At 50.6% G+C, this 72,089-nt stretch overlaps 1 long non-coding RNA gene across 3 annotated transcripts; it reads left to right on the top strand.

Moving 5' to 3' along the window:
* Positions 1 to 36,403: 36,403 nt before the first annotated feature.
* Positions 36,404 to 65,346, top strand: LOC146053280 (uncharacterized). 3 transcript variants are annotated; one of them, XR_014467721.1, is made up of 5 exons: positions 36,404 to 36,602; positions 39,365 to 39,517; positions 40,936 to 41,111; positions 50,811 to 50,987; positions 64,504 to 65,346. It is a non-coding gene; the product is annotated as an uncharacterized LOC146053280 (long non-coding RNA). The 3 variants fall into 3 exon arrangements; XR_014467719.1 differs by lacking the exon at positions 64,504 to 65,346 and adding an exon at positions 52,273 to 52,540 and having other exon boundaries at positions 36,405 to 36,602; XR_014467720.1 differs by lacking the exon at positions 64,504 to 65,346 and adding an exon at positions 52,273 to 52,540 and having other exon boundaries at positions 36,406 to 36,602; positions 40,941 to 41,111.
* The last annotated feature ends 6,743 nt before the right edge of the window (positions 65,347 to 72,089 follow it).

Genomic DNA, 72,089 nt, shown 5'->3' with positions numbered 1-72,089 from the left:
GCTGACGGAGTGCCCACCGCGCCCCCCCCTTCCCCCCCCGCAAAGGCAGGACACCCTGCCGTCTTTCCAGGGGGCAGTGCCTCCCAGCGCCCTCTCATGCCACAAGTGACCGCTGGACTATGACGCCCTACCGCCACCGCCAGGCTCTAAGAGACAAACTAAAATAGTCTCGAAGAGCCGCCGCATGCCACCCGAACGAAAACTGACCTAGGTGTCCGCTAACTTAAGTTAAACAGGAAAAAATATCCCCCAACAATACCCCTAAACCCAAATTAGATAGGTGGACCCCATCGTTGGCAAAGTGCTGGGTACTAGATCTCACGAGCAAGGGGTGGCGAACTGCTGATCCCCCCTTACTTAAACAAATTTCGACACTGCAAAGTTCACCTTCTTCCTAGCTTTGTCAACCGCGGAGACATTAATGGAACCACGCCAAACTGTACGGGGGACGATATCCGACCAAACTATGTGGACCAAACTATGTGGACCGACGGCCAAAGGCGCATAACCTCGAGGAGGTCCGCCTTGATTGCTAATATGATGGCCATGCCCTTGTCTGGCACAAATCGTTCCCACCCAGGTGAATAGCTATTATGGCGGGGCGACCCCAAGCCCTCTCCTCACTCAGTAATAAGGGCAATAGACCGGACCACTTAAGACCCCTGACCCCAAACCCACCGGACAATTCAGAAGCTCTCCTAGCTAAAGGGTGCCGTTCGGCCCAAAATACAAATGAATGTCCCACTACCCACATCTGTCCTGGGGGTATTGAAGGGGAAGCTGAAAGAAAAAGGTCCTAGCATCAGAAATTATACATTACAAAGATTAGTACAGCAAGTACCGTATATTCCGGCATATAAGACGACTTTTTAGCCCATAAAAATTTTCCCTCTAGTGGGGGGTCGTCTTATACGCCGGGCACGGCATATATTCACTAAAGGGTACCTCTCCTCGGCCCCCCCCCTTCTTATGCATACGTACCGTACCTTAATAATAAAAGATAGAAGTACGGTATTTGTCTGCATCAGTGTTTTCTTCAGCCTAACGGCCTGTCAGATTGCACATTTGATGTCGGCGGCAGGCTCGGGTGTTTTCGGCGGGGCTCGGGAGGACTCGGGAGCGCTCAGGCACACGAGTACCCCCGAGCCCCGCCGAAAACACCCGAGCCTGCCGCCGACATCAAATGCGCAATCAGACAGGCCGTTAGGCTGAAGAAAACATGACAGGGTATTGTCTAATCGCTGTGCCCAATTATCCCCCCACAAATGACATAACTCTCTTGTTGGATAAAATTGGCCACAGCAGCCATCTTTATTGAAACAATACAAAATTAACAATAATCAAAAACATTCCCCACGGAAGGTGGTCCCCGAGGCCCTCAATAAATCAATCCACACCTCTAAGCACTTCCAGGAGTTGTTACCCCCAGCCGATAGCGATTGGCTCGAGGGCACCAATTGTCAACACCCAGTGCTCATTAATTAGCCTCACCCAGGGGAGTCCAGCCCCCTCATGGGGCCCTCCCCGCCGCATAATTAAGCCTCAATGCCACCAACCTCGAGGACCCCCCTCCGCCACCAAGCACGGGGTTAAGCCCTTGACCCCGGGCGACCCCCCCACATCCGGAACGCTGTTTCTATCCCTTCCTGTAGTCCCAAGGACCAAACATCGATCCCTACAGCGTTCAAATGCACACCGTCTCCTCTCCAAAAAGCACCGGCACCAGACTCAAGTTCCCTGTGCCTCACCACCACCGCGCCGTTTCTAGCCATAAAACGCCCAATTGCCCTGTTGACTTTTATCCGTGCCTTATTGATCTTGTCAGCCGACCTTGCATCCCTCCAGTAACGGCGCGGCACAATATCCGACCAAACTGTGATCACCTCTGGAAACATTGCCCATAAACGTAGGAGATCAAACTTGATATCCCGTATCAACTCCCTAAATGGTCTGCTCCCAAGGTCATTCCCTCCCACGTGCAACACTAATATGTCGGGAGCCCTATCGAGCCGAACAAAACGGTGAAATTCCTGTAACATTCCACTCCATACCATACCGCGCTTCCCCAGCCATCGAACCACTGCCTCCTCTCTATCCAAACCTAGCTGGCGGCCGTTCGGTCTGACATCAGCCCGCAAAGCTCCCCAAAAGACATATGAATGTCCTAAACTCCAAATCAGGCACGGGGGATGCCCTAAAATTAGAAAGAACACAATCAGCCTCAACAATCCCCTAAACGAACATATGAACGAAAACGAGACGATTCCCATCGCCCAATGCGCTTAATCAGCTCATCTCCCAAACCCATCCTAGCAGCCTCAGTTGCGGCCCCGATGCGGAAAGAGTGACCCGCGTATTCCTCCCCCTTGAGGCCCAACGTCCGCAGGACTGCTCTAAACACGCTTGTGAACTGGAACCGTGATAAAAAGGACCCATTCGCATGCATCAGCAAAGGATCCCTTTCTCTGCCCACTCTGACTTCCTTAAATATCCTCAGCCGTGCTACCGGGCACATATCTGAGCCCGGTACAGAGAAGAGAACTACCTTCTTCCCCCTCCCTAATTGATCCGTCTTAGACCTCCTCACCACTAGCTCCACCCTATCCGAGTATAAATCCACATCCTCCCCTAACAAACCTCCCGGCCTGGAGACGCTTGGACTCACGAGTTCACCAATCCGCAGTGCCCCGAAGAAGGCAAGCGAAAAGGCTACCCCGAACAACCTTTCCTCGAAATTGGAACTACAGACCTCACCCAACTTCCTGCCCATATTCTGCAACAACTGGAAGGACACCGGCCTTCTCTGATCCTGTACTACATGTCCTTTTCTCCAGCCTTTTAAAGCCTGCGCAATCAGGAAATTCTTTGTGACATCAGGCCTCCCACCTGCACGAAACCCAAAAGCTAAGCCCGCCATACAGCGCGTGATCTTAGCCACTGACCAACCAATCTCCTTACAATGGCCTATGTATAGCAAGACAGCCAACTCGTCATCATCCTCTTTCAAACCTACTACCTCACGCCATTCTAACCAGCTCCACCATTCCTGGTTGTATGCCGACCATGTATTTGGGGCCAAGGATTCCCTGATGAGCTGATCGACTACCCGTCCAGCAGAGCCCAGAGCCGACTCGGGAACCCGGTCCCCTCCCTGTCCGCCTCTGGCGCCAACTCCCGGAATCGTTCCCACTGTGAACGAGATAAAGAATCCGCAATGCCGTTAGAGACACCGGGAACGTGCCTAGCCACAACCCACAAATTCAAAGCCAGACATTCCAATACCCACTGCTGCAAAATAGTAACCACCGGAGGTGAAGATGCCGACAATTGATTAATAGCCATGACCACCCCCAAATTATCGCAGTAAAAACAAATCTTCCTATCGCGGAACAGCTCACCCCAAACAACAACTGCAACCAAAATAGGAAACAATTCCAACAATGCTAAATTTTTAACCAAGCCTCTCTGCACCCAAGACTCCGGCCACCGGCCCACACACCAATGTCCCTGGCAATAAGCCCCAAAACCGCCACTCCCAGCGGCGTCTGTGAAAAGGTCTAGCTCTGTAGCCACGCACGTGTCTGACATCCACAACGCCCTGCCATTAAAGGTTTCCAGAAAAGATGCCCACACCCGCAAGTCCCCTTTCAACTCACTACCTAATCTGACAAAATGATGAGGAAGAACCACCCCTGCTGTCGCTGCTGCCAGCCTCCTGCTGAAAATGCGGCCCATCGGCATAATGCGACACGCAAAATTCAACTTACCCAGCAAGGACTGTAATTCCCTCAATCTGATTTTCTTCAACAGCAACGCCCTCCCTACCTCGGCCTTCAAACCCAGTAACTTTTCTTCAGGCAAGCGACACTCCATATTCACAGTATCAATGACAATACCCAAAAAACTGATCACAGTCGCAGGGCCCTCCGTCTTTCCCGGAGCAAGCGGGACCCCAAAGTCTGCCGACACCCTTTCAACAGTCCTCAACAATAAATCACATACACCGGTCCCCCCGGGACCAATACATAAAAAATCATCTAGGTAATGAATAACTGAACTGCACCCAGAGACATCCTTAACCACCCACTCCAAAAAGGAACTAAAGGCCTCAAAATAAGCACACGACAAGGAGCACCCCATCGGTAAACAACGATCAACAAAAAACTCCCCATCCCAACAACATCCCAACAAGCGCAAACTGGTTGGATGAACAGGCAGCAACCGGAATGCCGATTCAATATCAGTCTTTGCCAACATGGCCCCTTTCCCAAACCGCTTCACCCACTTAACGGCCGCATCAAAGGATGTATAAACCACCGAGCAGATGTCGGGGTCAATGCCATCATTGACCGACGCCCCTTTTGGGAAGGATAAATGGTGTATCAGCCGAAACTTGTTCGCCTCCTTTTTTGGCACCACCCCCAACGGAGAGACTATCAAATCTGGCCACGGTGCCGCCCTAAACGGTCCAGCCATACGACCCAGCTGCACCTCCTTAAACAGTTTTTCCTGCACCACTTCAGGATGCTCCCTAGCAGACTTCAAATTCCTCCTAAAACTTCCTGACACCTGCACGTCAGAAGGTATCTTAAAACCTTCCCTAAACCCCTCCTCCAACAAGGCGGCTGTCCGCTGGTCAGGATACCTACGCAGATAACCCAGCATCCTTTCCAGCCAAACTGGTGTCGCCCCCTTTTGAACTACTGTCTCGGGACTTCCCTCTGAAGCATTTATTTGCCCCATGGTTCCCTCCACATGATGAACATTCATGCTTGAATTTGCATTTTGCTCCAAACCGGCATGACCCGTCGTTGAAGGCAAAGCAGAGTCCCTTCTGCATGGCCGTCCCGCTTGTGGCCTCTCTCGGCCCCCCCCCATCCCCACGAAAGGGCTGCCCACTTTTTATGGGGGCCGTTACCTTTAACCATAAAGCAATATCCTTATGATCCCAACGAATGTTGGGGCGAACCGCCTTCCTCTGCCTAAACTGCTCATCATACCTGAGCCAGGCCATGCCCCCGTACATACGGTATGCCTCTCCTATCGCATCCATGTAACAGAATAAGCCTGAACAATTGTCAGGTGCCTTCTCCCCAATCACACTAGCTAAAATAGCAAATGCCTGTAACCAATTTGTGAATGACCGCGGTATCAGCCGATACCTCCGCCGTTCCTCCTCCTCCTTTTTCTCCTCCTTGCGGGGCCTATCCAGGTTAAAACGCTCTAAGGGTAGTAATGAAAATATATCCACATATTCCCCTTTCCAAATCTTCTCCCTCACCTCCTGCTTCAGGTGGGCCCCCAATGGCCCCTCAAAACATACATACACCTCCCCTTTCGCAGTGTCACTAAGCCTCCCACTCTCATCCTGCGTCACCACACTGCCCCCTTCAGCCCCTGCCCTGCTGCTGCTTTGCTCCCCGCCGGATACCAGCACCACGCTGCTCCCCGGCACCCCACTGCTAACCGGCACCCCACTGCTAACCGGCACCCCACTGCTAACAGGCACACTATTACTGACCGGCACACTAATGCTAGCTGGTGTGCCCGAATTCTGCGGTGCCCATGCTGCCGCCGGGGACGGCCCCGCCCCCTGCCGCAAACCCACCAGCCAATCTGCAAAACCACTCAATAATTCGGTAAAGCCCCTACTCATTTCCCCCTGGGGGGCTAACCCTCCCCCCCCTGACTTTGTGCTAAAGCATTAATAGACATAGAGACAGACTCACCAGGCTGCCTGGGGGCTGTGAACCCAGCAGCCGCAGGTCCAGTGTCCTGACGGGTCCCAGATGAAGAAGGACCAGGTATCTCTCCATCGTCTGCTGACGCTGCCATCTCTCTTCTCCTGTCCTCCCGACCTTCAGGTATAGCACCAGCCGGCGTGACCGCATTGGAGGCGGAGCCAGCTGTGCGTCTCTCGCTCCGTGTACCAGGTCTGCGGTCCGCAGCCTGTACTTCTGCCCCCCTGGCACGACTCACCCCGCGCTGGGCAGCGGCATGCCCCGCCACTCCAGGTCCAGACCCACGTGACGCCGGATCTTCTTGCACGTGGGGGGGGTTCCCCCCGCGCGGAGGGTTCCGCCTGCATGTTGGATTCCTCCCAGACCTGGTCCTGCGGGCGGAAGGTGCCCGGCCCGCAGCCTGGCCTGGAGGGTCCCTGACGGGGCTCCTAGAACGGCGCTGAACCCTGGGGGACACGGATGGGCTGAAGCGCTCCGGAGGCCTGGACCTCCGAGGCCGTGCGCCCGCTGGAGCAGCCTCCTGCGTTGCTGCTCCCAGTCCCCCCAGCAGACCTGACATCTGCTGCTGCAGCCACTCTGTCCCTCTGGTGCCTGCTGCCTCCCTGAGGGCAGCCAGCGCTGCAGATACCTCAGCATCAGCGTTTGGGGAAGCCATGGGAGATGCAGTGCTGCTTAGCTGTTCAGAAAAATCTCCCAGTGACCCCTATTTCCTGCCTGCACTCTGCTTATATACCCTTACTACACCCCGTTAAGCCCCTCCCCCTATGACCCTCTCCTTAGACACCCCTTCTATGACTGTCCAGCTAGTCAGCTCCCTACAAACCCTGTCAGGGGAGCCTACCCCCAGGCTTTGCCTCCAGTCCGGCTCCTACACTGATGCAGACAAATACCGTACTTTTATTATTAAGGTACGGTACCTATGCATAAGAAGGGGGGGGGCGAGGAGAGGTACCCTTTAATGAATACCGAGGTACCCTTTAATGAGGACAGCGGCATCACTGCAGGGAAGCTGCAGATGAGGGGGTATTAAAACTTTATGTGGTGGGTTATGCTGGGGCAGGACAAACCTGCCCTGATAGGTTTGTCCTGCCCCAGCAAAACCCACCACTCAAGGGACCAGACAGCTGCTAGTGACAGGGAGGTGTGCGAAAGAGGGGGTAGTCTTATATGGCGAGTATATAACAAACTCTACATTTTGAGTGGAAATGTTGGGGGGTCGTCTTATACGCCTGGTCGTCTTATACACCGGCAAATACGGTAAGTTAGTAACAATGGACCCAAGTGAAGTCGAAAACTTGATAAAAACCTCTCGTGTGTCCCGGAAGGGGGAGGTGGGCCGAATTGAAATTACTGAGGACCCACGGAGGTAAAAAAAGCAAGAAAGTCCTTCACACCCCTGATTCCGGAACACTAGCTGTTCCAAAACCAGCGGGTAAACAACGTTTTTGGGTCAGCGCAGAAGGCGCACTACAACTAAATCTTATCTAACCTTATATAAGTCTTAAATGCAGCGGATTTCCATGGACCCATTGCTTGAATGGAAGAGTCAGGAAGCCCGCTGGCCGCTGCGCATGTGGCTGCCCCAATGCGGAAGGAGTGCGTACCATACTCGCCCTCCCTCAGACCTAGATGGTGCAAGCAACGCTTAAATACCGCTCCAAACTGAAACTTGGAAAGCGGAGTCCCGTCACTATGCAACAGCCATTGGGGCCCGCCCTGAGGTCTAGCAGCCACGTAAATGGTGGCCAAAGCCACGGGGCACAACCTTGGCTCCGAATGAGCCTGCATGGTGACCCACTTCCCTCAGCCTAGCTGATCGGTCTTAGACCGAGGAATTTTGCACTTAAGAGCACTCTCTGTCAATACTACATGCGTGAACAGCATTCCTGTGCTCGCAGAAGCCCTACTGGCTGCAACCAGCTCGCTGATCCTGAAAGCGCCAAAGAAGGCCACGGAGAAGGCTAACCCAAATAGACTAGACTCAAAAGGGGAGTCAGCGATTTCTGACAACGCCCCTATTAAACTACCCAGTAAGTGTAAATCTATGGGCCTGCGCGTATCAGCCTTGGGGGGGGCGCTCTTTAGCCCAACCTCGCACGGCCTTACTAAGCACAAAGGATCTAGTAGGATCTTGCATTCCCCGCAAACGTGCATGAAACGCAATTCCCGCCAAAGCGGCACCCATGGCTGCCCTGGACCTACCCCGGCAGAAATGATCCCAAACAAACGCCAGCAAGCAGTCCTCCTCTGACTTACCCTGAAACGTAAACCTAAGGCGATGTGCTTCCCAGTCCAGTAAACTCCTGCGACCAGCGATTAGAATGGGGCTGAAAACGGGAGCGATTTATAGCAGGGGCACACTCCCATCACTGGCAATATGGTCACCAGCGACCATATTTCCAGCGATTATAGCCCATATCGCTACCGTGTGTACACGGCTTTAGTACATCCCCTTAGTACTTGCCCATTACCTCGTTAGCTGCTATATTGCATGCAGAGAACCATGTCACCAGCCTCACCACTGCGTCGCCCAGACTGAAGGGCCATAGGTTAACCCTAGGAGTTGATGTTCCTCAATAGTGACTTGAGATGGCTCCACGGGTGTCTGTCTTCTTTCTTGGATGGCAGCTTCTCCTGTGATGATTGGTGGTTACATAAACTAGATAATCACAGCTGTGTATGCATTTGCATGCCAACCTGATTTATACTCTATGTGCAAATGCCCCGTTGCCATCCAGTGTCCCCCATGTAGCCACACGAGGAGATGAAGTTCAGTTGTGCACAGCCCATATTGGCCACAGATCCATAGAGATGTATATGTCTGACTTGGACAACATGCGCAGGGTGGTACATATGAGATGCCGCTGCTTCAGGCCTTTTGTGGTTATAGAAAACAAGCCCCTTACTGGATTGCATTTCATTGGGGAATGGCTTTGTGGTGCTTTAACCCTTTGAGTGCCAATGAATTTGTCAAAATAGGTGTGAAAATTGCCAAGCAAACATCATCATAACGACTGGCAATGTTACCTTATATAGGAAATATAATCTGTTTTTACACTTTTGTTATTTGAATTGATATAACAAACCTGGCAATTTTAGCAGATATTTTGAACACATGAGATGTTGGTCTCAAAGGGTTAAAAAAAAATAACAAAACACATATGCCATTACGCTGACTTGGTAAAATGATGGTAATCTCCATTGTTATAGTGTTGGATGTCAGTACGGTCACTTTGCACGGAGGGGTTTTACACAGACACGATTTATAAACATGTTGGTTTAACTACATGACATTACTGAAGGAAGAGATGTAAGTAGAGGTGGCCAACACATCCCCTGGCCCAAGCTCTCCAAGCATGTGTCTGCACCAGGTGACGGGTAGTCATACCCATCCAGGGGCACTGACGGGGTGCATGGGCCCCGCTATGGTTACCGGACCTTGTTAAAAAAAAATGGTTTTGCACAGGCAGTGGGCACTACAGGTGGGTGGCAGGGAGGGATCACGCCTGCATCAGGGCTGCAGCATCTGCCTCTCTCCCCAGCTCCGCACACAGCACTGAGCAGCATGTCCTGAGCAGAAGAGAGAGGCTGTGCTGTGGCAGCCTTTCATTTCTCCCAACTGCCCGGCTCCCTGCAACAGGGGAGGAGGAACCTCCAGCAGACCTGGGCCCGGGTAATAAGTACTGGCTCCCCCCTCTCAATGCCACTGCACCCACCTACAGCTGGTCACACCAGAGGCGGATTTAAACCTCACGGTGCCCAAGGCAAGATACCGGTTTGAGGCCCTCCTCAAACAATCCATAGCACTATAATCTTGCTGCTGATTGCAGGCGCCATAGATAAAGTACCTTGGCGCATGCAGGGTTTACCTATAAATGCTCAGCTGCATGAACATCGGCATTGAGTACAAATCTGAATCAGGCTCTAGGTCTTAGCTGACTACCTGGGTCACATGTACAGTAACCTGGTTTCCCACATACAGTGGATGACACCATATGTTTTATATCCTATTAAAGGGACTTTGGGAGTGTGCGCTGGTCCATGTGATGCCATGACATCAGGCAGTAGTCATGCAATGCTCCTCTGGGAATGTTTTGGATGGCCAGGATATCTTTATGGGCCCCTTGGGACGTGCTGGGCCCTAGGCAGGTGCAGTGGTTACTTATGGTAAATCTGCCTCTGGGCCACACCCATTTGCATGGTATATTTACAAAGGACGCAGGCCCTTACCTGACCGTCCAGGCAGAAAGAGAGGAATCGGATCATTCGTCATACTGCATATAGGTCTACAAGCATTAGGTCTACACCATTAGGTCGACTTGCATTTAGGTCGACCTGACTGAAGGTCGACATGGGTTATGTCGACAGGGTCATTAGGTCGACATGTGTTAGGTCGACAGGTGTTAGATCGAGAGGGTCATTATGTCGACCGGTATAAGGTCGACAGGTTGATTAGGTCGACAGTGAAAAAGTCGACTTTTTTTCACTTTTCAAGCGTCGACAGAGTCAACATAGCACCGCGTCCCCTTGCATGGCTCGCTGCACTCGCCATGCTTCGGGCACACTATTTGATTCTCCCACCACGCCCTAGTGGATGGTAGGGCATGAAATCCCGCCTGTCGGCACATGTCGACTCATAAAACAGTCAAATGACCCCATGTCGACCTTTTGCCTGTCGACCTTCCCCATGTCGATCTAATGACCCTTTCGACCTTATAAAAGTCGACCTAATGACCGTGACGACCTAATGACCCTGTCGACCTTAGTCATGTCAACCTTCAGTCATGTCGACCTAAATGCAGGTCGACCTAGTGGTGTAGACCTAATGCTTGTAGACCTAAATGCTGTAGACAATATGACCATATCCCGATAGAGAATACACCCTTTGCTAAATTGTGAGAGAATTGTGTATGAATCGCTAATTGCTATTCTATCGCAAGTCCATATGCAATTCCCCAACCCTCAAGAGGTTTTTGCTGTCTGTGCAAATGTGAGTAACTGTGACCCTTAGAAAGCTAGAATGTGATGGCAGATAAGAATCTAGTCTGCCCCTTTTTTAGATATGTTGGAGCCAAGAAAGTCGGCTCCTGATTTGCCTCTAGGCGGCCAATAGAATCATTCGGAGGAGAGGCGTGGAAGATGAATGTTCTCTGCTTCTCTCCTCAGTCCGAGCGGGGTGATGCGGGACTTGGACTACGGCAGAGAGAAGAAGACGGGATCTTTGCCAGAGGACCTGGTGAGTAGGATTTCCTTCCACAGGTCCCCAAATGGATTTCTTTGGATCCTGGACCCTGGACTGTTCAGCCCTGGAGACCCGGACCCCGGACCAGCCCCGGAACCAAGATCCCGGACTCTGCAGCCACGGACCCAGGAACCAAGGCACCAGACCCTGGACCATGGAGCCCCGGGACCTACCAACGGGCTCAAGATAGGTAAGTATCAGTATGTGTGGGCTTTGGCTGTATTAAAGTTTTATTTTTCATATGTCAGTGTGTATTTATTTGACTATATTTCATACTGTGGAATTACAAGTACCAGCGGGCTCTTTAATGCCCCGCATGCTGGGACCTGTGGTTCTCCAAGTCCCAGCTTGCGGGGGAGGCTTGCTGGGACTCATAGTTCCACAGTATTAAACAATAGTTTATTCTTTTTTTACACTGCAATCAGCGCGATGCCCACTGGGACAGCACCAGGCTTCAGCCTGGTCAGGTAAGTCCCGGAGGGGGACCCCTTTATTGGGGGGGTACCCACTCCCCCAGGGCCCCTGGCCAGGCTGACTGGTCAATAGGGATGAATGTTTTGGCCGCGGGACCTTATATAATAAGTGTACCCCGGCTGTGACATTACCCTGCTGGCTGGTTTGGTCTGGTTCTTAAAATACAGGGGACCCCTACTCATTTTGTCCCCCGTATTTTGGGAACCAGCCCTGGACCTGGGGCTGGTTTTAAAAAATCGGGGAACCCCTATTTGTCGTGTTTCCTGATTTTTCATTACCAGCCCTGGCTCTTTCAGCCTGGTGCTGGTTACAGCTGTGGAGGGGACCACACGCCGTTTTTTTTTTTTAATTCCTATTTTATTAACACTGAAGGCTGCAAATACGACAGGAAAATAAAGTGTGTTTTCCTGCCGTTTTTGCCCGGCCATTCGCGGATGTTTTACACTAATTAGCGGTCGTATTTTCAATACAGCCGCTTAGTAAATCAGGAATCACCATTCTTTTGAATGGTGATTTCTGTCGTATTCTATCGATGGTGTATTCATTCGTATTTGTAAATACAAATACGAATGTCCCATCAATACGAATACGAAAATTTCTAGTTTTGGCATAGTAAATGCCAAAAATACGAATAAGCCCCCAGAGCACTCCTGCTCTCTGGACCACCCGCCACTGCTGTCTGACCTCTCCTCCCTGGGTCATCCGCTGCTGCACCCGGGGGGCCTGCTGTCGGAGTACTGCTGCTCCCGATGCTACCTGCCACCAGTGCTCTACTGCTCCCCAGTGCTGGCAGCTGGTGCTATTACAGGTGAGCACGGGCTGCCAGCGCTGGGACGCATGAGAGCATGCCTTTGCTGAACTGTAAAAGCCAGTGCATGGAAGGCTGATGCTGGAGCAAGACCTGCCTTCGCCTCACCCCATCTCTTTACACCTTTCCTTTTTCTATCTCTAATGTCCGGCAGTGACCACATTTGAAATGTCTGCTAAGAGGGGAGCAGGAGCGTTGTTAAAGGGCAGAAGTATCAACTAATTTTAAGTGCATATCTGCACTTAATGCTGGTTAACTGGGGGGATTACGTTTTTTTATATGTGTTAACAGCACACCTAACATGCTCTATGGACAGCCTGAAGAGTAACGCTCGGCGCGGCTGTCCTCTGTAATCCCCCCCAGCAATTAGCGGCCGGGGCGATGTAGTATCAGCTGCTTCTCCCGCTTAGGGCTAGCGTTGTCCTATCCCCACTGTTGGGACAGCACTAGCCCTGCTGCTGGCTCTGGGCTGCGCTGGAGATCTTGCGATAACAAAATCTTGCGCATGCCCAGAGAGCCGACCAGGGGAGGTTGTTTTTTTTACAATGCGCTCGCGCAGTGCTGCCTGGCCGCCAATAAAGAGAGCTGAGGAGACAGGAAATAACATCTCTCCTTATCGACAGCCGCCTGCATCATACATCAAGGTTATAAGCGTGCCCACTTCTCTTTGTTATGCAGGAGAAGCGGGACCTGTTATTTTAAACGTATATAGCCCCATTAATAAATCTGCCCCTATGTGGTGGAACATTTGTGGGCATTATCTGTAATGGCGTTACTTTAGGAATTGTGTGGGGGGGACACTACTGGAGGCATCATACAGTATGTATAAGCAGGAGTACTGGGGCACTACGGTGTGTGGCATGTTGTGTTATGGGCATAATGGTGTGGTATGTTGTATAATGGGCATGACTGTGCGTGGCATAATGCCTAACAGGCATTATGGTGTGCGTAACCCTGGCTCAGCATGTCCAAGTGATTCTAGCTGGTGTAGTGTGTTTAAGTGGCACTATTGTGTGGTGTAATGTGAATTTGTACTATTATGTGGCCATGCCCTGAGTCTAAAAAAAAATGTTGTGGGGTTCTTCTCCTCCTGCTCCCCCCCCCCCCCTCATGACCAGCCCAGAGCTCGGAGTGGTCCTGATTCCCAAGATATGGAGGACACGCACCAGGCTCTTGAGCCGGCCCTGGTTTCCAAAATACAGGGGACAAAATGAATAGGGGTTCCCCGTATTTTGGGGACCAGCACCAGGCTCCACTAGAAGGGGGTATAATGCTGCAGCCAGGGGATACTCTCGATGGGGTCCCATGGCCAAAACATTACCCACCCTAACTAATCAACCCAGGCCTGGACTGAAGCCCCAGGCTATCCCCTGCACCCCTGAGCGGTGGGTACAGGGTTGATAGCTTGTTTAAACCGTAAAAATAGGAATTTAATACCTACCGGTAATTCCTTTTCACAAAGTCCTTATGGGATACTGGGCATCGTCTTAAGACCTTGGATATTAGAGGGTACCCACAAGGTCTTAAGACTTTTCCCAGTATCCCACAAGCCTGCCCCACATGCTGGTACTTGGGAGAACCACAGGTACCAGCATGTGGGGCATTAATGGCTCGCCGTTACCCAGTGGCATAACTAGATACATGTGGGCCCCATAGCAAAAGTTTTTAAGGGTCCCTATTTATCATCTAATGCTGAAAAATGTATACAGCACATGATACTTTGACAGGCAAAGTGGGCCCCATAGCAGCTGCACCCCCTGCACCTATGGTAGTTACGCCCTTGCTGGTACCTATAGCCCCCCTGTAAAGGAAATATAAAAAAAACACAGGTTTTTAAATATTTTATTAAACTTCATCTTGTCTTCACCCAGGGGGGCTCCTGCCCCCCCAGGGCTTCTGCGGAGTCTTCACCTGGGGCAGCTGCCTTTTTAAGCTCTTTTGCATGGCCTCCACCACCTCCCAGGGATTGTTCTTCTGGAGCTCTTCTCTGCTCCCCCTCCGCCATCGGACTGGCTGCCCCGTCTTGAACTGGTTAATATAGCCAGCTCCAGGGGGTGGGGCAATGACAAGCCATGATTGTCTGGCCGTGGCCATTTTGAATTTTTATTTCCTCCACGCCGCTGGATGAGGGGGACCAAGACCACCGCTGAGACAATGCCACCACAAGGCTCAGTTTATTTAGGGTGAGGAGGGGTTCGGAAGTGCCACGAGTGGGGGAGGGCCCGGGTGCTGCAAGTGGGGGCGGAATTGCCGTGAGTGGGGGAGGGGTCCGGGTGCTGCATCTGGGCATCTCAGGGTGAGGAGGGAGCTGGGCATCTTGGAAGAGGTGCACAGGGCATCTTAGAGGTAGAGGGGTGCTTCTAGAGGTTAGCGCTAGCGGGCAGGGGATCCCTGTTGCGTATGAGAAGTCACCACGGAGTCCCTGCGGCAGATGGGAACTAGTAGTTCCCATCCGCCGCAGGGTCCCCGTCGCTGATCTCACATAAGCTGCAGGGACCCCCTGCCTGCTGGTGGGTGGCATGCAGCGGGGTCTGGCAGCACAGGGTCGGGTAGCGCTGGCGGGCAGGGGGTACCTGCAGCGTATGTGAAGTCAGCGGCAGGGTCTCTGCGGCAGATGGGAACTAGTAGTTCCCATCCACTGCAGGAACACTGCTGATAATCTCACATACGCTGCAGGGACCCCCTGTCCACCAGCACTGCCCCGCCTAACCCTGCGCTGCCAGAGACCGCTGCATGCCACCCACCAGCCTCCTGGGACATGCTGCAGAGTCCAGACAGGAAGTTCCCGCTGGTCAGAGCTTTCTGCTGCAGGCAGACAGTGAGAGTTGGGCAGCCAGGTACCTGAGACATTATAGGAACGAGGTGGCTGTGTGACCGGCCGGGTTGACCCCTTCAGTGATCACTCAGAAGCCACCACACAGCAGAGATGTACAAGGCGTTCTGAGTGATCACTTTACATTTACAGGCAAGGCTGTTATTCATCAGGGTCCCACGGGGCTGCGCGTCCATATCGCTGTGTGGGTTACACACACAGCGATATTTAGCCACTTTCTGAGCTGTTTAGTAAAATTATGTAAAATCGCTCAGAAAGTGGCTGATTATCGGTCCGTGTGTAGGGCCCATTAGTTCAGTTGCCAGAGGCAGCAGTGCCCCACTCACAGCCAGCAGTGGGAGAGGAATAAGAGGGAGAGGCAGCAGTGTTTTATGAGTGTAAGGGCCAGATGTATCAAGCTTCAAAAGTGATAAAATGGACAGTGATAAACAGACAGCCAATAAGCTCCTACCTGTCATATTACAGGCTGGGTTTGAAAAATAACAGGGAGGAACTGATTAACTAGCTGTTTATCACTCTCAATTTTATCACTTTTGAAGCTTGATACATCTGTCCTTAAGAGAGGGAGGAAAGGGAAAAAGCAGGAAGGAGAAAAAGGAGAAAGGCTAGGGGCAGAGAGAGAAATAAAGAGGAGATGAGAGATATTGCTGACAGAAAGAAAGGCGCAGGGGAGAGAGGAGAGGCAGTAGGGGAGCGACAAGCGAGAGCACGAAAGAGAAGGGGGCGGGGGGAGAGAGAAAAGGGGTTGAGGAGTCAGCAAAAAAAAAAAAGAGGGGAGAGTTGACACAGAGGCGGGTGGGAGAGAGGGGATAGAGGCAGTGTTGGGGAGGAGAAGGAGAGGCAAGAAGGGTGGTGAGGGAGAGTAGGTGTTTGTGTTTCGAGGGGAGCCCCCCCAGTACAAACAGTAGTGTAGTAGGTCTCCTCTGCCCAGGCACCGGTGGCGCAGGTCTCATGTGCCATCATCCTCACTGGTAGTGCAGGGTCTCTTGTGCAGCCACTGAAGGGAGGGGGCAGTTAATTAAGGGGGGTTGGGCAGTCGGTTGGCAGAGCAGCCATGCCCGATCGGCAATATTAATATAAAAAAACACCTGGAGAATAAAAAGGGTGCAGGGGATTGCCTTCCAGGGCCATGGGGCCCCCCAAGCGGCCGTGACCCATAGCGGTGCCATCCCCCTGTACCCTCTGTAGTTACGCCACTGCTCAAAAGCGTTATGTGATGGGACCCAAAAACTGTGGAGTAGGACCCCAACTTAACAAAGAGGGGTTCCGGGGACACACACTTTATTTTTCACTGAGTGCGATTACTGTGACTAGGAGAGAGGGGGGCGACACTGCTGCCGAGTAGGAGATCGGAGGTGGGGCACAGTTAGGAGAAGGGGGGGACAATGCAACTGGGTGTGAAGCCAGTGGGAAGGGGAATGAAACACTGTGGTCGGTTGTGATAGGGTGCAGTCTCTTGGGTGGGGGGGGTCAGAAGAAAGAGTGAGTGGAGTGATGTCAAAGAGGATGTTGGGGAAATACTGCAAAAAAGAGGAGCAAGAAAGGGCAAGGGGTGCGAGAAAGAGGGAGAAGGCTTCTTGGAAAAAGTGGTGCAAGGGGTAGGGTGTCAGGGAAAGGAAGAAGAGCAAAAGAGGGACAGAGTTACAAGCAGGAGTAAGAATGTCAGTGAGGGAGAGGGAGAGGGAGAGGGAGAGGGAGAGGGAGAGGGAGAGGGGAGAGAGAGAGAGAGAGAGAGAGAGAGAGAGAGAGAGAGAGAGAGAGAGAGAGAGAGAGAGAGAGAGAGAGAGAGAGAGAGAGAGAGAGAGAGAGAGAGAGAGAGAGAGAGAGAGATGGGAGCAAGAGTGAGCGTGTCAGGGAGAGAATGGGGGAGAGAAGGTGCCTGGGAAAGAAACGAGAGTGTCAAAGATGAAGTAAGAGATGGTTTCAGGAAGAGAACGAAAGAGACAGCGCCAGGGAGAGAGAGGAAGCGTGGTGAAAGATGGGAGGAGAGAGACAGACTGTGGCAGAGTGAGGGTTGATACAGAGGGGGCAGGGGGGGAAGAGAGCAGAGGAGAGCGAGAAAAAAAAGTCAGCAGCAGGGAAGAGAGAGAGGGTGAGAGACAGGGGAAAGAGGGAAAAACGGAGGGGTGAAGAAGGCAAGAGGGGGCAACACAAAAGGGGGAGAGGAGGCAGGTCTCATTCTCACCAGCACCGGTTGAGAAGCTGGGGGGTGCCCGCCAGACAGGTGAGAAGTGGGGGTTGTTGGGAAGCAGGGAGTGCAAGGGGGTATGCCGCCGAGTAGGTGAGAAGCAAGGGGTGGTGCCCGGGTAAACAGGCAGGGGGTTTGAGATGCCCGCCGGGCATGTGTGGGAAGGGTAGGGGAGTTGAGAGGCGGGGGGATGACCGGGTAAGTGTGGGTGGGAGTGGGGTGTGAAGCACGGGAGGGTGGTGGGGTGTCAGCCAGACAGGTGAGAAGCAGGGGGGGGGGGGATGTGGGTGGTGAGAAGCAGGAGGTGCCACAGGGTAAGAACAGGGGACAGGGGTGTCACCGTGCAGGTGAGAGGCAAGGGGGTGCCTGGGTAAGTACGGTAGAAGCAGAGGGGGGATGACGCTGGAGGGGAGATAAGCAGGGGGTTTGGGTGCCTGGTAAGAAGGAGGGGGCGGGGGGCGTCAGATGGGTGAGAATTGCAGGGGTGGCCGGGTCAGGAGATGCTGTCGGGTGAGAAGCGGGGAGGGGGTATGCCAGGTAAGAAGTGGGGAGGGGGTGCCCGTCGGGCCGGAAGAAAGGGGTGCCATAGGATAAGAATGGAGGGGCGTGGTGGCTGCTGCCTGGTGAGAAGCTGGTGGAGTGCCAACCGTACAGGAGAGAGAAAGGGGGGGGGGAGCCCCTGGGCGATGCCCGCTGGGCGGGTGAGAAGCAGGGAGGATAACGGGGTAAGGGAGGTGTCACAGGGTGAGAAGCGCGTGGAGGGGGTTAAAGCGCAGAGGTAGTCCCGCCAGGGGTGTTTTGATAAGTGCAGGGGGTGGCGGGGTGAGAAGGGCGGGGTGCCAGCCGGGAGCGTTGAGAAGAGCAGAGGGTGCCGTTGGGCGAGAGGCAGGAAGGGGCCATGCCAGGTAAGAAGGGGGGGTACCTGTCGAGCGGGAAGAAGGGGGTTCCACAGGGTAAGAAGGGGGTATGCTGCCGGGTTCGAAGCTGGTGGGGTGCCAGCCGGACAGGATGGAGGCAACGGGGGATCCCCCCGGGCGATGCCCACCAAGCGGGTGAGAAGCAGGGAGGATGACCCGGGGGGGGGGAGCGGGTAGTGGCGAAGGGTAAGAACGGGAGTGGAGGGTGCCGACGGCCTAGAAGGTGCCCATCGAGCGGGGGGGAATTGTGCCACCGGGATAAGGTACGGGGGTGGGTGGTAAGAACAGAGGTCAGGGGGGAGTGCCCACCGGGCGGGTGAGAAGCATGGAGGAGGGGGCACCTGGGTAAGTAAGGTAGAAGCAGTGAGGGATGCCCCCGGATGGGCAAGAAGCAGGGGTTTGGGGTGCCTGGGTAAGTAGGGGGAGTGTGCCGCCGGGCATTAGGTGCCATCAGGCGAGAAGCGGGGAGGGGGCACGCCAGCTAAAGTGGGGGGTGGTCCGTCGGGCGGGTAGAAGGGGTCACCACAGGGTAAGAAGGGTGTGTGTGTGCTGCCGCGTGAGATGCTGGTGGGAATGCCGTCAGATGGGAAGGAAGCAGAGGATTTGTGGTGCCTGGGTAAGTAAAGGGGGGGGGTGCCAGCCAGACAGGAGAGAGTAAGGGGGGGAGGGGGGGGGGGGGGGGGGGGGCAAGCCCCGGTCGAGTAAGAAGCAGGGAGGATGACCAGGTAAGTGGGGGGTGAGAAGCGCGTGGGTCTAGCCCCACCGGGGGTGTTTTGAGAAGTGTGGGGGCATTTTGAGCAGTAGGTGTAGTATGCACAAGGGGGATAAGTATGGGGGTATTTTGTGCAGGAGAGGGCAGTATGCGCAGGGGGGACAGTGTGGGGACAGTATGCGCAGGGGAGGACAGTGTGGGGACAGTATGCGCAGGGGGGACAGTGTGGGGACAGTATGCGCAGGGGGGACAGTGTGGGGGCAGTATGCGCAGGGGGGGACAGTGTGGGGGCAGTATGCGCAGGGGGGGACTGTGTGGGTTCAGTATGCGCAGGGGGGGACAGTGTGGGGGCAGTATGCGAAGGGGAGGACAGTGTGGGGGCAGTATGCGAAGGGGAGGACAGTGTGGGGGCAGTATGCGAAGGGGAGGACAGTGTGGGGGCAGTATGCGAAGGGGAGGACAGTGTGGGGGCAGTATGCGCAGGGGGGACAGTGTGGGGGCAGTATGCGCAGGGGGGACAGTGTGGGGGCAGTATGCGCAGGGGGGACAGTGTGGGGGCAGTATGCGCAGGGGGGACAGTGTGGGGGCAGGGGAAACTGTCATCTGTCAGAAGAGACTTATGTCGACTGTCATTAGGTCGACCCCGGAAGGTAGACATGGGCCAAGGTCGACAGTCATTAGGTCGACATGAGTTTTTCACTGTTTTTTGAGCCGACATGTGCCGACAGGCGGTATTTCATGCCCTACCATCCACTAGGGCGTGGTGGGAGAATAAAAAAGTGTGCCGAGCATAGCGAGGCACCGTGCCCGAAGCACAGCGAGCGAAGCAAGGGGCTGCGGTTCAACTCCAACTGTGTCCATGTCGACATTCGGGTCAAAAACCAGTGAAAAACTCATGTCGATATAATGACTGTCGACCTAAAACCATGTCGACCTTAAGTCATGTCGACCTTGGGGCCAGTCGACCTAATGACTGTAGACTTAATTCTGTTCTGACAGATGTACCGATTCCAGGGGCAGTATGTGCAGGGGGGACAGTATGCGCAGGGGGGGACAGTGTGGGGGCAGTAAGCACAGGGGGGGACAGTGTGGGGCAGTGTGTGCAGGGGGGACAGTGTGGGGGCAGTATGCGCAGGGGGGACAGTGTGGGGGCAGTATGAGCAGGGCGACAGTGTGGGGGCAGTATGTGCAGTGTGGGGTATTATGTGCTGGGTGGGCAGTGTGGGGTATTATGTGCAGGGTGCGCAGTGTGGGGTATTATGTGCAGGGTGGGCAGTGTGGGGGCAGGATGTGCAGGGGGGGACAGTGTGGGGGCAGGATGTGCAGGGGGGGACAGTGTGGGGGCAGTATGTGCAGGGGGGAAAGTGTGGGGGCAGGATGTGCGGGTGGTGGTGCAGGATAAGAACGGGAGCGGAGGGTGCTGCCGGGCGAGAAGGTGCCCGTCGATGGAGGGGGGGGGGGGTGTTCCGCCGGGTAAGGTGGGTGGTAAGAGCAGGTGACGTAGGGGGTGCCCACCGGGCGGGTGAAAGAGTGCCGCTGGGTGTATGCAGGGCAGCCGAGAGGAATGCCGGGCCCCGGTAAAATTTTGGGGGTGTGGCCTAAGTCTGTGTGGTGTGGGCACCTCCCACACTTAGGCCACACCCCCAAAATGTTTAGAGGTGGGTAAAAGAAAACTCTAAAAACTGTAATCTCAGACGCAGCAGACACCTACAGCATGTGCTGTTCTGACAGGAGGCTCAGCAAGACCTTTCACGCTGTCAGTGAGACACTCATGCTGAGCCTGCTGTCAGAACAGCACATGCTGTAGAAGTGTGTGCTACTGGTGATACCCGGAAGGGACGGAGGGGGAAGGGAGGGGTCGAACCAGGGCCCCTGCGGGGCCCCTTCAGCAAGCCTGGGCCCGGGTAATTAGTACCTGCTCCCCCCCTCTCTCGGCTCCCCTGGGTGTATGTGTACCTGATACTTGGGATGTCTCACACACACAGTCCGCACTCCGCAGCACATACTGCTCCTGCCTTCAGTAGGAAAGGAAGGAGGAAATGGAACTCAGTGTACTGACTCCTCCCACTGATCACAGTGGGTCACGTGGGTGTGATGTCATCACAGGTCCTTTAGCCCACTATAATTTCGCATCTACCGGAGATTCAGGGAGGAAGCGGAGGAGGAGCCCAGCAGGCACAAAGGAATCCATAGAGGGAGAAGCCGGCTACAGCACACATGAGCTCGGCTTGGAGGTGCTCCCCCTGGTGGCCCCAGGGCAGCTAAACGGCCAGCATGAGCAAAGAAAAGTGATTTTCTTTGCTCCTGCTTGGTGTTTAACTGCTCTGGGGCCACCAGGTGGAGCACTTCCAAGCCGAGCTCCTGTGTGCGGCTGCTGACGGCTTCTCCCTCTATGGTTTCCTTCCTTCCTGAATCTACTGGGTTACTTCCTGCTTTTTCTGGGCTTAGCCTCGATGCTGCTACGGTAGATGCTAAATTATAGTGGGCTAAAGGACCTGTGATGACATCACACCCACGTGACCCACAGTGATCAGTGGGAGGAGTCAATACACTGAGTTCCATTTCCTCCTTCCTTTCCTACTGCAGGCAGGATCAGCATGTGCTGCGGACTGGGTGTGAGACATCCCAGGTATCAGGTACACCCAGCGGCACCCCCTCCCCTCTCACCTGCCCGGTGGGCACCCTCTACGTCACCTGCTCTTACCACCCACCTTTCCCGGCGGAACAAAACACCCCCCACCCCTCCTTCGACGGGCACCTTCTCGCCCGGCAGCACCCTCCGCTCCCGTTCTTACCCTGCACCACCACCCGCACATTCTGCTCCCACACTGTCCCCCCTGCACATACTGCCCCCACACTGTCCCCCCCCTGCACATAATACCCCACACTGCCCACCCATCACATAATACCCCACACTGCCCACCCTGCACATACTGCCACCACACTGCCCACCCTGCATATACTGCCCACCCTGCATATACTGCCCCCACACTGTCCGCCCCTGCGCATACTGCCCCCACGCTTTCCCCCCTGCGCATACTGCCCCCACGCTGTCCCCCCCTGCGCATACTGCCCCCACGCTGTCCCCCCCTGCGCATACTGCCCCCCCCTGCGCATACTGCCCCCACGCTGTCCGCCCCTGCGCATACTGCCCCCACGCTGTCCGCCCCTGCGCATACTGCCCCCACGCTGTCCGCCCCTGCGCATACTGCCCCCACGCTGTCCGCCCCTGCGCATACTGCCCCCACGCTGTCCGCCCCTGCGCATACTGCCCCCACGCTGTCCGCCCCTGCGCATACTGCCCCCACGCTGTCCGCCCCTGCGCATACTGCCCCCACGCTGTCCGCCCCTGCGCATACTGCCCCCACGCTGTCCGCCCCTGCGCATACTGCCCCCACGCTGTCCGCCCCTGCGCATACTGCCCCCACGCTGTCCGCCCCTGCGCATACTGCCCCCACGCTGTCCGCCCCTGCGCATACTGCCCCCACGCTGTCCGCCCTGCGCATACTGCCCCCACGCTGTCCGCCCCTGCGCATACTGCCCCCACGCTGTCCGCCCCTGCGCATACTGCCCCACGCTGTCCGCCCCTGCGCATACTGCCCCCACGCTGTCCGCCCCTGCGCATACTGCCCCCACGCTGTCCGCCCCCTGCCGCATACTGCCCCCACGCTGTCCTGCCCCCGCTGGCTGTCGCCCCACGCATACTGCCCCCGCGCCATACTGCCCCCACACTGTCTGCCCCCGCGCATACTGCCCCCACGCTGTCTGCCCCCACGCTGTCTGCCCCCGCGCATACTGCCCCCACGCTGTCTGCCCCCGCGCATACTGCCCCCACGCTGTCTGCCCCCGCGCATACTGCCCCCACGCTGATGCCCCCGCGCATACTGCCCCCACGCTGTCTGCCCCCGCGCATACTGCCCCCACGCTGTCCGCCCCCGCGCATACTGCCCCCACGCTGTCCGCCCCTGCGCATACTGCCACCACACTGCCCACCCTGCATATACTGCCCACCCTGCATATACTGCCCCCACACTGTCCGCCCCTGCGCATACTGCCCCCACGCTGTCTGCCCCCGCGCATACTGCCCCCACGCTGTCTGCCCCCGCGCATACTGCCCCCACGCTGTCTGCCCCCGCGCATACTGCCCCCACGCTGTCTGCCCCCGCGCATACTGCCCCCACGCTGTCCCGCCCCCGCGCATACTGCCCCCACGCTGTCCGCCCCTGCGCATACTGCCACCACACTGCCCACCCTGCATATACTGCCCCACCCTGCATATACTGCCCCCACACTGTCCGCCCCTGCGCATACTGCCCCCACGCTTTCCCCCCCTGCGCATACTGCCCCCACGCTGTCCCCCCTGCGCATACTGCCCCCACGCTGTCCCCCCTGCGCATACTGCCCCCCCCTGCGCATACTGCCCCCACGCTGTCCGCCCCTGCGCATACTGCCCCCACGCTGTCCGCCCCTGCGCATACTGCCCCCACGCTGTCCGCCCCTGCGCATACTGCCCCCACGCTGTCCGCCCCTGCATATACTGCCCCCACACTGTCCGCCCCTGCGCATACTGCCCCCACGCTTTCCCCCCTGCGCATACTGCCCCCACGCTGTCCCCCCTGCGCATACTGCCCCCACGCTGTCCCCCCTGCGCATACTGCCCCCCGCTGTCCCTGCGCATACTGCCCCCACGCTGTCCGCCCCTGCGCATACTGCCCCCACGCTGTCCGCCCCTGCGCATACTGCCCCACGCTGTCCGCCCCTGCGCATACTGCCCCCACGCTGTCCGCCCCTGCGCATACTGCCCCCACGCTGTCCGCCCCTGCGCATACTGCCCCCACGCTGTCCGCCCCTGCGCATACTGCCCCCACGCTGTCCGCCCCTGCGCATACTGCCCCCACGCTGTCCGCCCCTGCGCATACTGCCCCCACGCTGTCCGCCCCTGCGCATACTGCCCCCACGCTGTCCGCCCCTGCGCATACTGCCCCCACGCTGTCCGCCCCTGCGCATACTGCCCCCACGCTGTCCGCCCCTGCGCATACTGCCCCCACGCTGTCCGCCCCTGCGCATACTGCCCCCACGCTGTCCGCCCCTGCGCATACTGCCCCCACGCTGTCCGCCCCTGCGCATACTGCCCCCCACGCTGTCCGCCCCTGCGCATACTGCCCCCATGCTGTCCGCCCCCGCGCATACTGCCCCCGCGCATACTGCCCCCGCGCATACTGCCCCCACACTGTCTGCCCCCGCGCATACTGCCCCCACGCTGTCTGCCCCCACGCTGTCTGCCCCCGCGCATACTGCCCCCACGCTGTCTGCCCCCGCGCATACTGCCCCCACGCTGTCTGCCCCCCGCGCATACTGCCCCCACGCTGTCTGCCCCCGCGCATACTGCCCCCACGCTGTCTGCCCCCGCGCATACTGCCCCCACGCTGTCCGCCCCTGCGCATACTGCCCCCACGCTGTCCGCCCCTGCGCATACTGCCCCCACGCTGTCCGCCCCTGCGCATACTGCCCCCACGCTGTCCGCCCCTGCGCATACTGCCCCCACGCTGTCCGCCCCTGCGCATACTGCCCCCACGCTGTCCGCCCCTGCGCATACTGCCCCCGCGCTGTCTGCCCCCGCGCATACTGCCCCGCGCTGTCTGCCCCCGCGCTGTCTGCCCCCGCGCTGTCTGCCCCCGCGCTGTCTGCCCCCGCGCATACTGCCCCCACACTGTCTGCCCCCGCGCATACTGCCCCCGCGCATACTGCCCCCACGCATACTGCCCCCGCGCATACTGCCCCCACACTGTCTGCCCCCGCGCATACTGCCCCCACACTGTCTGCCTCTGCGCATACTGCCCCCACACTGTCTGCCCCTGCGCATACTGCCCCCACACTGTCTGCCCCTGCGCATACTTTCTGGCTGGCACACCACCAGCTTCTCGCCCATCTTGCGGCATCCCTTTCCCCCCTTTACTTACCCAGGCACCCAAAATCCTCTGCTTCCTGACGGCATCCCCACCAGCATCTCACGCGGCAGCGCACACACACACCCCCTTCTTACCCTGTGGCGACCCCTTCTTCCCGCTCGACGGGACCACCCCCCACTTTACCTGGCGTGCCCCCTCCCCGCCTGATGGCACCTCCTGCCCGGCGGCACCCCCCGCACTTGCCTGGCGGCACACTCCCCCTACTTACCCAGGCACCCCAAACCCCCCTGCTTCTCGCCCATCCGGGGGCAGCCCCTCACTGCTTCTACCTTACTTACCAGGTGCCCCCTCCTCCATGCTTCTCACCCGCCCGGTGGGCACTCCCCCCTGACCTCTGTTCTTACCACCCACCCCCATTCCTTATCCCGGCGGCACAATTCCCCCCCTCTCGACGGGCACCTTCTAGGCCGTCGGCACCCTCCACTCCCGTTCTTACCCTTCGCCACCACCCGCTTCCCACCCGGCCAGGGGCTCCCCCCTTCTCTCTCCTGTACGGTTGGCACCCCACCAGCTTCTCACCAGGCAGCACCCCCCACGCCCCCCCATTCTTATCCAATGGCACCCCTTTCTTCCGGCCCGACGGGCACCCCCTCCCCGCTTCTTACCTGGCATACCCCCTCCCCGCTTCTCACCCGACAGCATCTCCTGACCCGGCCACCCCCCGCAATTCTCACCCATCTGACGCCCCCCCCCCCTTCTTACCTAGGCACTCCAAACCCCCTGCTTATCTCCCCTCCAGCATCATCCCCCCTCTGCTTCTACCGTACTTACCCAGGCACCCCCCTTGCCTCTCACCTGCACGGTGAAACCCCCCTGTCCCCAGTTCTTACCCTGTGGCCCCTCCTGCTTCTCACCACACACATCCCCCCCCCCCGCTTCTCACCTATCTGGCGGACACTCACAACCCCCTCCCCCCACACTTACCCGGTCATCCCCCCGCCTCTCAACTCCCCCCCCCCCCCCCCCCCCCTTCCCGCACCCGCCCAGCGGGCATCTCAAACCCCCTGCCTGCTTACCCGGGCACCACCCCTTGCTTCTCACCTACTTGGCATACCCCCCTTGCACTCCCTGCTTCCCACCAACCCCCACTTCTCACCTGTCTGGCGGGCACCCCCAGCTTCTCAATCGGTGGGCACCCCCACCACTTACTTCCTGTTTCTCACCCGGTGGCAAGCTTCTCCCAAACCCGCCTGGTTCTTAACCTGTGTGGCACTCCCGTTCTCACCCGGCGGCACACCCCCATCCGCTTCTCACTCCCTGGACACCCAACAGCTGCACCCTTTTCCTCCTCCTCCATCCAACACCCGGCGCCTGCACCCTGCCCCCTCCATTCATCTCCTACCTGGTGCTAGCAGCCTGCACACACAGCGTCCTCCCCATATTTCACACCCAGCACCAGCAACCTTCCTCCTTCCATTTCACACCCGGTGCCAGCAGCCTTCACACCAAAAGAGTGCTGGGACTTACTTTTACAAAATTGGTGGGTCCCCGGGATGCGCTGTTCTATAGCACAGCAGGAGAGCCAGGGGCCAGCTGTGCGGGGGTCCTCGGGGATGCACTGTGTTCTGACCAGCTGCAAAGCAGGAGAGCCCAGGGGACAGCGCTGGTGAAAGGGAACCCCACCAATGCTGGTGAGAATGAGACCTGCCTCCTCTCCCCCTTTTGTGTTGCCCCCTCTTGCCTTCTTCACCCTTCTTTTTCCCTCTTTCCCCTTTTTCTCACCCTCTCTCTCTTCCCTGCTGCTGACTTTTTTCTCTCCTCTGCTCTCTTCCCCCCTGCCCCCTCTTTCTCAACCCTCACTCTGCCACAGTCTGTCTCTTTCCTCCCCATCTTTCACCACGCTTCCTCTCTCTCCCTGGCGCTGTCTCTTTCGTTCTCTTCCTGACACCATCTCTTACTTCATCTTTGACACTCTCGTTTTCTTTCCCAGGCACCTTCTCTCCCCATTCTCTCCCTGACATGCTCACTCTTGCTCCCATCTTTCTCTCTCTCTCCCTCCCTGACGTTCCTACTCCTGCTTGTAACTCTATCCCTCTTTTGCTCTTCTTCCTTTCTCTGACACCCTACCCCTCACAACACTTTTTCCAAGAAGCCCTCTCCCTTTCTTGCACCCCTTGCCCTTTCTTGCTCCTCTTTTGCTGTGTTTCCCCAACACCCTCTTTGACATCACTCCACTCACTCTTTCTTCATACCCCCCCCCCCCCCCCCCCCCCACCCAAGAGACTGCACCCTATCGACAACCGACCACAGTGTTTCATTCCCCTTCCCACTGGCTTCACACCCAGTTGCATTGTCCCCCCCTTTCTCCTAACTGTGCCCCACCTCTGGTCTCCTACTCGGCAGCAGTGTGTCCCCCCCTCCCTCCTAGTCACAGTAATCGCACTCAGTGAAAAATAAAGTGCGTGTCCCCGGGACCCCTCTTTGTTAAGTTGAGGTCCTACTCAGTTTTGGGTCCCATCACATAACGCTTTTGAGCAGTGGCGTAACTACAGAGGGTACAGGGGGATGGCACCGCTATGGGTCCACGGCCGCTTGGGGGGCCCCATGGCCCTGGAAGGCAATCCCCTGCACCCTTTTTATTCTCCAGGTGTTTTTTTATATTAATATTGCCGATCGGGCATGGCTGCTCTGCCAACCGACTGCCCAACCCCCCCCCCCCCCCCTTAATTACCTGCCCCCTCCCTTCAGTGGCTGTACAAGAGACCCTGCACTACCAGTGAGGATGATGGCACATGAGACCTGCGCCACCGGTGCCTGGGCAGAGGAGACCTACTACACTACTGTTTGTACTGGGGGGGCTCCCCTCGAAACACAAACACCTACTCTCCCTCACCACCCTTCTTGCCTCCCCTCCTCCCTCCTTCTCCTCCCCAACACTGCCTCTATCCCTCTCTCTCACCTGCCTCTGTGTCAACCCTCCCCTCTTTTTTTGCTGACTCCTCAACCCTTTTCTCTCTTTTTTTTTTTTCCCCCTTCTCTTCCATGCTCTCGCTTGTCGCTCCCCTACTACCTCTCTCTCCTCTCTTTCTGTCAGCAATATCTCTCATCTCCTCTTTATTTCTCTCTCTGCCCCTAGTCTTTCTCCTTTTTCTCCTTCCCGCTCTTTCCTCCCTCTCTGACACTCATAAAACACTGCTGCCTCTCCCTCTTATTCCTCTCCCACTGCTGGCTGTGAGTGGGGCACTGCTGCCTCTCCCACTGCTGGCTGTGAGTGGGGCACTGCTGCCTCTCCCTCTTATTCCTCTCCCACTGCTGGCTGTGAGTGGGGGCACTGCTGCCTCTGCCAACTGAACTAATGGGCCCTACACACGTAGCGATATTCAGACACTTTTTGAACTTTACATAATTTTACTAAACCGCTCAGAAAGTGGATGAATCTCGCTGTGTGTAACCCACACAGCGATATGGATGCGCAGCTCCGCGGGGACCCCGATGAATAACAGCCCTGCCTGTAAATTTAAAGTGATCACTCAGAACGCCTTGTACATCTCTGCTGTGTGGTGGCTTCTGAGCGATCACTGAAGGGGTCAGCCCGGCCGGTCACACAGCCACCTCATTCCTATAATGTCTCAGGTACCTGGCCGCCCACCTCTCACTGTCTGCCTGCAGCAGGAAGCTCTGACCAGCGGGAACTTCCTGTCTGGACTCTGCAGCATGTCCCAGGAGGCTGGTGGGTGGCATGCAGCGGTCTCTGGCAGCGCAGGGTTAGGCGGGGTAGCGCTGGTGGACAGGGGGTCCCTGCAGCGTATGTGAGATTATCAGCAGTGTTTCTGCAGTGGATGGGAACTACTAGTTCCCATCTGCCGCAGAGACCCTGCCGCTGACTTCACATATGCGGCAGGGACCCCCTGCCCGCCAGCGCTACCCGACCCTGTGCTGCCAGACCCCGCTGCATGCCACCCACCAGCAGGCAGGGGGTCCCTGCAGCTTATGTGAGATCAGCGACGGGGACCCTGCAGCTTATGTGAGATCAGCGGCGGGGTCCCTGCGGCGGATGGGAACTACTAGTTCCCATCTGCCGCAGGGACTTCTCATACGCAACAGGGATCCCCTGCCCGCTAGCGCTAACCGCTAGAAGCACCCCTCTACCTCTAAGATGCCCTGTGCACCTCTTCCAAGATGCCCAGCTCCCTCCTCACCCTGAGATGCCCAGATGCAGCACCCGGACACCTTCCCCACTCACGGCAATTCCGCCCCCACTTGCAGCACCCGGACCCTCCCCCACTCGTGGCACTTCCGAATCCCTCCTCACCCTAAATAAACTGACCCTTGTGGTGGCCTTTTCTCAGCGGTGGTCTTGGTCCCCCTCATCCAGCGGTGCGGAGGAAATAAAAATTTAAAATGGCCACGGCCAGACAATCATGGCTTGTCATTGCCCCAACCCCTGGAGCTGGCTATATTAACCAGTTCAAGACGGGGCAGCCAGTCCGATGGCGGAGGGGGAGCAGAGAAGAGCTCCAGAAGAACAATCCCTGAGAGGTGGTGGAGGCCATGCAAAAGAGCTGCCCCAGGTGAAGACTCTGCAAAAGCCCTGGGTGGGCAGGAGCCCCCCTGGGTGAAGACCAGATGAAGTTTAATAAAATATTTAAAAACCTGTGTTTTTTTTATATTTCCTTTACAGGGGGGCTATAGGTACCAGCAAGGGCGTAACTACCATAGGTGCAGGGGGTGCAGCTGCTATGGGGCCTACTTTGCCTGTCAAAGTATCATGTGCTGTATACATTTTTCAGCATTAGATGATAAATAGGGATCCTTAAAAACTTTTGCTATGGGGCCCACATGTATCTAGTTACACCACTGGGTACCGGCGAGCCATTAATGCCCCACATGCTGGTACCTGTGGTTCTCCCAAGTGGGGCAGGCTTGTAAGATACTGGGAAAAGTCTTAAGACCTTGCGGGTACCCTCTAATACCCAAGGTCTTAAGACGATGCCTAGTATCCCATAAGGACTTTGTGAAAAGGAATTACCGGTAGGTATTAAATTCCTATTTTTACGGTTTAAACAAGCTATCAACCCTGCACCCACTGCTCAGGGGATAGCCTCGGGCTTCAGCCCAGGCCTGGGTTGATTAGTTAGGGTGGGTAATGTTTTGGCCATGGGACCCCATCGAGAGTGTCCCCTGGCTACGGCATTACACCCCCTTCTAGTGGAGCCTGGTGCTGGTCCCCAAAATACGGGGGACCCCTATTCATTTTGTCTCCTGTATTTTGGAAACCAGGGCCGGCTCAAGAGCCTGGTGTGTGTCCTCCATATCTTGGGAATCAGGACCACTCCGAGCTCTGGGCTGGTCATTGGGGGGGGGCAGGAGGAGAAGAACCCCACGACATGTTTTTTTAGATTCAGGGTATGGCCGCGTAATAGTACAAATTCACATTACACCGCAGTAGTGCCACTTAAACACACTACACCAGCTAGAACCACTTGGACACACTGAGCCAGGGTTACGCACACCATAATGCCTGTTAGGCATTATGCCACGCACAGTCATGCCCATTATACAACATACCACACCATTATGCCCATAACACAACATGCCACACACCGTAATGCCCACAATTTATGCCACACACCGTAGTGCCCCAGTACTCCTGCTTATACATACTGTATGATGCCTCCAGTAGTGTGCCCCCCCCACACAATTCCTAAAGTAACGCCATTACAGATAATGTTCACAAATGTTCCACCACATAGGGGCAGATTTATTAATGGGGCTATATACGTTTAAAATAACAGGTCCCGCTTCTCCTGCATAACGAAGAGAAGTGGGCACGCTTATAACCTTGATGTATGATGCAGGCGGCTGTCGATAAGGAGAGATGTTACTTCCTGTCTCCTCAGCTCTCCTTATTGGCGGCCAGGCAGCACTGCGCGAGCGCATTGTAAAAAAAAAAAACCTCTCCCCTGGCCGGCTCTCTGGGCATGCACAAGATCTTGTTATTATCGCAAGATCTCCAGCGCAGCCCACAGCCAGCAGCAGGGCTAGTGCTGTCCTCACAGTGGGGAAAGGACAACACTAGCCCTAAGCTGAAGAAGCGGCTGTTAATACATTGCCCCGTCCGCTAATTGCTGGGGGGGATTACAGAGGACAGCCGCGCCGAGCGTTACTCTTCAGGCTGTCCCTAGAGCCCATTAGGCGTGCTGTTAATACATATAAAAGACCGTAATCCCCCCAGTTAACCAGCGTTAGGTGCAGATATGCACTTAACATTGGTTGATACTTCTGCCCTATAGCAACGCTCCTGCTCCCCTCTTAGCAGACATTTCAAATGTGGTCACTGCCGGACATTAGAGATAGAAAAAGAGTAAAGAGATGGGGTGAGGGGAGGGGGGGTGAGGCGAAGGCAGGTCTTGCTCCAGCATCAGCCTTCCATGCACTGGCTTTTACAGTTCTGCAAAGGCATGCTCTCATGCTTCCCAGCGCTGGCAGCCCATGCTCACCTGTAATAGCACCAGCTGCCAGCACTGGGGAGCAGTAGAGCACTGGTGGCAGGTAGCATCGGGAGCAGCAGTACTCCGACAGCAGGCCCCCAGTTGCAGCAGCGGATGACCCAGGGAGGAGAGTTCAGACAGCAGTGGCGGGTGGTCCAGGGAGCAGGAGTGCTCCGGCAGAGAGACCTAGGGAGCAGAGCTCTGGCAGCAGTGGTTGGCCCAGGGAGGAGAGCTCCAGCAGGCCCTGGGGAGCAGCGTGGGTGTCCGGCTCTGCCATGCTGCAGATCAGGGCACAAGAGCACAGGATGGCGGCTGCAGCACTCTTCCCACATGGGACACTGGGGGGGGGGGGGGATTTATCAGTTTTCCTTATACACCAGCTGCAGCAGTGCGCGAGGCATCCCTGGGGACCCACTCAGTTTAGGGGTCCGCAGTTAGGGCTAAAATTTTGCGAACTCTGCTCTCAACCTATAACATTTGGCCCTCTGTCTTTCCTTTCTGTCTCTCCCTCATTGACATTCTCTCTGCTCGCACTCCTCCCTTTATCTTGATATTCCCCTTTCGCATTTCTTTTTCTTGAATCCCCCTCTCCCTCTTTCTAGCTCCTCTCAATTTTTTGCTCTTTCCCAGACACCCTTTTTATCTATCAAACCACTTACTCTTTCTTCTGCCCCACCTAAGAGGCATTGTAGTGACGGTAGATTGGGTAGATCAAAGGCAGACTATGTAATGGAACCCATAAACAGTGAAGTGGGGTCCCAACTGTATAAAGTGAGGGGTACCTGGGCCCCACACATTTTTGCACCTAGCACGATCACTGGTTGTGTAAGAGGCATTACGGTGTTGGGCATAATGTGTAAGGGGCATTACTTTGTGTGTGGCATATTGTTTAAGGGTCATTAATAATAATAAAATAACGAGGGGAGCTTGAATGGAAATATAGAGCTATGGATTGTTTGGATAACCCCCCAAACCGGTTTCTTGCCTAGGGCCCCATTGAGCCTAAATCCGTCTCTGCATCCTTCCCACCACCCCTTCCTGCTCTCACAATCATAGGCATGTCCCTCAAAGCCTGCACATCCTACCTGCTATAGCATGTAGTATTTGACCCTAAATTGTGACCTGGAACTCATTTTAAAAAGAAAATTAGGGTCCCCGGGGACGAGCTCTTCTGACCCTGACATGAGCTGGCAATGGCGGGCAGGGGGAGGGAGACATGCAGGAGCGGTTAGGGAGATGGGGAGCAGCGGAGCCAGGCAGATGGTTACTTGCATGAGAGCACAGCGCTAATGTATGGGAGACCTATTGATGCTGGTAAAAGGAGATCTGCCTTCTATTCCCACATCGCCCTTTCACATCATCTCACTGCCCAGCCCTCTAGCCCACTGTCACCTCAATCCATTTCACCTTGCCCCTTGTTACATTACCACTTCCCATCGCCCTCTTCAACTCACCCCCATCACCACCCCTCTGCCCCATGTTTTTGCTCTTTCTCGCTCTCTACCAGTTCTCTTTTCTCTAGCCTATGCTCTCTCTCTCCAACCCTCCGTCACCCTCTCGCCCCTTCTGTCCATCCTCTTTTTCTCTTCCCCTGCTCGCCTCTCTCTCCCTCTGACAGGCTCTCTCTTCCCCCTCTCCACCTGGTGCAGCCTCTCTCCATAAAAAACACTTACTCCATCTTTAACCATCAATTGTGCACTGAAAATCTTCATTGAATTCTACTTTTTGAAAAAAAGAAAAAAAAAGACTAATAAAAATGATTGTATGGACTTCGTTTGTATACATCATTTGAAATAACAGTTAAAGGAGGCTTGAAAAGACCAATTAGGAGATCACGTAACCCCACAAGTTGGCCAGGCCAGGCGCCACCACTAGGCAACTTTAGGCATTTGCTTGGGGTACCGCCCACTGGAGGGCGGCACTTGGGCGCTGGACCCCCCCTGGCTCAAGGTAAGCAGTGCAACTCTCCCCCACCCCCTGCTACCCCCATGGATTAACACAGCTGCCCTCGCCGCATCAACTGCCAGCCCCTTCCCTCCCATGGAGCAATGCGGCAACTGCATCACAACCCTCCCCCCCCCCCCCACGCGGTCCTATAACACCCCCCTGTGGTGCGACGTGGCGGCGGCGGATGCATCACCCACGCCTGGGCCGCTCCAGTGCCTTGCACCGTCCCTGAAGGTGCCATCCCACAACTGACAGATGTCTGATTCAAACCTCTGTGTATAGGCACACTTGGATTTATACCATTTTTATTTAGAAATATATATATCTGTGAAGTGACCCATTTACAACTTTTAAGTAATTTATTGTGCCACCTAAACCAATCAGTTACACAATTTGTGTCCCATAGTTCCTTTTGTATCCATCCCCCATTCTGCCTCCTTGTGCCTCTAAAATCCAAGTCTGACCTGATTACCCTGGCAGCTCCTCGGGAGAGCTCACATACTATATGGCACTGGATGTAATAAATCCCTGGAAGCTGCAGGCGGAGGTTTCTTAATTTCATTCATCCGCCTGGCTCTTAGTGCCCCCCCTCCCCCTACATCGGATGTGATACATTGTGGATGCTGAGCAGCACCCTCGATGTGCCGCTGACGGCTGCACATAAGGGTTATCTGCTGTATGTATGTGTGTATGTATGTATGCTCTCCAGCTCTGATCTGAACGCACGGGACCGAGCATCGGATCAGATGTCATTCACATGCAATTTGGGCAAGATTCGAGTGAAATCGGGCCAAAATCACATAGGGTATGGGGGCCTTGACTGTGCCCTGTTATGACTATCTGTTCCTCTTCTGGCTCTCAGAGCCTTTGTCTGTGCCCCTTCTACCTAAATGTGCCAATATATGTGTCCTTTCTGCCAGTTTTCCTTTCCGTATCCTCTCCTCCTGTTTTTTGTACTATCCTGTCTTTATTTCGCTCCCTCTCTTCTCGCCTCTATGTTCCATCCCTTGCCCCCACCACTTGTTGTATGCAACCTCATCTGTTTCAGTAGCACCCACAGCTTGTTCCATTCTCTGATCTGAGGTGCTTCAGTCAGTGCATACCAATTGCCCACTATTCAGTGTCCCACTGGTTACCCATGAGTACAGCTGATTCGCTTCTCCTCATCTGTGAGCACCAAGCTAGTCCCATAACCGGTTCCTGCCATGGATCTACACTTGCTGGCAGTGGCACCCGGTGGTAACTATCCTTCCTCCCACCCCCTGACACCACTGGCCCGAGAAATCCAACTACGCCCACAAGCTCTCCACCTAAAGGAGTGTGGCTGATAGCTTCACCCCGCACTTCTCTTCTGCAAGTCTGATGTATTCACATTAGAAAAGAAAACACGATTTGTGTGGGGGGGGTGTCGGACATTTATGGCGTGCCTGGGCACACAACACACCCTCCCTTTGCCCACTAGGATTTAGCCTAGCTATGTCTAAATGGGCTACAAACTTGTGGTCTAAAGGACCTGGTTCTTTACGCAAGTGTCTTGTAAAATGTGATGTACTTTTGGATTTAGCCTACTTACATAAAATGGGCTGGAATCAAGTGGCCTACAGGACCTGGTCCTTTACACCAGATGCTCATAAAATATCAGGTCCCTCTGCCCACTTGGATTTAGCCTACTTATATAAAATGGGCTATAATCAAGTGGCCTAAAGGACCTGGTCCTTTACACCAGATGCTCATAAAATATCAGGTCCCTCTGCCCACTTGGATTTAGCCTACTTATATAAAATGGGCTATAATCAAGTGGCCTAAAGGACCTGGTCCTTTAGACCAGATGCTCATAAAATATCAGGTCCCTCTGCCCACTTGGATTTAGCCTACTTTTATAAAATGGGCTATAATCAAGTGGGCTGAAGGACCTGGTCCTTTACACCAGATGCTCATAAAATATCAGATCCCTCTGCCCACTTGGATTTAGCCTACTTATATAAAATGGGCTGGAATCAAGTGGCCTAAAGGACCTGGTCCTTTACACCAGATGCTCATAAAATATCAGGTCCCTCTGCCCACTTGGATTTAGCCTACTTATATATAATGGGCTATAATCAAGTGGCCTAAAGGACCTGGTCCTTTACACCAGATGATCATAAAATATCAGGTCCCTCAGCCCACTTGGATTTAGCCTACTTATATACAATGGGCTGGAATCAAGTGGCCTAAAGGACCTGGTCCTTTACACCAGATGCTCATAAAATATCAGGTCCCTCTGCCCACTTGGATTTAGCCTACTTATATAAAATGGGCTGGAATCAAGTGGCCTAAAGGACCTGGTCCTTTACACCAGATGCTCATAAAATATCAGGTCCCTTTGCCCACTTGGATTTAGCCTACTTATATAAAATGGGCTATAATCAAGTGGCCTACAGGACCTGGTCCTTTACACCAGATGCTCATAAAATATCGGGTCCCTTTGCCCACTTGGATTTAGCCTACTTATATAAAATGGGCTATAATCAAGTGGCCTACAGGACCTGGTCCTTTACACCAGATGCTCATAAAATATCGGGTCCCTTTGCCCACTTGGATTTAGCCTACTTATATAAAATGGGCTATAATCAAGTGGCCTATAGGACCTGGTCCTTTACACCAGATGCTCATAAAATATCGGGTCCCTTTGCCCACTTGGATTTAGCCTACTTATATAAAATGGGCTATAATCAAGTGGCCTACAGGACCTGGTCCTTTACACCAGATGCTCATAAAATATCGGGTCCCTTTGCCCACTTGGATTTAGCCTACTTATATAAAATGGGCTAAAATCAAGTGGGCTGAAGGACCTGGTTCTTTAAGTGAGTCTTTTAGACCACTAGGAAATAGCCTAATTTTATTGAATTGGCTAAATCAAAGTGGATAGAGGGACCGGTCCTTTATCCCACTAGGAAATAGCCTAACTTTAATGAATGGGTTAAATCAAAGTGGATAGAGGGACCAGGTCCTTTAACCCACTAAGAAATAGCCTAGTTTTATTGAGTAGGCTAAATCAGTGTGAACAGAAGGACCTGTCCTTTAGCCCACTAGGATATAGCCTATTTGTATTGAGTGGGCTAAATCGTAGTGCCTGGAGGGACAAGGTCCTTTAGCCCACTATAAAATAGACTCAACCATGCTGCTACGTGACCGCGGCACATGGATTAGGTTTTTGGACACATATGGCTGCCTGCTGGAAGCTGCTGGATCTCTTCAGGCGATTTTGGCTGCTTGCTAGTAGCTATGGGGCTGGATGAACCGGACTGCTGCTGCTCCCGAAACCCCAGCTGTGGGTCCTCTGCTCTGTGATCTGTGCTAGGTAAGGGATGCTTGTGGTTTCTTTCACCCCTCTGCTCACTGGGATAGAGCTGCTGCTAAATGATGCTGTGATACCTTTATTCCCCCTGCTAGCTGGATAGAGCTGTTGCTGAATGGAGGATATCTGTTTGTTGTCCAGCTCTACTGCTGCCTCCCCTGCCATTTAACCACTTCCTGGCCAGGCTCGCCCCCCCGCTCCTCCTGACTGGCTAGCAAGGGTGCCAGGTGTGAAAAGTGCCTTCCCGCCATTTGGACCTCGGTCCACCACCACCCCTCCCCCCTATGCCTCTCTGGGCACCATCTTGACTTCCTACGCTCTCTTTACTGCACCATTCTTCTTTACCTACTGTCACCCTGCAGAATGTCATTATTTCACACTCCTGCAGAATGGCATCATTATTTCACCCATTTCCTGGCATGGTTTGGGTAAGGCACCAGCGAGTTCTGAGTCCCAATTTGGAGCCCAGGCTGTAACTGAGCATATGGGTATTTGGTGCAGAGCTTAGAAACTTCCTGAAATGCAACCATTGCTGTATAAGGGGAAGTAAGTCACAGGTCTCTGCACAGAGTGCACTGCTGGTGGCTGCAGATCTGATTGTTGAGTGCCACAGTCTGTATATCTGATTGTTACTGGGTTATTGGTGAGTGTCACACTCTGCAGACTTGTTTGACGCTGAGTGTCACACACTACAGATCTGATTGCCACTGGTGCAAATCTGATTGTTAAGTTAAAGGCTGCGGAATTTATTTCTGAGAGTCGGACTGCTTTCCTTTTTGAGTAAGTAAAGGTGCATACACACTGTACAATTTTTTTTTTTTTTTTTTTTTTTACCAATTTTGTTGAGACATTTCCATTGAACCCAGTGTCCTGGATGAAAGATGTTGACGAAAGATATTGGTGACAGACGGATGATGATGCGCAATCATCAAGATTGTTCGTCAACTGTGCATGCAGCTCAATTTGTATATATTTCAAAAAGAGCCTATAAACTGTAGCTAGATCTTTCATCTGTTGTTAATATCTTTCGTCCAGGACACTGGATTCAAGGGAAATGTCTTTCAACGAAATTGGTCAAAAAATTGGACGGTGTGTATGCACCTTAAAGGTGCATACACACTGTACAATTTTATTGACCAACTTTTTTGACCAACTTTGTTAATTTCGGCAATTCTGAATGAAATTGGTCAAAATATCTTTCAGTGCGTTTGCGACGAATGATGATGTGCATACCCGCCAGTTGTTCATCAAGATTGTTAGTCAACTGTGCATGCAGCTCAGTTTGGATATCTTTCAAAAAGAGCCTATAAACTGTAGCTAGATCTTTCGTCCAGGACACTGGGTTCAATGGAAATGTCTTTCAATGAAATTGGTCAAAAAAATTGTACAGTGTGTATGCACCATAAGGGTGTCACAAATTGTATGCTGCCATATACTCTTCTAGTGGACCAGGTGCCCCACATTGGCATCATGGTAAGTTAACTAGAAGGGGGGGCTCAGGCTGCAGTGTTTTAATGTTGTGAGGAATGTAGTGTGGCAGGTAGTTGTATCTAGTGTAATGATGTATTATGTAGTGTAGTGTAGCCCCCAGAAGGGACTTCAGTATGTTCAGAAAGCACTTCCCGTCCTGTAGTTCAGGCCTGGCCAACCTGTGGCTCTCCATATGTTGTGAAACTACAAATCCCAGCATGCCTTGGCACAGTTTTAACACTACCTTATAGCAAAACTGTGTCAAGGCATGATGGGATTTGTAGTTTAGCAACATCTGGAGAGCCACAGGTTGGCCGGGCCTGCTGTAGGTGTTACCTCTATTAAGTCCTTTGGGGGAGGAGTGTCATTCTAAGGTGCCCTGCCCCCCCCCCCCCCCCCCGAAGGCTTAATACAGTACCTGTCTGCCTGCTTTATTTGTGCATACTCCCTGTACCTCCATGAGGAAGCAACAGTAGTGCAGGCCCTGTGAGTATATGTATTTAAATCACAACAGAATTTGCTGTTCTATATAAGAAACTGTTAATGAATAAATAAAAAATCTATATCGATAGATGGATAGCGAGAGAGATATCTATCAGTGAAATACATATGGATGACTGCCCTATGGTGGAATTCTCTCCCAACCCTTCCTCATCACAGCCTATCCTTTCTACGCCACAGTTTAAATGTGTTCGGTATGACTCATTGGCGGCCAGGATCCCGGGGGTCTGTATACCGACATCGTAATCCCAGCTGCTGGTATTCAGACAGGGTGAGCTCAAAAAGTCCCCACTTTACCCCTCCCAGCTGCAATTTCTTTCACCTACTCCTTAATTTTTTTATACCAGCCATTCATTATATGTATTCTCAGCATTCATTCTATTTGTTATCCCCCCCCCCCCCCCTACACACACACACACACACACACACACACACACACACACACATTTGCATATCTTGCCTCACATTCACTGCTTATGAAATATAATTAATGATACAGACTTCTGCTGCTTGGAGTGTGCTGCTTGGTCCTTGGTCCTTCAGCACTCAGGGTGAACTACATTAATAAAATAACAAATACAACAATGGTTTTATGTAATACTGTGGTAATGGAGCAGATTACAGCCTTGTCTTGGTATTGCATCTAACATTCCCTTATATTAAATGATGCTTTGTGCAGCGTATGGTTAGTGTTTCTGTACAGCTAAAATATTAGTATATTGTGCATATGACTTATCCTTGCCATACTGAGCCTGTATCTCATCCACATGTACATTTTCAATTGTTTTCAACAGGATGCCTTAAAATCATGTCAGCAAAGATCATGCTAGAAGAATCACGTCAGTATACAGATGCCAGCATCCCGACTGCCCTCACGAGACTGGCGATGGAGCTCTGAATGGAACAGGACACCGATGCCAGGATACAGACAGCCGTAATCCCATTCGGTAAGTAATCAGGGCAGCTGAGATTGCAGCCAGGGAAGGGGGGTTAAGATGTGTACACACAAAGATTTATCTGGGAACAAAAATCTGGAAATGTATGGGAGAAAATGACAATCGTTGTTAGATGTTGGCGATGTGTTATAGGGTTTAGTATTAGGCACTAGTGGGAAGGGTTAGGGTCAGGTGCGCGGTTAGGGTGCAGTCAGAGACCCTGTCCAGATATTCCCTTTTGGGATGGTGGGGTAAGTATTATGACCGATGGCATCCTAAATGCTAGGATACTACATGTATCTTGGCAAAAAAAACGAACCCGGGATTGTTTTAAAACCTGTGTAATTTCTCACTTTTGCCTGGGGTTTCTTTCTGCGTGGGTCTGTATCCCAAAATTTAGTGCTAGTGGCCTATGCTTTGGTGCCTCAATATAATGATTTCATCCAAAATGTAAGGTATGCCTATTCCAGATAATTGCCATCAATTTAAACATTTGAAGTGTAGCTCTGCCAGTCAGAATCAAGGTATTGCATGTAGGAGACAGAGCTACACTTCAAAGGTTACATTTGATGCTATAAGTCTGGAAGAATAGGCATCAATGTAACCAACTTTTTGGGTGAATCAGAATGATGAAATCAGTTGATGTCAATGTTTTAAAAGGATAGGCATCAGTTCAGTTTCCTAGTATATTACCTGTTTATTTTTAAAGAACAGAGGGGTAGATTTAATAAGCTCAGTGAAGTGATAGTGTCTGGTTTTTATCACCGGCCAATCAGCTCCTATCTGTCATTTTTCAAACTAAGCCTGTAACTTCACAGTTAGGAGCTGATTGGTCGGTGATAAAAACCGGACATTTTATCACTTCACCGAGCTTAATAAATCTGCCCCTAAATTGAGGAACAATCTGCTGTATATTCTGTGCCAGCCTATTGCAGGATCATTCAAATACAACACGTATTGGACGAATACCTCTTTGCTTCACTGGAGTTTGGACTTTAATACCTTAAATTTTGGTTCAAGTCCTAATATTGTAATATATATCCTAATATTCAGGCACCATACCACTATTGTGGTGTATGTTCTAGTTTATGTTGTTCAGCCTTCAGGGAACAGTTGTTGGGCTGCCTTTAGTTGTGTTTCATATATTGTTTTCTAAATTGTATAAGCGTGTTTTTATAAATTGGGGTTATGTATAATAATATCAAGTTTCCACTCTGGAAACCTATTCGAAGAGTAAGAGGGCCCTTGGACAGAGTTGTCCACTGTGGGTTTACCCTGTACCCTTATGGGCAATCCCGACATTAACTATATCTGTTTTTGTATGACATCATGCGGTATATTGACCTCCTGTACAGTGTTGTGCGTTTAAATTTGATAGGTTTGTAAACTAATACAAAAACTTACTTGAATGGTTTCCCCCTTCTCACTAGGGCAGCTACTCTATTGAATATTGAGGTTTTTGGAAAAAGTTTGCAATGTTGCAAGAGGAAGCCAAAGTCTTCAATCACTCTGGATTTTATGAACAGCTTGGTGGTGGGACACAGGATACAGTTCTGCAGAGTCTCTGAAGATGCTGGGCAAGAATTTTATGGATTTCGATGCACAGGTAAATATAGATTTTAATTTGTTTTCCCAATTTCTCATATTATCCTTTTAAGTTTCCCCATCCCCCTACTGTCACTACAATGTCTGCTAGGGTGGTAGAAATAAGAGTGAGTGGCATGGTTGACAGGGTGTCGGAAAGTGCAAAAGAGAGGAGCTAGAAGAAGGCGAGGGGTGGTCAGGGAAAGCTTCATGGAAAAAGAAGGGATGAGAGAACGAGAGGAGCGAGACATAGCATTCTGAAAGAGAAAGGGGGTTGAGGAAGAGAAGGATTGCAAGCAGGAGTAAGAATGTCAGGGATAGACTGGAGCAGGAGTCAATGTCAGAGAGAGAAGGGGGAGTGGAGGTGTCGCAAAGACAACGAAAGAGTGTGTTGTGGAGAGAAAGGGGTTAGACAGAGAGGATGTCGGAGAGCTAGACATATGATGCCGGGAAGAGGAGGGTGATAGTGCAAGGGAGAGACTGTGAGAGGGAGGAAAGAGGGGAAACTGGAGTACACAGGGGAGAAAGACCAGGGGCTGAGAGAGATGAGTGGCGAGATGGAGTAAGAGTGAGGGTCGACAGAAGGGGGTGGGGAATAGAGCAGGGCAGTAGGGTACAAGGGGAGAGAAAGGATAGACAGCAGCTGAGAGAGAGTTTGACAGACTGGGTGGGGGCAGAGCATGGGAGAGAGAAAGGGGGGCCTGGGACAGAGCAAAAGAGGAGACAGGGAGAGGGTGAGCCAACAAGAGGCGAAAGGGGTTGAGGCAACAGTGAGACGACGGGGCTAAGCTGACGGGGGTGAGACTATGGGGCGAGAGGGTGAGGTGATTAGGGGTGAGAGGGGGTAAGGTGACTGGGTGATTCCACAGGGAGTGAGGGGGGCTTTGTGGAAAAAGAGTTAATGAGAGAACGAGAGGTACAAGAGAAAGTGTTCTGATAGAGAAAGGAGGACAAGGAAGAGAAGGGTTACGAGCAGGAGTAAGACTGTCAGGGAGAGACTGGAGCAAATGTCAGTGTCGGAGAGAAGGGGGGAGTGGAAGTGTTGCAAAGACAGTGAAAGAGCATGTTGCAGAGAGAAAGGGGGTAGACAGATAGAGCGACGGTGTCAAGGAGAGCGCTAGAGTGATGATGCTGGGGATAGGAGGGTGATAGAGCAAGGGAGAGACTGACTGAAAGGGAGGAAAGGGGGGAAACTGGATTTGATAGGGGAGAAAGACCAGGGACTGAGAGAGATAAGTGGTGAGATGGAGTAAGAGTGAGGGTTGAAAGAAGGGGCAGGGGGAATAGAGCAGGGCAGTGGGGTACAAGGGGAGAGAAAGGATAGATGGGTGCTGAGAGAGAGGGTGACTAACAGGGGGTGGGGGCAGAGCATGGCAGAGAGAAAGGGGATCCTGGGACAGAGCAAAAGAGGAAAGACAGGGTGGGGGCGAGAGGGTGAGCCAACGGGAGACGAGAGGGGTTGAGGCAACAGTGAGGTGCCGGGGCTAAGCTGGCAGGGGTGAGACTATTGGGTGAGAGGGTGAGCTGACTAGGGGTGAGAGGGGGTGAGGTGATGGGGTGATTCCACAGGGAGTGAGAGGGGCTTTGTGGAAAAAGAGGTAATGTGAGAACGAGAGGTGCAAGAGAAAGCGTTCTGATAGAGAAAGGGGGATGAGGAAGAGAAGGGTTACGAGCTGGAGTAAGAATGTCAGGGAGAGACTGGAGCAAGTGTCAATGTCAGAGAGAGAAGGGGGAGTGGAGGCGTCGCACAGACAACGAAAGAGCATGTTGCGGTGAGAAAGGGGGTAGACAGAGTGAGAGGGTGTCAAGGCGAGAGCTAGAGAGATGATGCCAGGGAGAGGAGGGTGATAGTACAAGGGAGAGACTGCCAGAGAGGGAGGAATGGGGGAAACTAGAATGCAGAGGGGAGAAGGACCAGGGGCTGAGAGAGATGAGTGGCAAGATGGAGTAAGAGTGAGGGTTGAAAGAAGGGGCAGGGGGAATAGAGCAGGGCAGTGGGGTACAAGGGGAGAGAAAGGATAGACAGTAGCTGAGAGAGAGGGTGACAGACAGGGGGCGGGGAAAAGCATGGGAGAGAGAAAGGGGGGTCCTGGGACAGAGCAGAAGAGGAAAGACAGGGAGAGGGTGAGCCTACAGGAGGCGAGAGTGGTTGAGGCAACAGTGAGGCGACAGGGCTAAGCTGGCGGGGGTGAGACTATGGGGCGAGAGGGTGAAGTTACTAGAGGTAAGAGGGGGTGAGGTGATGGGGCGATTGCACAGGGAGCAAGAGCAGCTTTGTGGAGAAAGAGGTAATGAGAGAATGAGAGGTGCAAGAGAAAGCGTTCCGATAGAGAAAGGGGGATGAGGAAGAGAAGGGTTGCAAGCAAGAGTAAGACTGTCAGGGAGAGACTGGAGCAAGTGTCAGTGTCAAAGAGAGAAGGGGGGAGTGGTAGTGTTGCAAAGACAACGAAAGAGCATGTCGCAGAGAGAAAGAGGGTAGACAGAGAGAGAGGGTGTCAAGGAGAGAGCTAGAGAGATGATGCCGGAGAGAGGAGGGTGGTAGAGCAAGGGAGAGTCTGCCAGAGAGGGAGGAAAGAGGGGAAACTGGAGTAGAGAGGAGAGAAAGACCAGGGGCTGAGAGAGATGAGTGGCCAGATGGAGTAAGAGTGAGGGTTGAAAGAAGGGGCAGGAGGAATAGAGCAGGGCAGGGGATGCAAGGGGAGAGAAAGGATAGACAGCAGCTGAGAGAGCGGGTGACAGACAGGTGGTGGTGGCAGAGTATGGGAGAGAGAAATAGGGTACTGGGACAGAGTAAAAGAGGAAAGACGGGGAGAGGGTGAGTCAACAGGAAGTGTGAGGGGGTAAGGCAACAGTGAGGCGACGGTGCTAAGCTGGCGGGGGTGAGACGTTGGGGCGAGAGGGTGAAGTGACTAGGGGTGAGAGGGGATGGGGTGACAGGGTGATTGCACAGGGAGTGAGAGGAGCTTTGTGGAGAAAGGAGGTAATGGGAGAACGAGAGGTGCAAGAGAAAGCGTTCCGATAGAGGAAGGGGGATGAGGAAGAGCAGGGGTTGCGAGCTAGAGTAAGACTGTCAGGGAGAGACTGGAGCAAGTGTCAGTGTCAGAGAGAAAAGGGGGGGGTGGAAGTGTTGCAAAGACAACGAAAGAGCATGTCGCAGAGAGAAAGAGGGTAGACAGAGAGATGGTGTCCAGGAGAGAGCTAGAGAGATGATGCCGGGGAAAGGAGGGTGATAGTACAAGGGAGAGACTGCCAGAGAGGGAGGAAAGTGGGGAAACTTGAGTAGAGGGGGAGAAAGACCAGGTGCTGAGAGAGATGAGTGGCCAGATGGAGTAAGAGTGAGGGTTGAAAGAAGGGGCAGGGGGAATAGAGCAGGGCAGGGGGGTACAAGGGGAGAGAAAGGATAGACAGCAGATGAGAGAGAGGCTGACCGACCAGGGTTGGGGACAGAGCATGGGTGAGAGAAAGGGGCTTGGGACAGAGTGAAAGAGTAAAGACAGGGTGGGGGCGAGAGGGGGTGAGTCAACATCAGTGAGAGGGCTTGAGGTAACAGTGAGGCAACGGGGGTAAGCTGACAGGGGTGAGACGATGGGGCGAGAAAGTGAGGGTCTCTCCCTAGTCACCTCACCCCTCTCAGCTTACACCTGTTGCCTCACTGTTACCTCAAGCCCTCTCACTGATGTTGACTCACCCCCTCTCGCCCCCACCCTGTCTTTACTCTTTCACTCTGTCCCAAGCCCCTTTCTCTCACCCATGCTCTGTCCCCACCTCCTTTCTGTTACCCTCTCTCTCATCTGCTGTCTATCCTTTCTCTCGCCTTGTTCCCCCCTGCCCTGCTCTATTCCCCCTGCCCCTTCTTTCAACCCTCACTCTTACTCCATCTCGCCACTCATCTCTCTCAGCACCTGGTCTTTTTTCCTTCTCTACTCCAGTTTCCCCTTTCCTCCCTCTCTGGCAGTCTCTCCCTTGTACTATCACCCTCCTTTCCCCGGCATCATCTCTCTAGCTCTCTCCTTGACACCATCTCTCTGTCTACCCTCTTTCTCTCTGCGACATGCTCTTTCGTTGTCTTTGCAACACTTCCACTCCCCCCTTTTCTCTCTGACACTTACACTTGCTCCAGTTTCTCCCTGACAGTCTTACTCTTGCTCGCAACCCCTTCTCTTCCTCATCCCCCTTCCTCTATCGGAACGCTTTCTCTTGCACCTCTCGTTCTCCCATTACCTCCTTTCTCCACAAAGCTCCTCTCACTCCCTGTTCAATCACCCTGTCACCCCATCCCCTCTCACCCCTAGTCACTTCACCCTATCGCCCCATCGGCTCACCCCCGCCAGCTTAGCCCCGTCGCCTCACTGTTGCCTCAACCACTCTCGCCTCCTGTTGGCTCACCCTCTCGCCCCCACCCTGTCTCTCCTCTTTTGCTCTACCTCTGGCCCCTTTTTCCCTCCCATGCTCTGTCCCCACCTCCTTTCTGTTACCCTCTCTCTCAGCTGCTGTCTATCCTTTCTCTCCCCTTGTACCCACCTGCCCTGCTCTATTCCCCCTGCCCCTTCTTTCAACCCTCACTCTTGCTCCATCTTGCCACTCATCTCTCTCAGCCCCTGGTCTTTCTCTCCTCTCTACTCCAGTTTCCCCTCTTTCCTCCCTCTCTGGCAGTCTCTCCCTTGCTCTACCACCCTCCTCTCCCCGGCATCATCTCTCTAGCTCTCTCCTTGACACCCTCTCTCTCTGTCTACCCTCTTTCTCTCTACGACATGCTCTTTCGTTGTCTTTGCAACGCTTCCACTCCCCCCTTCTCTCTTTGACACTGACACTTGCTCCAGTCTCTCCCTGACAGTCTTACTCTTGCTCGCAACCCTTCTCTTCCTCATCCCCTTTTCTCTATCGGAACGCTTTCTCTTGCACCTCACATTCTCTCATTACCTCTTTCTCCACAAAGCTCCTCTTGCTCCCTGTGCAATCACCCCATCACCTCACCCCCTCTCATCTCTAGTCACCTCACCCTCTCGCCCCATAGTCTCACCCCCGCCAGCTTAGCCCCGTCGCCTCACTGTTGCCTCAACCACTCTCGCCTCGTGTTGGCTCACCCTCTCCCTGTCTTTCCTCTTCTGCTCTGTCCCAGGACCCCCTTTCTCTCTCCCATGCTTTGCCCCCGCCCCCTGTCTGTCACTCTCTCTCTCAGCTGCTGTCTATCCTTTCTCTCCCCTTGTACCCCACTGCCCTGCTTTGTTCCCCCTGCCCCTTCTTTCAACCCTCACTCTTACTCCATCTTGCCACTCATCTCTCTCAGCCCCTGGTCTTTCTCCCCTCTGTACTCCAGTTTCCGCTCTTTCCTCCCTCTCTGGCAGTCTTTCCCTTGTACTATCGCCCTCCTCTCCCCAGCATCATCTCTCTAGCTCTCTCCTTGACACCCTCTCTCTCTGTCTACCCTCTTTCTCTCCGCAACACGCTCTTTCATTGTCTTTGCAACACTACCACTCCCCCCTTCTCTCTTTGACACTAACACTTGCTTCAGTCTCTCCCTGACATTTTTACTCCTCCTCGCAGCCCTTCTCTTCCTCATCCCCCTTTCTCTATCGGAACACTTTCTCTTGCACCTCTCATTCTCTCATTACCTCTTTCTCCACAAAGCTACTCTTGCCCCCTGTGCAATCACCCCATCACCCCACCCCCTCACCCCTAGTCACCTCACCCTCTCACCCCACCGTCTCACTCACACCAGCTTAGCACCGTTGCCTCACTGTTGCCTTAACCCCTTTTGCCTCCTGTTGGCTCACCCTCTCGCTGTCTTTGCTCTTTTGCTCTGTCCCAATCCCCTTTCTCTCTCCTATACTCTGCCCCCACCACCTGTCTGTCACCCTCTCTCTCAGCTGCTGTCTGTCCTTTCTCTCCCCTTGTACCCCCCCTGCCCTGCTCTATTTCCCCTGCCCCTTCTTTCAACCCTCACTCTTACTCCATCTCGCCACTCATCTCTCTCAGCTCCTGGTCTTTCTCCCCTCTCTACTCCAGTTTCCCCTCTTTCCTCCCTCTCTGGCAGTCTCTCCCTTGCTCTACCACCCTCCTCTCCATGGCATCGTCTCTCTAGCTCTCTCCTTGACACCCTCTCTCTCTCTCTCTCTCTCTCTCTCTGTCTACCCCCTCTCTCACCACGATGTACTCTTTTGTTGTCTTTGTGACATCTCCACTCCCCCTTTCTCTCTGACATTGGCTCTTCCTCTATTCTCTCCCTGACATTCTTACTCCTACTCGCAACCCTTCTCTTCCTTGTCCCCCTTTCTCTATCAGAACGCTTTCTCTGGCACCTTTCGTTCTCTCATTACCTCTTATTCCACAAAGTTCCTCTCGCTCCCTGTGGAATCACCCCTTCACCTCGCCCCCTCTCACCCCTAGTCACCTCACCCTCCCGCCCCATCGTCTCACACCTGCCAGCTTAGCGCCATCACCTCACTGTTTCCTTAACTTCTCTCATCTCCTGTTGGCTCACCCTCTCGCCCCCACCCTGTCCTTCCTCTTTTGCTCTGTCCCAGGCCCCCCTTTCTCTCTCCCATGCTCTGCCCCCACCCACTGTCTGTCACCCACTCTCTTAGCTGCTGTCTATCCTTTCTCTACCCTTGTACTCCACTCCCGTCCTCTCTTCCCCCTTGCCCCTTCTTTCAACCCTCACTCTTACTCCATCTCGCCACTCATCTCTCTCAGCCCCTGGTCTTTCTCCCCTCTCTACTCCAGTTTCCCCTCTTTCCTCTCTCTCTGGCAGTCTCTCCCTTGCTCTACCACCCTCCTCTCCACGGCATCATCTCTCTAGCTCTCTGACATCCTCTCTCTGTCTAACCCCTTTCTCTATGACATACTCTTTCATTGTCTATGTGACACCCCCACTCTCCCCTCCTCTCTCTGACACTGACTCTTGATCCAGTCTGTCTTTGACATTGTTACTCCTGCTCGCAATCCTTCTCTTCCTCATCCCCCTTTCTCTATCAGAACGCTTTCTCTTGCACCTCTCGTTCTCTCATTACCTCTTATTCCACAAAGCTCTTTCCCTGACCACCCCTCTCCCACTTTCTAGCTCCTCTTTTGCTCTTTCTGACACCTGTCTCTCACACCACTCACTCTTGCTTCTGACACCCTAACAGGCCTTGGACAATAGGGGGGTGGGTTAGCTTAAAAGCATAATATGTGATGGGATAGTCACAAAGTAGTACTTATCTTTATAAAGTTAAAGGTCCCTTGGACCATTAACTTTATATATGCTCTAAGCAATTTTTTTGCTTAGAGCAAATACTAATAGTATACGGTTTTCAGTCCTTGATCATAAGGCATCATGCTTTGTGGTGTTGTGCTGTAAGCTGCCATCCTGGCGGCTTCAGTACTGTGTTTAGCTTGCTTTACTTAATCCGAATACAAAAGTTTTTAAGATACAGTCCAGGTTTATTTACTATACACTGAGTAGCCATGCCCTCAATACAATGTTGGGCCACCTTTTGTCCTTAATACTGCATGGATTCTTCTTGACATGGACTCTGTTAGTAGAGGTGGTATGAGGAATCTGATACCATATCAGATGAACTGCACTTTCCAATTCCTTAAGGTATCTCTCTTTGCAGATGATATGCTGCTTTTTGTGTCAAACCCAGCTTCCAGTGTTCCTGTGATAATAAAACTAATTTGGGACCAAGCCCTCTTTTACCCATACTCTCCTGCTGGCCTTCTACATTCTGATCTCCGTAGCATTCCCACTGACTTTAAACCTAACATCATGTTCAGAGACACATATGCCACATGGCTCTCTTTAAACATAAAATTACATCGGAATCATCATAGTTCTCCATATGTCCATGTCTGGGGTAACCCTGTGTTATCCCCCTCCCCCCCATTCTCTATTAACTTTCTACCACTGGAAGGAAAACGGTCTTGATGTTCTATCCAATGTCTTTGATCCTGGGGGACATCTGTATCCATTCTCTGCTCTCCAAGAGCAATTTACAATCTCTTCTCAACAATTTTACATGTACCTGCAGTTACGTTGTCATGTTTTGTCTCTCCACAAACCGGGATATTTTCAGAGTTCGCCTGATCCTATAAACACTCAGTTGAGGCTGCTACTTACCAAACGGTATCATACCAAGATTCTTTACTCTCAATTGATAGATACTGCTGCTACCACTACATGGACTAATTTTATAACACCTTGGACTCCATTTATTCCTCACATAACAGAAATGACCTATTTATGAAAGAACTACGATATGGCCTACAACACCTCGAATCTGCATATCTTCAGGAGGTACCCTTCTGCTTTCTCCATAGGGCGTACATATCTCTGGCTCAAAGAAAGCACTTTGTATTAGAGGAAACAGGTACTTGTCAGAAATGCCATCACTCTTCAGCTACCTTCCAGCATTGTGGAAAAATAAAACGTTTCTGGCATAAGGTCACCTCATTCATCAATAAGCTGCTTATTCGACCTTCTTGCTTATGTTTTCTTACACTTTTTTTCGGGGAATCTACAGACAGAGGCTTCCACAACCATTCCTTATTAGAATTTTAACAATCTCTAAAAAAACTCATCCTAATTCACTGGACCTCCAAAAACCCTCCTACCCTCAATGAACTGTTACAACCTTCTCTAGTTGGAAAAACAGTCCACCATGACCTCCTATAATGATAAACTTTCCCTGCAGTTCTACAACACGTGGAAAACTTCATCCTTTCCCACCCCATCTCAACTCAAAAAGATATCTTACAGCCATTCTCAATTTTATCATGGTACAATGTCCGGGTGTAACACCCAATGGAATTACAACTATTTCTGAAGTAGCCACCTCAGAAAACTCTTGCAGCAGGATACCCCATTAACATAACAGGATGTACTTGATCTGCGATAACACTCAAATACCCTTGGTCATTCAGACGTTGTTCCACAGGAATCAAATGACCCAACCAATGCCAAGAAAACATCCCCCCAAACCATAAGATTGTCTCTACCCACTTGAAGTGTTGTGGAAATGCAGTTGGGGTCCATGCTTTTGTGCTGTATTCTCCATACTCGCACCCTGCCATCTGCATGGTGTAATTGAAAACACTTTTCATCGGACCACATGAACCTTTACCAGCTGTCTACTGTCCAATTCTTATGAACTGGAGACGTCTGCTCTTGTTCAAGACAGACAGTAGAGGCTTTCGAACAGGTCATCGGCTTCCATATCCTATACGGCTAAGTTTCGTTCAGAGACCTTCACAGTTGCTCCTTGATCAAGATTTCCGCAATTTGATGTCATGTTGCTCTTCTGTTGGACTGGACAGATTCAGTAGTTTGTGACGACCACAAGCCTGACGATGAGACCAGGTTTTCTGCTTGGTAGTCTACTCTCTGTAAACATTAATAACTGCTGCTTTGAAGTACAAGTGCAGCTGTTTTGCTGAAACTGGTTCTAACGGTTCAAGCGCCTACAATCATCCCGTGTTCAAACTCGGTTATTCACGTTTTTACCCATTTCTTTGCAAGCAACACCGTGCAATTGATGCTTCGTTTGTCCTGCATTCCCTTTATTATAGCTATCTGGCCCTCTAGCAGCAACAACTTGAAGTTATGGCCGATCTGCATATAAGTGTCAATAATTTGGCCACTCAGTGTATATCCAGTTCTCTAACTTCCTGTAGGGTGCTTAATCAGTATAAAACGTGTCATTGGTATTGTTTAATTTTTATTGTTTCCACTTCTCACTAGGGCAGCTACTCAATTGAATATTGAGGTTTTTGGGTATCCATTGGCCAAGAGAAAGCAAATGTCTTCTAACACTGGATATAATGTAAGGCTTGTTGGTGGACGTACAAGAGGTCTTCAGGATGCAGTGCAGTGTCTCTGAAGATGCTGGAACAGAAGTTTATGAATTTCAAAGCACAGGTAAATATTTCCATTTAAGAATACTAGCCCTGCATACCATAACCCATCCAATTTTTAGCTTGCTTTCATTTAAAATCTTGTTATTTAGAAGGTCTCTAAAACTATGTTATGTAGTGCCATAAGTAATATTGCTTTTAAGCTGCTTTTCTGGTTGTTACAGTCCTATGTCCAGTTTTTCCTTATTATCCAATGTATTGTATGACTCTCTTGATCATAAAACCGAAAGTTTGACCTCATGCACTATAAACTGCCTACCTGCTGGTTTCAGTCCTATAATCTGTTGTTTTTTCTTAAATATTTTTATTTGGTTGGTTTTACATTAAATCACAACATAAATTTTGTCACTTACAGTAGTGAACCGACAATCAAAAAGTATGACAACTTGGGAGGGAATGAGTGAGAGCGTACATACAATTAAACAATGATGTAAAAAGGAGTAGCAATTTGCCAGCCTGCTGGCTTTATGGATATGCAACATTCTCAGTAACCTTTTATAAACTTAACCTCTTCTCCTCATGCAGTATTTTAAATATTATATAGACTGAACGGTTCCTAAATAAAATTTATATTCAACAAAGAGTAATAAAAGGGGACGTGAAAGAGGGGGGGGGGGGGAGGGGAGGTTCGGAAAACGCAGTTTAGTAACAGGAGGCAATGCGGTCTGTACCGTCATATTATACCACTTGTCTAAGTACAATAATTACCATATCAGATGAAAGATTAACATATGCGATCCGCAGGTTTGGGAAGGTAATACTGATTATTGGGTGTTCCTCTGAATAGAGGGTATAGCCTTTAAAGTATGAACATAACAACATAGCAATTAGTACACATTTTTATAACAATTCTGTGTTGCCCCCCCAGATCATAACAGTTTCCATGGGTCTAATCATTCTATAACCGGGTGGAGGTCAAGGGATTCTAGAATTTTGAGTGGCCAAGGTTTTAGTTCTGATGTATGCTTCCCACTTCCTCAAGAAAGATTTCTTTAGCGATTGAATGGATTGTATATTGTTATATCTGTCTAGTCCTATAACTATTTAATAATTCTTCCACATCTGGTAAGTTTGGTTTATGGTTGGTGATCCAAGACTTCTATATTGCCTTTTTTGCCACTGTAAACAAAATTGTCAGAAATGGTATGAGTTGTCTTTGGCTATTATTTAGTTGCCATGTGTCAAAATTTAGGAATATTACTGGTATGGGTTGAAGTTTAACTTTTTAGGAAAAGTTCTTCTGTATATAGTGTATAATCTTGAACCAAAACTTTTTTATGTACCCACAGTCCCAGAAGTTATGGAACAGAGATGCAGAATAATAGCCACATTTGAGACCTCTTTCCGTCTCATTGGGGTCAAAGTAGCTTCGCTGTCTCTGCAACAAGAAAGCTCCATGAATGGTCTTCTAATGTGTCTCTTGCAAGGCTGAAGATTGGAGAGTTTTCATAGATGATTCATAGTACTTGAATATATCAGATACTTGTAGGGATGGGATGTCTTGCACCCACGAATCCCTCGTCTTTTCTTGTAATACAAATAAAGGATTCTTCTGCATCTCTGTGTAAATGAGTTTTGATTTAAAGGTGTCGGTCTGGATTTTATTCACCCAAGTGTGGAGCAGGGAATGGGATGATGACATAATATTTTGGGTTGGTAAAGATTGCACGAAGTGTTGAATTTGGATTATTGGGAAGAGCATTATTTGGTAGCCCAAATTTGTCCTTAAGAGTGGTAAACGATAAAGTCTTTCCTCCTGGGTCAAACACCGGGTATATTTAGTTTTTTGAGACTTGCGCTCAAGTCTCTTGAAAATTGGGTTATTTATTCCCGGAGGGAACAGTGGATTGCCACATATAGGTATCCATTCCGTAGACAGTGGGTCTAGGTCAATCTTAGAGCATATGAAGTGCCATGCACTATGCATATCCTGAAACAAGGGGTTGCTATATACGTGTGATGGGATTTGTTTCTTCGGTACGTGTATAAGGGCTTTGGGCGAGTACGGGAAGAGGACAGCCTTGTCCAATTCAAATAAAGAATACAAGTCGGCCTCCTGCAGCCATCCCACCCCCACTCAAGTTAGTAGAGAGCAGGAATAATTTGTAATGTCCGGGAGTCCCAAACCTCTATTAACTTTAGAAAGGTTTAACTTCACCAGGGAGATCTTAGGCTTCTTACCATTCCATATGAATTTGGAGCAGGCCTGTGTTAAGGTTTTAACATCGGAGGACAGGATTTTTGTTGGGAGCATTTGCATTGGATACATTATTCTCGGGATTTTCACTGACTTCACAACTTCAATTCTTCCCAGAAGGGAAAGGGGCAGGGAAGTCTAGTCGTGGAGTGTCTTCAGGATTTTTGACATAATTGGGGGATGATTTCTCCTATATAAATCTGATAGCCTATTAAGGATTTGTATGCCCAAGTACTTAATATGGGATGTTTGAATTTTTATTGAGTGTAATATATCAGTAGGTGGGAATGTGGGTGGGGGGGCTTTTAAAAGTAGTAGCTCTGATTTTGTCTACATTGACTTTGTATCCCGAGAAGGTACCAAAGTTATGTAACATTCGGAATATCAATGGAATGGCGTACTGTGGATATGACGGAAACAACAACATGTCATCGAATAAGGATACACAAAGTTCTATATTACGAATCTGAATCCCCTGAAATTCTGGGGATTCTCTTAGATGTATAGCTAATGGCTCAAGAGCCAAAGCAAACCGTAATGGTGAGAGGGGGCATCCCTGCCTCGTTCTTCTCAAAATGGGCAATGGATCCGACAGTAGGCCATTACTTATAATCCGGGAGGAGGCACCCTCATATACCGTTGATAGGAAGCGTACAAAGGTCTCTGGGAAAGCAAAGCGTTTCAATGTGTGATGCAGGTGTTCCCAGTGCACCATATCGAAGGCCTTTTCAGCATCTAAAGATAGAATAGCTTTTGGGTCCTCCGACACAGCACACTGGGAAGCATTGACCGCTCCCAACACTCGTCTGATGTTAATCAAAGAGCTCCTCCCTATGACAAAACCAGTCTGGTCTTTATGTATTAGCTTGGGTAGGATTTGCTTGAGACGTTCTGCCATAATCTTCATGAGCAACTTGTAATCAATATTCAATAAAAGAAATTGGTCTATAAGAACTGGGAGAGGATAAGTCCCTGCCTGGCTTAGGTATCACTCTGAGTATGGTCGAATTAAAGTGACTAGGGATCGTGTTGGATGACATTATAGTATTAAACACCTTTGTAAGAATCAGGACTAATTTCCGTGATAACCGTTTATAGTATTCTGGTGTAAGTCCGTCCGGACCAGGTGCTTTACCTAATTTAAGATTAGATAAAGCTTTGGCTACTTCTTGAAAAGTGATTTCCTGGGTAAGGAAATTCGAATCCTCTTCAGAGATCTGGGGTGGTGTGATAGTTTCCCAAAATTTGATAGTATGATCAGAGGTTGGTTTGGAGTATAAGTTAGTATAAAAGTAGCAAAAAACCTGTGCTGTCTGGGTATTAGATGTTGTAAGAGAGTTGCGTAGTGGTCTTATTGTCGCAGGGGGCCTTTGTCCCTGTAGTAGTGAGGAGAGTAGTTTACTTGATTTGTTTCCAAATCTATGGAATCTCGCTCTTTTAGCAAATGAATATATGGATTCTGATCTCTCTATTGAGGCTTCACAAGTCCTTTTTGCAGATAGATAGCTATTTAGTGGTGGGAGAAGGGGAAGTCCTAAAGTCCCGGAAGGCGTCGCCAAGTTTCAGCTGAGCTCGTAAATGCTCTTGCTTTACTTTCTTTTTTAGATGTAACATCTGGGAGATCATTTTCTCCCCTGATCGTGGCTTTAGACGCCTGCCAGAACAGTAGGGGTCTACCTCCTCGGCCTCACGGTTCTCTCTAGCATAGTTGTCCCAAGCAGTTTTAACTGCATTTCTAAGGTGTACAGATGATGCCAATGCTATGGGACATCTCCAAGATGGGGGGGTGGCCAGTTTTTTGGTGAGGTGAAGTTTAATGTATACCACAGCGTGGTCCGAGAGTACAATCGGAGCCATCTCCGCAAACTCTACTTTGGGGAGGAGAAAATGGGACAAAAAGATATAATCAATGCGGGACATTCTGTTCGTGGCTGCAGACAGACACGAGTAATTCTGCTCTCTTGGGTGCATCACTCTCCATGTGTCTAGCATCTGTAGTTGCTCACAGAATTTGGGGATGCCAAATTTGGGAAGTCTGCGGGGAGAGGTATGGTGCTTTTGTCTATCTAGGTGGTTAGAAGAGACTAGGTTTAGGTCTCCACATAATATCATTGGCAGGTGCAAAAATGGGGACATAACAGCGATCAATTACCTAAAAAAGGGATTGGAATACTGATTAGGAGCATACACATTAATACATACAAATTCTTGGTGATCAAATTTTAGTTGGCACAACACAAATCGGCCCTGAGGGTCCGAGATGACCTTAACCACTTCTATGTCTAAATTATTTTTGGCTGGAATAACTACACCTCTCGCTTTTGATGTGTAAGGGGAAGATGCCAGAAGTTTCCACTTCATCATATTGAGTTTGACTGTTTCCTGAGGTAGCAAATGCGATTCCTGAATACACACCAAATCAAGACTGAGTTTGTTCAAATGCACTAAAATTCTCTTTCGTTTCACAGGGGAGTTGATCCCGCCCACATTCCAGCTCCCTATGTTAATCGCCATAGTGGCTGAATATGGATTGAATGACTACCTTGACAACAATATTCCGGTTTATGCATTAATACAAATGTACAATAGGAGCTGCTTTCTTTCCTGAGGGGGTGTTGGGGAGAAGGGTGGGTAACCGGAGAGTGGGGTAGACAAAACAATAAAAAACTGTATCTGAATAGCCATAAAGGCGTGCTTCCATAACGTAAAAGGTGAGAGTAACACATCTCACCTTTATAACTTTCTGCGTAGACTCCTACACCTACCGACTCACTTATAATATTTAACTAATTAAACATTTGACCGTCTTAAAACAAACATTTCCTAATGCTTTGTTAGCTTATAACACAAACCAGTAGGGTAAAGAAGTGTGATTCGGCCCAGCTGGGGTTTTCAACGTGGTAACTATCAAGGTGAAATCACAAAAATATAGACCACATCAAGTCCATGAACTTCTACAATGTAGAGAATAAGCAGGAAGAACATGTCTCTTTAGTCGAGTGGGGGAGTCACTTGCAATCTGACATGTGTATTCTGCTGGTCTGAGCTGTGTTCTTCCATCAAAAAACCTTCTGCATCCCGTGCTGACCTAAAGTCCTTATATGAGGACCTATCATATATCCTGAGTCTCGCTAGATACATTAGTGCAAACTTCCTTTCCAGCCTAATAAGCCAGGAACAAATTGGTGAAAACTATCTTCTCTGTTTCATCAGTTCTGGAGTGTAAACTTGAAAAATTAGGATTTGGTGTCCCCTCCCAAGATAAATCCCTGTGTCTGCGGGACATTGTCCAGATAAGTTCTTTATGTAGGTAATTAAGTGTTTTGAAAATAACCGCTCTGGGTCTTGGGCCGTTGTGGCCCTAGAGTGTGTGCGCGCTCTATCACCATATCTGAGCAGCAGTCCTGGATGTTAAGTAGCTCTGGCAGCTTGATTTTTATAAACTGGAAAAGGTCTGCCCCTTTTATAGATTCTGGTAAACCAATAATCGTAGGTTTTGCCTTCTGGATCTATTTTCCAGATCTTGTACCTAGTATGTCTGTGGAATGTTGCTTTACTAAGGGTTTTTATTTCTGCCACATCTTGAAAGCACTCCCCAACCCTGAATTCAGCTTCTACCACAGGCTTATGCAGCTGGGCTAGCTGCTTGTTTATTTTATCTTTAGTGCCCCAAAAAGCCTTTGCTGTTCTTCCTTTTTCTGTCACAAAGTGACTTTTTTCTTCTTCTGTCTATTTTATCTGTCTGATCTTGCAGCAGGGGAGCCATTGCAGCTCTAATTGCGCCCAACATGTCCCCATAAGTCACCAGTTCCTCAGGTTGTGGTGGTTACGTTAAGGTCAGATGCTGGGGAGGCTGGCTGAGAATCCTCCGTGTAGCTGTCTGCGGCTGAGGGTGAAGGTGGCTTGGATCTGGGAGGCATCTTGGAGGTTGTGAGTCCTGGCGTTCTAGCCTTGTTCGCGCGGTACCTGGAGCCGGGCATTCCCTCCAGGAACTTGTCCATACGGGTCTGTGAGTGTGGCTGTATGTGGAGGCTGAAACAGCCTTGAAGAGGGTGAAAGTGAGCCGGCGGGCAGCGGAGCTCTCTCACACGCGGCTGTTCATGCCGCTGCCGGAACCGGAAGTCCTATAATCTGCTTTTACTTTATATGCTAATGGTTTGTTTTTGGGTGTAAACAATTATCAAAATCCCTTATTCCCTTTAGTATCACCGCATACGGTCTGATATTTTGTCGTATGGCACAGTGTGAATTGGTATTATAAGGTTTTGTGCTTTACTAATATGTCGATCCCAGATCATCTGCATTTCCCTTGATCTAATAGCCATACAAACCATTTTCATTGTCCCTTAATCCTTAAATATGGCCTCATGCTGGCGCAAGGCACAGCTTTGTGCATTAATCCTTTGTGGGGTTTTCAGTCCTAGGTCCAGCTTGTTGTTCCTAATGATCAAATGGTTTGTATGTCTGTAGTGACCATTAAACCATAAGTTTGGCATCATGCACTGTAGCACTATTAATGATCCTGCTCTGTGAAATGTAGCGAGCCACCGTGCCCGCAGCTTGTTGAGTACAGTGAGGAGATAAATGAAGACTGATACTTCCCTATTCGTAATTTCCTGATATCTTCTTATCTCGTCTTGGTCCCGTGTTTGGAATATGAAAAGATAAGAAAAAAGAGGGACAAATCTCCTCGTGTAATCCTGTTTATACTGGGTGATTACAAGAACCTTCTATATCACAAAGTTGGTAATCCAATAGCCTATGATATTAGCTATTGAGTTAAATGTGGATCAAATGAAATGTGGGGGTTCTTATCTCCCCCTTCCAAGTGCACTCACACAATAGTAGAATGTTATGCAGCTTGTAACAAAAATCTTGTATTCAAACAGGAACTGTATCCAAAAATAATGTGTTGGGGGTAGGTCCCCCTCCCGGTTTACTCACTCAGAACTGGAGTACAGATCGCATGTAGTCTGGGTCTTTCTCCAGATATCCTACGTCCTTGATGGGAGTGTGGGTAAATTCGTTATATCTAAAAGATGACACTGGTGGATACTGTATATAATACAACAGATATCCTTTTTATTTAATTGATTAACATACGTGTCACTTTTAACATAAAATCCATACAAAAAGCCTCTGAGAATACTTTACCTATCTTGGACCGGTATTAACCAAAATTCTAAAGGTGGACTATCCTCTCTGGAATTTTAAACTGTTTTGGATGCTTACTGGATACTTTGGACCTACAGGACGGGAACACCAGAATTCAGGTGGTCAGGCACAAACGGGGCCCCATTTAGCCTGCCCACTTTAAACACCTTTAGAATTTTGGTTAATACCGGTCCAAGATAGGTAAAGTATTCTCAGAGGCTTTTTGTATGGATTTTATGTTAAAAGTGACACGTATGTTAATCAATTAAATAAAAAGGATATCTGTTGTATTATATACAGTATCCACCAGTGTCATCTTTTATCTTTTAGATATAACGAATTTACCCACACTCCCATCAAGGACGTCGGATATCTGGAGAAAGACCCAGACTACATGCGATCTGTACTCCAGTTCTGAGTGAGTAAACCGGGAGGGGGACCTACCCCCAACACATTATTTTTGGATACAGTTCCTGTTTGAATACAAGATTTTTGTTACAAGCTGCATAACATTCTACTATTGTGTGAGTGCACTTGGAAGGGGGAGATAAGAACCCCCACATTTCATTTGATCCACATTTAACTCAATAGCTAATATCATAGGCTATTGGATTACCAACTTTGTGATATAGAAGGTTCTTGTAATCACCCAGTATAAACAGGATTACACGAGGAGATTTGTCCCTCTTTTTTCTTATCTTTTCATATTCCAAACACGGGACCAAGAAGAGATAAGAAGATATCAGGAAATTACGAATAGGGAAGTATCAGTCTTCATTTATCTCCACACATCTCCATAGCGCCCATATTTCTATATTTCAAATATCCTACACTCCTTTAAATTGTATAAAAAGTCCGGGTGGGCTTTTTTCATTTGGACCAGAAATATAGGCAGCTCTGCGCAGATTGGTCTAGATCCCACATTTCCCTTTTTTCTATGGTGAGTACAGTGAGCCCGCAGGGGGCTTTGTTGCGCTCGCCATGCTGTCTGAGTCCGGCCAGTTGGGATCCCGACTGTCGGAACCCTATACCACACCCAATTTAAGCATGCATGGGATAGTTATATGGTTATCCTGACATAGAAATAAGGATCAAATATTGTTTGAGGTAACAATATGGTTACAAAAGGGTCGGACTAGATTCTTATCTGCCATCATATTCTCTGTTTCTAGAAAAGTAAAAGGCCAAATTTGGGTGAGACGCGAATTTTCCAGTTTTCAGAATGTCGCACATCTCAACTATACATTGCTTGTTTGCCTAGCAACATACATCTTTTAATCTTATAATGTTAAATGGTCTTTACTTAAGCTAAAGTATGCCAACTCCCTTTTTATGACCCATGGTAAAATAATATAATATTGCATTTGACAACTAGAAATCGGATGCATTAGGAACATTGTGACTACAGTACATGCAAGTTTCTGGATGGTTACTGAGCACAGTTTTCTTACAGAGTGACAGTCTATTTTATTATAAGAACAATTATAGTGGTTATTTCCTTGACTAAGATACATCCCATTATCTGGACGGAACCCTCTTTTTAAAGAGTACCTTGGAATTAAACCTCATCTGCTTATACTCAACAAGATGGACCTGGCAGACCTGTCTCATCACAATGTAAAAATTCCAAAGTAAACCTCTGTTTTAAGATGGAAAGAATATGAAAACTGTATACTAAAGGTCCATACACACTGAGTGACTATGCATACACACTGAGCCGCTTTCCCCCTTCCCAATCTCCTTCAGCGCGGAGAGGACAGCTTTGCATAGCGCAGCTCTATGCAAAGCCATCCTTAAAGCTGCTCATCTGCTGGTTTTAACAGCAGATGAGCGGCTTTCCCAGCGATGATGCGGGAGCACACAGCAGTGCTCATCGCCGGGCCATACACACTGGGCGGCTTTGAGCTGAAAGCCGCTCCAACTGGGTGTTTTGAGTGACTTTCAGCTCAGTCGCCCAGTGTGTGTGGGCCTTAAATAGTTCTTTAACCTCCCCGCGGTCCAAGAACTATTCCTAGCCAGGGTCAAAAAACGTCCAGGAAGGTCTCGGCGGACAAGCTACACCATGGACACAGCCTGTTTGAACCCCTTCCGTCAGGCAGGCGCTATAGGTCCATCCCAGCAAGGACGACAAGAACAAGGAAAAACTTCTTTCCAATAACTGTCCAACAACTAAACAACTCTGATCGCCCCAAATCCTAACTTGAACTGTTCTAATTACGAGAAATGTATGTGATGTATGTCATGCCCCTCCTATCTCCCCACCCCCATGGGGGGAAAGTCACTCAAAACACCCAGTTGGAGCTGCGTTCAGCTCAAATCAAGTCCTGCTTGATGCTGCACTGTCACCGCAAAAAATTCCAAGTATACGCAAGTATACATGGCCAATAAATCTCTTAAGCTGCCCATAGACAGTCCGTTCCCATACCATCCGTTCTGTACTATGAGATGCGCGCTCCCGCGCATCTCATCGTATGGTACAAAAAGTATGTGCTGCACATACTTTTTGTACTAGCTGTTTATCGCATCGCATGCACACTGCATGCACAAGGCATGCGATGCGATGCGTACTATATAAGTCCCAAACGGATCCGTTAAACGGACCGTGTATGGGCAGCTTTATACTGTTTAATACAGACCTTATTCTCTCGAGTTTATTATAGGATGCATCATTCCCTTTGAAAACGAATGCATTGAGCTTTCCTTATACTATTAGTTCTCCAGCTTGGCATGAATCTATGAATTGCAGTGGAATTCAGTGCTAAAGAGGGAATTGAACACTATTGCCTTAGTCCACAGAGGCTGTTGGTCTCTCCAGTGAGATGGGCTGCTCAGGAAATCTGCATTGATAAAGCTTTGGAGGTGCAGTTTGAAAGCTAAAGCGTTGCCATATGAAAAGTCATTGGGTATACAGCATGATGGTCGACAAGGTCATTAGGTTGACACGAGCATTAGGTCGACATGGGGAAGATCGACAGTCAAAAGGTCGACATGGGGTTTTTCCATTCACCCCCCACAATTTCGACACAGTCGACATGGACGCTGAAACGTAGCACCATGTCTCCCACCACCCCCTAGTGGATGGTAGGGACCTTCCCCATGTCGACCTAATGCTTGTGTCAACCTAACCCATGTCGACCTACAGTCATGTGGACCTTTCTGCATGTGAACCTACCTGCATATCGAGCTTAATGCATGTCGACCTAATGGTGTTGACCTAGTGACTGTATCCCGTTATGCAATGTTATCTCACAAAACTAGCATATAGGGGGACATTTACCAAAATGGATTCGTAGAAAAAAGGTGTATTCGTAGGCAGAAATACACCTTTTTTTTACGAATTTGTATTTTCGGGATTTACAATCCCAAAAATACAACAATTCGTAGTCCTAAAGATGGAACATTCGTATTTGTATTTACAAATACGAATGTCCTACACCATCGATAGGATACGACAGAAATCACCATTCAAAAGAATGGTGGTTTCTGATTTACTAAGCAGCCGTACTGATAATACGGCTGCTAATTGGTGTAAAACACCCACGCAAATACGACAGGAAAATACACCTTGCTTTCCCTGTCGTATTTGCTTTAAGCCTGCACAGATCAGTCAGATCCGTGCAGGCTTCAGTGTAAAAAAATAGAAAAAAAATTAAATATAAAAAAAAAACGGCGTGGGGTCCCCCCCACAGCTGTAACCAGCACCAGGCTGATGGAGCCTGGAGCCGGTAATTAAAAATCAGGGAACCCGACAAATAGGGGTTCCCCGATTTTTAACAACCAGCCAATACGGGGGACAAAATGTATACGGGTCCCCCGTATTTTAAGAACCAGCCCCAGGCAAAACCAGCCAGCAGGGTAATGCCACAGCCGGGGGGAGACTTTTTATGCAAGTCCCCCCGGCCAAAGCTATTGGCCGCCTTGCGGCCTAGCGGCTCCTGATTGGCCGATAGGCCGCAAGGCGGCCAATAGCAGCATTCGGGAGGCGGAGCCGCACGATGTAAACAAACACTGTGCGTCTCCGCGTCCGCTTGGTTTCGGGCTGTCGGGTTGTTTTTTTGCCAAGACACTTACCTGGACTACGTCGCGCTGGGACAGGTGAGTATGGTTTCCTTCCACAGCTTCCCAAATGGATTTCGTCGGATCCGGACGGCGACAGCGACGGTCGACATGGAGGAAGAAGACGACACAGGACCAGAAGACGACGACACAGGACCAGGGATACCTACGGAAAGAAGATAGGTAAGTATTAGTATGTGTGGGCTTTGTATGTAATAAAATTTTATTTTAAAAGTGTGTCAGTGTGTTTTGTGCACTATTTTTTTAACTGTGGAACTACAAGTGCCAGCGGGCCCTTTAATGCCCAGCAGGCTGGGACTTGTGGTTCTCCAAGTCCCAGCTTGCTGGGGAGGCTTGCTGGCACTTGTAGTGCCACAGTAAAAAACAATAGGTTCATCTTTTTTTTTACACGATAATCAGCTCGATGCCCACCGCCCAGGGGCATCGAGGACAGCACCAGGCTTCAGCCTGGTCAGGTAAGTCCTGGAGGGGAGGGACCCCTTTATTGGGGGGGTCCCCACTCCCCCAGGGCCCCTGGCCAGGCTGACTGGTCGGTAGGGTTAATGCTTTGGCCGGGGTGACTTGCATAAAAAGTCTCCCCCCGGCTGTGGCATTACCCTGCTGGCTGGTTTTGCCTGGGGCTGGTTCTTGAAATACGGGGGACCCCTAGTCATTTTGTCCCCCGTATTTTGGGAACCAGCCCCAGAGCAGGAGCCTGGGGCTGGTTGTTAAAAATCGGGGAACCCCTATTTGTCGGGTTCCCTGATTTTTAATTACCGGCTCCAGGCTCCGTCAGCCTGGTGCTGGTTACGGCTGTGGGGGGGACCCCACGCCGTTTTTTTTTTTATATTTAATTTTTTTTCTATTTTTTTACACTGAAGCCTGCACGGATCTGACTGATCCGTGCAGGCTTAAAGCAAATACGACAGGAAAATGGTGTTCTATTTTCCTGTCGTATTTGCGTGGGTGTTTCACACCACTAAGCAGCCGTATTATCAGTACGGCTGCTTAGTAAATCAGAAACCACCATTCTTTTGAATGGTGATTTCTGTCGTATCCTATCGATGGTGTAGACATTCATATTTGTAAATATTTGTCGGGTTCCCTGATTTTTAATTACCGGCTCCAGGCTCCGTCAGCCTGGTGCTGGTTACGGCTGTGGGGGGGACCCCACGCCGTTTTTTTTTTATATTTAATTTTTTTTCTATTTTTTTTACACTGAAGCCTGCACGGATCTGACTGATCCGTGCAGGCTTAAAGCAAATACGACAGGAAAATGGTGTTCTATTTTCCTGTCGTATTTGCGTGGGTGTTTCACACCACTAAGCAGCCGTATTATCAGTACGGCTGCTTAGTAAATCAGAAACCACCATTCTTTTGAATGGTGATTTCTGTCGTATCCTATCGATGGTGTAGACATTCGTATTTGTAAATACAAATACGAATGTTCCATCTTTAGGACTACGAATTGTTGTATTTTTGGGATTGTAAATCCCGAAAATACAAATTCGTAAAAAAAAGGTGTATTTCTGCCTACGAATACACCTTTTTTCTACGAATCCATTTTGGTAAATGTCCCCCCTTGAGTCAGTGTGATTGTGCTGGCCCGGGGTCCTGCAGTCTGGACTTGAACCTTCTGAATGTTAGTGATCCTGCATCATTTTTGCTAAAATTATGCTAAGAACTTCAATTTTACTGCATATTAAATGGCAGAGGTGTTTTTTTGTAGTGTGGCACTACAAGTATCAGCTCCTCTGAAGTGATTATGGAAATCTTCCATTTCTTCTATCTTGCCACAACTTTTTGAATGTTTGTATCAGGTGGTTCTCTAAAAAGATACTTACAAATCATCGGGACGGCTGGAATTCAGACAAAAAGTGTTCAATTGCCTATAGTGAGCAATTCTGTGTGAAACCAGCCTCTGTAGGGTGCAAAATCGGGAGTTGTTGCTGGCGTTTAAGCTTTGTGGGAACGGCACCTCGCACCCTAGGATCGACCCCCTATACTGTGTGTGTGTTTCCTTGCTATTCTTGTTATGTTATTCTAGAGGTAAAATGTTGCCACCATTCAGATTGTCTTGTACGGAGAATGATTCTCTCTTATTTCCCCACAGATCTGGCCTTCGGGCTGCGGCACCAGGAGGAGAGGTGGTGTACGCCACTTGCTCTCTTTCCCAACTCCAGAACGAGTGCGTAGTGGAGAGAGCCCTCGAGCTGGCGGCCTCGGAGTATGGAGTCCATGCCGAGATCCAGAGCCTCCGATCCTTCCGGGATGTGTTCAGAAATACTTTTAATTTCCACACAAATTGCCGCATAGGGGAGTTGGTCGTTCCGCATCTCACTGCAAACTTTGGACCTATTTACCTCTGTAAGCTGCTCCGCATGGGATAACGACATGCATGGAACACGGTAGAAGAGAGACTGGAGGGAATCCTAGAACTGCATCGTTTTCATGTGAAAATGGTTCACCACTGATGCTGTCAGGGATATACTGGGGCTAAACTTAAGCCCTGGCATTCCTTCTGTCTGTGTATGCACACAAACAGGGGGTGTGGTCACATGCCACGGCCCAATATGCGCATACCAGTCTGGCGGAACTGCTGGGAAAAGGCCTCAAGACTGTCTGAACGGTGCATCAGGCCATTGGTCCTTATGACATTTGTCAGATTGCTAGTCCTGCCTTGGTGTCAGCTAATGAGGAGGGGTCCGGTGTGTGCATCCTGGGCATAAGATGCCCATAAGATGCCATACTATGCTGACCATCAGAGCACAAGTTAATGAAATGTATAAACTATATTCTTATATTCACTATTGTGTGATATTGCCTTTGGCGTTTCCCCTGGTAAGTGAATCCATAATAAATCTGGCAGGAACCTATTTTCTACAGCAAAACGAAAATGCCCATAAAAATAAATTATAGATTTGATTGTAAATATCATAAACGTTAAGTGATTTTATTGTGGAGTAATTGTTTTTTGCACCTTTTTAAAAACACCGACCTACATACAAGCGATTTTTATAAGAAATAAACAATAGAAAGGTTGGATGAATTGACGTTATGGGCCCGATTCAATCCTGTTGTATTGTTGCAGCCTAGCCGCCCGGAGTCCGCTCAGGCATAGACGTTAGCAGGGGAGCGGTTTTATGGGCACGTTCCCCTGCTGCTGTCCGCCGGTTCCCGCCTCTCCTGGAGCCAACGGGCCGGCGAATGTGAAATTTGCCTAGGCTACTTGCTCCCTGGGTTTGCGGATGCGCATATTCACACATGTGCAAACCCCGAACATCGGGGACGAATTTGTACCTTAACGAATGGGTCTGAATCGGCTCCTACAGATAGAGCCATCCTCATCTAGCCCTTTAATAGGATTAAGTGAGTAATAGCATTACTCGGTACTTGTGTAAAATCTGGACGCCCAATGTTTTCATTGTATTGCATCGCATCGCATGCAATATAGTGGCATACAATTCATGCAATGCGATTTTTCATTGTAAAGACCAGATTTTTAATTGTATAGTCACCCATGGGTGATTCCATACCCCCACTATCCAACTACGCATGGAGTTGATTATATATAGTGTGGCGAGCGCAGCGAGCCCGAAGCGTGGCGAGCAGACGCAGAATACATGTAAAGTATTCCACGTTCACTCGCCACGCTTCGGGCTCTGTGTCTCGCTGCGTTCGCCACACTATATAAAATCATCTCCATGCGTAGTTGGATAGTGGGGGTATGGAATCACCCATGGGTGACTATACAATTAAAAATCTGGTCTTTACAATGAAAAATCGCATCGCATGCCTTAAGTAGTGGCATGCAATGAAAAATTCGGGCGCCCAGATAATACACAAGTACCCATTACTCTGCTAATCCCGTACTGTATTGTTGTATGTATTGTATTGCTGCTGAGAACAATAGGCCTTGGCTCACCATGGCTCTCCAGAGAAGGCTGGCTGGGGAGGGCTCCATCTGTGTATATGCATTAATGTGACGATGGAGAATGCCTGCAATAACTGGGGGACTGCACGGCACAGCATGTGACAAATCATAGTCCTGTTATATGGACAAGTGTTACTATAAAACATGAGAAAAGTACCAAGGCCTCCCCATTTCCAGGTGCTCGTTACATGCATCAGCTCCACTGAAAACTGGAAGGTGAAAATGTGCTCATCAAAAGTTAAAGGATCAATGTGCAGGATGATGAAGATGTGTAACAAAGAGGTGCCAACGTCAGGAGCCTATTGCACGCAGGGTAGTACAGAGCCTCGCTGGGCCCCGGTACGTTTCAGGGGGCGTGGCCATGCACCCTTAAGAGCTGCTGCCGGCAGGTAATGGGGCCCCATTGGGCCCCTCCATCAGACTGGTAATTAGTACCCCCTTTATCAGCACCACTGACTGCATGCAATAGCTATTGACCTGGTAATTGCCCACAGCATTGGAATTCCACCACTGGCAGCAGTGGCAAATGCAGGATTTTTAGAGGGGGGTTTCCAAATGTAGTCCAAAATCTCCCACTCTGCAAGGCATCGGAGTAAGTACAGGAGTCTGGGGGAGCGGTAACAGCCCTGAAAATTGGTCTTTTCGGTACTTGTTTCCTAGCACGGCGCCAACGATTTTAATTGTATCCATCGGGTCCGCAAAAATCGCGTCGCATGCAACCAAATCACATGCAATGAGATCTACCCGATTTTTACATTGGAACCAATGTAAAATGGTCCCTGAAACCTGATTTTACATTGGGCCCAAAGTAAAATGCCCCCCATAGACCCCAATTTTCATTGTATACCTACCCTGATGGGTCAAATGCCCCCCCCCCATTGTTAACGCCACCCCACGATCAACGCCAACCCGAAGCATGGCAAGCGCAGCAGTACGCGTCCTCCGACCTTTTCATACCCCCACTATCCACGTTGGCGTGGAGTTGACTGTATATAGTGTGGCGAGGGCAGCGAGCCACCGAGCCTGTAGCGTGGCGAGCACAGCGAGCCCCGGGAGGAGACGCCCATTACTTCACAGGTATTACGCGTCCCCTTGTGGGGCTCGCTGCGCTCGCCACGCTATATAAAATCGCCTTCACGCCGACGTGGATACTGGGGGTATGAAAAGGTCAAAGGACGCGTATCGCCGACGCTCGCCTTGCTTCGGGTTGGCGTTCACAGTGGGGTGGCGTTAACAATGGGGGGCCATTTCACATACAAATTACACATCAGGGTGGGTATACAATCAAATATCGGGTATGGTGGGCCATTTAACATGGTTCCCTATGTAAAATCGGGTCCATCGCATTGGTTGCATTGTATGCCATTATAATGGCATACAATGGACCCGATTTCACATAGGATTTTAACATTGATTACAATCAGGGCTATTTTTGTGCAGGCTCCAGCAGGAACTGAGGCCCTTATTCTAGTTCACTCTTTCTGACAAAATATTTCTTAAGGTGCGTACACACGGGGGCGATTTAGGGCAAAATCGCGGGAAATATGGTCGCTGCGTGACCATATTGCCCGCAATGGGAGTGTGCACCGGCGATATATCGCTGGTCGCAGGAACATGCTCCTGCGACCAGCTGATTTCCACTGCCGGGCTCCCCCCGGCAGTTTCTTTTACATCAGCGACCATCTCTGGTCGCTGATGTAAAGGAGAAACTGAGCAATATATTGCTCAGCCATATATTGCTCAGCCATATATGGCTGAGCAATATATGTCCCCCGTGTGTACACAGCATCAGATGGACAAAACCATGTGCACTGCAGGTGAGGCAGGTGTAAAACCCCACCCAAATCTAATTATCTCTGCACAAGTAACACCTGCCTCACCTGCAGTGCACATGGTTTTGTCCATCTAAGAAATATTTTGTCTGAAAGAGTGAACTGGAGCCTGCACAAAAATAGCCCTGATTACAATGCAGTCAATGTTAAATTGCGTCGGTCGCATCGCATGCCATTATAATGGCATGCAATGGACCCGATTTTGTAATTGTCGGGAAAATGCTAAAAATAGCCCAAAATAGCGTCGGTCGGGTCCCATCGCATACCTTAACTTAAGGTATGCGATGGGTCACGATGGGCGCCGTGCTAGGAAACAAGTACCGTCTTTTCATAAACTGGATACTGTACTGATATTTAACAGTACAGATGGTCTATACTATAGGCTCTTTCAAACATTTAAATACAATAAGTAGTCAGAAAAGGTTAAACATGTAATAATAAATAAATACACAAACATAATAGAACCAGTGCTGCACTTTCACAATCTCACACTTCATGGTAAGGCTCCTGTCTCTTCCTCCTGGCAGCTGCTCTTCGGTCCAGTGCGATGTTTGAGGGCTCAGATCCATACATACAGTAAATGTGGTAGAAGAAGCTGGAACACTGCATGATGTGGTGGCAACTATATTGATCATATTATATACCAACTATTGTTGTCACAATTTAAGGCAGGGATGGGGAACCTTCGGCCCTCCAGCTGTTGTTGAACTACACATCACAGAATGCTTTTGCTGCAGTTTTAACATGGCCAATAGCAAAACATGTAGCAGTGCATGCTGGGATGTGTAGTTCAGCAACAGATGGAGGGCCAAAGTCGTCCCCAGAGCCAGATTAAGGTCTAAATGGGCCTGGAGCTGAAAATTATCAGAAGGGCCTATTATGCGCAATAATAGGGGCAAGGCCGGTGCAAGGAGCGCCCTAGGAGGGGGGGTGGCACCCCGGCGCTCACCCGCTCCATGGGTGGGACAGAGGGGCGGGGGGTGAAGCATCTGGAGCTGCTTCACTCCACGGTGGGGGGGTGTTTGCTGGAGATGCGGCGCTGGCCGCAGCGTCACTCACTTCCCTGCAGGGGGGCAGGTTGGTGGGGGAGAGAGAACACTGGAGTGCGTGCGGCGGCGGGAGTTACATAGCTCCACGGGGGGGAGCTGGGTAGAGAGAGGGAGCCACTCACCTGATCCGAGGGGTAGGGGCTGCTCCAATTGGCCGCCCTCCAGTGGCAAATGCCTAGAGCTGCCTAGTGGTGGCACCGGCCCTGAATAGGGGTTGTGGCCAGCACCTAATAATGTGGGTGGCGGGACCAGTGTTCTGTTCGGGTGGTCTGCTCATGGGTGTGTCTGTATTTGTGTAACTACTTACAACTAATTATATATGCCTGGAAAAGGCAGGGGGCGGGCATAAGAAAAATGCAGGGAGATATATTGGCGGGTGCCCTCCAAAGGTGCACCCGCAGGATGCCAATGTCCTAGGATACTTGCGGGTTGAGGCAGCACTCCAGTCATAAAAAAATACTGAAAGCCGAATCTGGATAGACAACATTTCAGCACCTTTTATGTGGTCACCTAAGTTTACCACACCATGGGCCTTATTCTGATCGTAGCGGCCAAATGTGCGTACGTTCGCTATTAACGTACGCTATCCGTACGCGGCCGTTGGGGTTAAGTCCACCCACAACTCAGCCGCATTCGTACGGCCAGAAACATCGGCAAAGGGGAGTGGCGTACAATTGAGCGTACGCCAACGTACACGGACGGGCCAGCCCTTACACTCCGACAACTGGCGTACAATTGAGCGTACACCACCGTTTACGGACGTCTCTCGGCCGTCTTCCCACCGACTTCTTGCGGCTATCTGAGCGTACGCCAGCTTGCACGGACGGGTCCCTATTGTTTTCAATAGAAAATTCAGCTTATGTCACCGCTCGTGAGAGTGAGCGTACGTCCGTGTACGCTGACATACCCTTCACATATATGGACCTGCAAATCTTGCCTTTCAACTAGAAGTATGAAAATTAATTAATTGATTGAATTAATTAATGTGCAAAATAGTGGCCATGGGCTTAAAACATTGCTGAAACATCCGTTGTAGGTGTTAGATGTGGTTTATGTTTGTATTAGAGTGAACACGTTGACACATGTCGACTTGTGTAGATTGAGTGTGCTACTGTGTAAAGTCTATGAAAGCACGTAGTGAATGTGTCTAACTGTTTAACAAATACCTACCTTAGCATATATAAGCAGGTCTTAAGGTGCCCATACACGTACCAATTACCCGATACTTTTTGTGCTAAAATAGCATCGCATCCCATGCACAACACATGCACAACGATGCTATTTTAGCACAAAAAGTACCGGGTAATTGGTACGTGTATGGGCACCTTTACAAAGATTCTTACCTTAAATTAAACAAACCTTTAAATGTCGAGAAGTATAGAAAGATAAGCTTCCAATGTGTTTGAGTGATGTGTGTGGCTTGCAGGTAGTGAAATCATGGTTTGGACTTAATAGACGGCAGCATTGGTTATTACATTCAGGTGTATGTGTTTGGTAGTAATCAGCGTAAATTAGCTAACCCAGGCGCACGCTGGCATGCGGTATCTGTAGGGGTGGTTTGAGATGGCGGTTGGCGGCCGCCTGTTTTGTGTCCGAAATGAACGGTGACTTAGTCGATCGTGCGGTAGTAGCACCGCTCATTTTTGGTGCACACCCCCGTGTACGCCCATATTTACGCCCATTTTCCCTCATTATTTCGGCCGCTCCCCTCATCACGCCCCTATGCCGCCCCCAATGCCCGTACACTCGCGTATAGGTTTTTTCGCACGTAGAGACCCGTCCGTAAGCGTTGTGGAGTGTTCGCGCCTGCGCATTAGCGAATGTACGAATGCGCAGATCATAAAAAACCCCGGGACGTACGCGTACGGCCCGGCCGCACCAACCAGAATAAGGCCCCATATACCCCTTATACAAATCATGCAACACAATAGTAACCCCCTTATACTGTACTTGCTTCTTACACATTATGCCACATGGAATGAGCCAAAATTCACACCGATTGAGCCAAAATTCACACTATGACACACAGATTAAGGCAAAATTCACATTTTGCCACATGGATTGAGCCAAAATACACACTATACCAAGCATGTCCAAACAGTGGCCATCCAGCTATTGTGAAACTACATTGTCCCAGCATTCCTTGACATAGGTTTAGCATTCCCTAATAGCAAAACTGTGGCAATGCATGATGGGACTTGTAGTTTCACAACAGCTGGAGGGCCATAGTTTGGACATGCCTGCACTATACCAAACAGATTGTGCAGTAATACACAATATGCTTCATAAATAGGGGCATTGTGCGCCAAAGGCGCACATTAAAAATTTACACCATAATGCCCATTACATGTTAAGCCTCACACCATAAGAATACACGCTTGCGGTAACTGGGGGACAGCCACCGGGCAGAAATGACAGCCATTGGCAGCCGGGCAGAGAGCAGGGGGCTGCCCGGCTTTATTCAGAGCACTGCATGTCCTGGCTATTTGAAATAATACCCCTTTCATACCAGAAAATGCAGGGATTTACCCAGGAATATGGTCCCAGGATCATGCAGGGACATTCCCGGACTGGCCTCTTTTACGCCAGCCCAGTCCCTGCATTTTCTGATGTGAGGGGAGAGAAAACCAGCCCGTCCCCCTTTAAACAACCATCTATATCTTCGGAACCAACCGACCCATTTACATGTAGGCTTCGAATGATTTTGGCCCCGTGAAACTGGGCCGTTTGGTTCCAGAGAAATCCGTCCTCAAACAACATGAACAGCCATTACATTTCAGAAATGAAAAAAAAAGGGTTTTCCATATGGGTTCATTATATCTCTAGAACCAATGAACCCATATGGACCAGGTATCAGATTGAAGGCCCAGCGATTTGGGTTTGA

The sequence above is a fragment of the Crinia signifera genome, unplaced genomic scaffold, assembly GCF_055691185.1.
Source record: "Crinia signifera unplaced genomic scaffold, ASM5569118v1 HAP2_SCAFFOLD_144, whole genome shotgun sequence".
NCBI lineage: Eukaryota > Metazoa > Chordata > Amphibia > Anura > Myobatrachidae > Crinia > Crinia signifera.
Note: the sequence above shows the minus strand (reverse complement) of the source record. Positions and strands in the feature narration are given on the sequence as shown.